At 44.8% G+C, this 72,089-nt stretch overlaps 7 protein-coding genes across 7 annotated transcripts; 1 reads left to right on the top strand and 6 right to left on the bottom strand.

Annotated features, from left to right (window-relative positions):
• Positions 1 to 16,695: 16,695 nt before the first annotated feature.
• On the bottom strand, positions 16,696 to 17,622 carry LOC306928869 (polyubiquitin-B-like; the record flags this gene model as incomplete). Its single annotated transcript, XM_079509143.1, has 1 exon — positions 16,696 to 17,622. The coding sequence occupies one exon, from the start codon at positions 17,620 to 17,622 to the stop codon at positions 16,696 to 16,698; it is 927 nt and encodes a 308-aa protein (XP_079365269.1).
• Positions 17,623 to 21,243: 3,621 nt separating this feature from the next.
• LOC306927778 (replication factor C subunit 3-like) lies at positions 21,244 to 22,317 on the bottom strand (the record flags this gene model as incomplete). Its single annotated transcript, XM_079507630.1, has 1 exon — positions 21,244 to 22,317. The coding sequence occupies one exon, from the start codon at positions 22,315 to 22,317 to the stop codon at positions 21,244 to 21,246; it is 1,074 nt and encodes a 357-aa protein (XP_079363756.1).
• Positions 22,318 to 27,346: 5,029 nt separating this feature from the next.
• LOC306928868 (casein kinase I-like) lies at positions 27,347 to 28,468 on the top strand (the record flags this gene model as incomplete). Its single annotated transcript, XM_079509142.1, has 1 exon — positions 27,347 to 28,468. The coding sequence occupies one exon, from the start codon at positions 27,347 to 27,349 to the stop codon at positions 28,466 to 28,468; it is 1,122 nt and encodes a 373-aa protein (XP_079365268.1).
• An 8,074-nt stretch (positions 28,469 to 36,542) lies between these two features.
• On the bottom strand, positions 36,543 to 37,667 carry LOC306928867 (casein kinase I-like; the record flags this gene model as incomplete). Its single annotated transcript, XM_079509141.1, has 1 exon — positions 36,543 to 37,667. The coding sequence occupies one exon, from the start codon at positions 37,665 to 37,667 to the stop codon at positions 36,543 to 36,545; it is 1,125 nt and encodes a 374-aa protein (XP_079365267.1).
• A 1,978-nt stretch (positions 37,668 to 39,645) lies between these two features.
• On the bottom strand, positions 39,646 to 40,836 carry LOC306928866 (casein kinase I-like; the record flags this gene model as incomplete). The annotated part of the gene is made up of 1 exon (XM_079509140.1): positions 39,646 to 40,836. One exon carries the CDS (start codon positions 40,834 to 40,836, stop codon positions 39,646 to 39,648), a length of 1,191 nt encoding a protein of 396 aa, XP_079365266.1.
• A 1,537-nt stretch (positions 40,837 to 42,373) lies between these two features.
• Positions 42,374 to 43,576, bottom strand: LOC306928421 (casein kinase I-like; the record flags this gene model as incomplete). The annotated part of the gene is made up of 1 exon (XM_079508510.1): positions 42,374 to 43,576. The coding sequence occupies one exon, from the start codon at positions 43,574 to 43,576 to the stop codon at positions 42,374 to 42,376; it is 1,203 nt and encodes a 400-aa protein (XP_079364636.1).
• A 3,666-nt stretch (positions 43,577 to 47,242) lies between these two features.
• On the bottom strand, positions 47,243 to 48,193 carry LOC306928865 (palmitoyltransferase ZDHHC20-A-like; the record flags this gene model as incomplete). The annotated part of the gene is made up of 1 exon (XM_079509139.1): positions 47,243 to 48,193. One exon carries the CDS (start codon positions 48,191 to 48,193, stop codon positions 47,243 to 47,245), a length of 951 nt encoding a protein of 316 aa, XP_079365265.1.
• Between the last annotated feature and the right edge of the window lie 23,896 nt (positions 48,194 to 72,089).

Below are 72,089 nucleotides of genomic sequence, written 5' to 3'. Positions count from 1 at the left end.
AAATCACGGAAAGCGAAAGGCTATAGTCCATGGTCTCGGAGGGCATGCTATAGTATGTCGTTTTTCACGATTTCAGAGGATTTGAAAAAATGGTGAAAATCATGGAAAGCGAAAGGCTATAGTCCATGGTCTCGGAAGGCATGCTATAGTATGTCGTTTTTCACGATTTCAGAGGATTCGAAAAAATGGTGAAAATCACGGAAAGCGAAAGGCTATAGTCCATGGTCTCGGAGGGCATGCTATAGTATGTCGTTTTTCACGATTTCAGAGGATTTGAAAAAATGGTGAAAATCACGGAAAGCGAAAGGCTATAGTCCATGGTCTCGGAGGGCATGCTATAGTATGTCGTTTTTCACGATTTCAGAGGATTTGAAAAAATTGTGAAAATCACGGAAAGCGAAAGGCTATAGTCCATGGTCTCGGAGGGCATGCTATAGTATGTCGTTTTTCACGATTTCAGAGGATTTGAAAAAATTGTGAAAATCACGGAAAGCGAAAGGCTATAGTCCATGGTCTCGGAAGGCATGCTATAGTATGTCGTTTTTCACGATTTCAGAGGATTTGAAAAAAAATGGTGAAAATCAAGGAAAGCGAAAGGCTATAGTCCATGGTCTCGGAGGGCATGCTATAGTATGTCGTTTTTCACAATTTCAGAGGATTTGAAAAAATTGTGAAAATCACGGAAAGCGAAAGGCTATAGTCCATGGTCTCGGAGGGCATGCTATAGTATGTCGTTTTTCACGATTTCAGAGGATTTGAAAAAATGGTGAAAATCACGGAAAGCGAAAGGCTATAGTCCATGGTCTCGGAGGGCATGCTATAGTATGTCGTTTTTCACGATTTCAGAGGATTTGAAAAAATGGTGAAAATCACGGAAAGCGAAAGGCTATAGTCCATGGTCTCGGAGGGCATGCTATAGTATGTCGTTTTTCACGATTTTAGAGGATTTGAAAAAATTGTGAAAATCACGGAAAGCGAAAGGCTATAGTCCATGATCTCGGAGGGCATGCTATAGTAGGTCGTTTTTCACGATTTCAGAGGATTTGAAAAAATGGTGAAAATCACGGAAAGCGAAAGGCTATAGTCCATGGTCTCGGAGGGCATGCTATAGTATGTCGTTTTTCACGATTTCAGAGGATTCGAAAAAATGGTGAAAATCACGGAAAGCGAAAGGCTATAGTCCATGGTCTCGGAGGGCATGCTATAGTATGTCGTTTTTCACGATTTCAGAGGATTTGAAAAAATGGTGAAAATCACGGAAAGCGAAAGGCTATAGTCCATGGTCTCGGAGGGCATGCTATAGTATGTCGTTTTTCACGATTTCAGAGGATTTGAAAAAATTGTGAAAATCACGGAAAGCGAAAGGCTATAGTCCATGGTCTCGGAGGGCATGCTATAGTATGTCGTTTTTCACGATTTCAGAGGATTTGAAAAAATTGTGAAAATCACGGAAAGCGAAAGGCTATAGTCCATGGTCTCGGAAGGCATGCTATAGTATGTCGTTTTTCACGATTTCAGAGGATTTGAAAAAAAATGGTGAAAATCAAGGAAAGCGAAAGGCTATAGTCCATGGTCTCGGAGGGCATGCTATAGTATGTCGTTTTTCACAATTTCAGAGGATTTGAAAAAATTGTGAAAATCACGGAAAGCGAAAGGCTATAGTCCATGGTCTCGGAGGGCATGCTATAGTATGTCGTTTTTCACGATTTCAGAGGATTTGAAAAAATGGTGAAAATCACGGAAAGCGAAAGGCTATAGTCCATGGTCTCGGAGGGCATGCTATAGTATGTCGTTTTTCACGATTTCAGAGGATTTGAAAAAATGGTGAAAATCACGGAAAGCGAAAGGCTATAGTCCATGGTCTCGGAGGGCATGCTATAGTATGTCGTTTTTCACGATTTTAGAGGATTTGAAAAAATTGTGAAAATCACGGAAAGCGAAAGGCTATAGTCCATGATCTCGGAGGGCATGCTATAGTAGGTCGTTTTTCACGATTTCAGAGGATTTGAAAAAATGGTGAAAATCACGGAAAGCGAAAGGCTATAGTCCATGGTCTCGGAGGGCATGCTATAGTATGTCGTTTTTCACGATTTCAGAGGATTTGAAAAAATTGTGAAAATCACGGAAAGCGAAAGGCTATAGTCCATGGTCTCGGAGGGCATGCTATAGTATGTCGTTTTTCACGATTTCAGAGGATTTGAAAAAATGGTGAAAATCATGGAAAGCGAAAGGCTATAGTCCATGGTCTCGGAAGGCATGCTATAGGGTGCAATTTTTCACGATTTCGGAGGTTTTGAAAAAAAGGTGGAAATATCGGAAAAGCGACAGGCTATAGTCCATCGTCTCGGAGCACATGCTATAGGGTGCCATTTTTCACGATTTCGGAGGATTTGAAAAAAAGGTGAAAATATCGGAAAAGCGACAGGCTATAGTCCATCGTCTCGGAGCGCATGCTATAGGGTGCCATTTTTCACGATTTCGGAGGATCTGAAAAAAAGGTGAAAATATCGGAAAAGCGACAGGCTATAGTCCATCGTCTCGGAGCGCATGCTATAGTGTGCCATTTTTCACGATTTTGGAGGATCTGAAAAAAAGGGGAAAATATCGGAAAAGCGACAGGCTATAGTCCATCGTCTCGGAGCACATGCTATAGGGTGCCATTTTTCACGATTTCGGAGGATTTAAAAAAAAAGGTGGAAATCACGGAAAAGCGACAGGCTATAGTCCATCGTTTTGGAGCGCATGCTATAGGGTGCAATTTTTCACGATTTCGGAGGTTTTGAAAAAAAGGTGGAAATATCAGAAAAGCGACAGGCTATAGTCCATCGTCTCGGAGCACATGCTATAGGGTGCCATTTTTCACGATTTCGGAGGATTTGAAAAAAAGGTGAAAATATCGGAAAAGCGACAGGCTATAGTCCATCATCTCGGAGCGCATGCTATAGGGTGCCATTTTTCACGATTTCGGAGGATTTGAAAAAAAGGTGAAAATTTCGGAAAAGCGACAGGCTATAGTCCATCGTCTCGGAGCGCATGTTATAGGGTGCAATTTTTCACGATTTCGGAGGTTTTGAAAAAATGGTGAAATCACGGAAAGCGAAAGGCTATAGTCCATGGTCTCGGAGGGCATGCTATAGTATGTCGTTTTTCACGATTTTAGAGGATTTGAAAAAATTGTGAAAATCACGGAAAGCGAAAGGCTATAGTCCATGATCTCGGAGGGCATGCTATAGTAGGTCGTTTTTCACGATTTCAGAGGATTTGAAAAAATGGTGAAAATCACGGAAAGCGAAAGGCTATAGTCCATGGTCTCGGAGGGCATGCTATAGTATGTCGTTTTTCACGATTTCAGAGGATTTGAAAAATGGTGAAAATCACGGAAAGCGAAAGGCTATAGTCCATGGTCTCGGAGGGCATGCTATAGTATGTCGTTTTTCACGATTTCAGAGGATTTGAAAAAATTGTGAAAATCACGGAAAGCGAAAGGCTATAGTCCATGGTCTCGGAGGGCATGCTATAGTATGTCGTTTTTCACGATTTCAGAGGATTTGAAAAAATGGTGAAAATCATGGAAAGCGAAAGGCTATACTCCATGGTCTCGGAAGGCATGCTATAGTATGTCGTTTTTCACGATTTCAGAGGATTCGAAAAAATTGTGAAAATCACGTAAAGCGAAAGGCTATAGTCCATGGTCTCGGAGGGCATGCTATAGTATGTCGTTTTTCACGATTTCAGAGGATTTGAAAAAATGGTGAAAATCACGGAAAGCGAAAGGCTATAGTCCATGATCTCGGAGGGCATGCTATAGTATGTAGTTTTTCATGATTTCAGAGGATTTGAAAAAAATTTGAAAATCACGGAAAGCGAAAGGATATAGTCCATGGTCTCGGAGGGCATGCTATAGTATGTCGTTTTTCACGATTTCAGAGGATTTGAAAAAATGGTGAAAATCACGGAAAGCGAAAGGCTATAGTCCATGGTCTCGGAGGGCATGCTATAGTATGTCGTTTTTCACGATTTCAGAGGATTTGAAAAAATGGTGAAAATCACGGAAAGCGAAAGGCTATAGTCCATGGTCTCGGAGGGCATGCTATAGTATGTCGTTTTTCACGATTTTAGAGGATTTGAAAAAATGGTGAAAATCACGGAAAGCGAAAGGCTATAGTCCATGGTCTCGGAGGGCATGCTATAGTATGTCGTTTTTCACGATTTCAGAGGATTTGAAAAAATGGTGAAAATCACGGAAAGCGAAAGGCTATAGTCCATGGTCTCGGAAGGCATGCTATAGTATGTCGTTTTTCACGATTTCAGAGGATTTGAAAAAAATGGTGAAAATCAAGGAAAGCGAAAGGCTATAGTCCATGGTCTCGGAGGGCATGCTATAGTATGTCGTTTTTCACAATTTCAGAGGATTTGAAAAAATTGTGAAAATCACGGAAAGCGAAAGGCTATAGTCCATGGTCTCGGAGGGCATGCTATAGTATGTCGTTTTTCACGATTTCAGAGGATTTGAAAAAATGGTGAAAATCACGGAAAGCGAAAGGCTATAGTCCATGGTCTCGGAGGGCATGCTATAGTATGTCGTTTTTCACGATTTCAGAGGATTTGAAAAAATGGTGAAAATCACGGAAAGCGAAAGGCTATAGTCCATGGTCTCGGAGGGCATGCTATAGTATGTTGTTTTTCACGATTTCAGAGGATTTGAAAAAATGGTGAAAATCACGGAAAGCGAAAGGCTATAGTCCATGGTCTCGGAGGGCATGCTATAGTATGTCGTTTTTCACGATTTCAGAGGATTTGAAAAAATGGTGAAAATCACGGAAAGCGAAAGGCTATAGTCCATGGTCTCGGAAGGCATGCTATAGTATGTCGTTTTTCACGATTTCAGAGGATTTGAAAAAAATGGTGAAAATCAAGGAAAGCGAAAGGCTATAGTCCATGGTCTCGTTGGGCATGCTATAGTATGTCGTTTTTCACAATTTCAGAGGATTTGAAAAAATGGTGAAAATCACGGAAAGCGAAAGGCTATAGTCCATGGTCTCGGAGGGCATGCTATAGTATGTCGTTTTTCACGATTTCAGAGGATTTGAAAAAATGGTGAAAATCACGGAAAGCGAAAGGCTATAGTCCATGGTCTCGGAGGGCATGCTATAGTATGTCGTTTTTCACGATTTCAGAGGATTTGAAAAAATGGTGAAAATCACGGAAAGCGAAAGGCTATAGTCCATGGTCTCGGAGGGCATGCTATAGTATGTCGTTTTTCACGATTTCAGAGGATTTGAAAAAATGGTGAAAATCACGGAAAGCGAAAGGCTATAGTCCATGGTCTCGGAGGGCATGCTATAGTATGTCGTTTTTCACGATTTCAGAGGATTTGAAAAAATTGTGGAAATCACAGAAAGCGAAAGGCTATAGTCCATGGTCTCGGAGGGCATGCTATAGTATGTCGTTTTTCACGATTTCAGAGGATTTGAAAAAATGGTGAAAATCACGGAAAGCGAAAGGCTATAGTCCATGGTCTCGGAGGGCATGCTATAGTATGTCGTTTTTCACGATTTCAGAGGATTTGAAAAAATGGTGAAAATCACGGAAAGCGAAAGGCTATAGTCCATGGTCTCGGAAGGCATGCTATAGTATGTCGTTTTTCACGATTTCAGAGGATTTGAAAAAAATTGTGAAAATCAAGGAAAGCGAAAGGCTATAGTCCATGGTCTCGGAGGGCATGCTATAGTATGTCGTTTTTCACAATTTCAGAGGATTTGAAAAAATTGTGAAAATCACGGAAAGCGAAAGGCTATAGTCCATGGTCTCGGAGGGCATGCTATAGTATGTCGTTTTTCACGATTTCAGAGGATTTGAAAAAATGGTGAAAATCACGGAAAGCGAAAGGCTATAGTCCATGGTCTCGGAAGGCATGCTATAGTATGTCGTTTTTCACGATTTCAGAGGATTTGAAAAAAATTGTGAAAATCAAGGAAAGCGAAAGGCTATAGTCCATGGTCTCGGAGGGCATGCTATAGTATGTCGTTTTTCACGATTTCAGAGGATTTGAAAAAATGGTGAAAATCACGGAAAGCGAAAGGCTATAGTCCATGGTCTCGGAAGGCATGCTATAGTATGTCGTTTTTCACGATTTCAGAGGATTTGAAAAAAATGGTGAAAATCAAGGAAAGCGAAAGGCTATAGTCCATGGTCTCGTTGGGCATGCTATAGTATGTCGTTTTTCACAATTTCAGAGGATTTGAAAAAATGGTGAAAATCACGGAAAGCGAAAGGCTATAGTCCATGGTCTCGGAGGGCATGCTATAGTATGTCGTTTTTCACGATTTCAGAGGATTTGAAAAAATGGTGAAAATCACGGAAAGCGAAAGGCTATAGTCCATGGTCTCGGAGGGCATGCTATAGTATGTCGTTTTTCACGATTTCAGAGGATTTGAAAAAATGGTGAAAATCACGGAAAGCGAAAGGCTATAGTCCATGGTCTCGGAGGGCATGCTATAGTATGTCGTTTTTCACGATTTCAGAGGATTTGAAAAAATGGTGAAAATCACGGAAAGCGAAAGGCTATAGTCCATGGTCTCGGAGGGCATGCTATAGTATGTCGTTTTTCACGATTTCAGAGGATTTGAAAAAATTGTGGAAATCACAGAAAGCGAAAGGCTATAGTCCATGGTCTCGGAGGGCATGCTATAGTATGTCGTTTTTCACGATTTCAGAGGATTTGAAAAAATGGTGAAAATCACGGAAAGCGAAAGGCTATAGTCCATGGTCTCGGAGGGCATGCTATAGTATGTCGTTTTTCACGATTTCAGAGGATTTGAAAAAATGGTGAAAATCACGGAAAGCGAAAGGCTATAGTCCATGGTCTCGGAAGGCATGCTATAGTATGTCGTTTTTCACGATTTCAGAGGATTTGAAAAAAATTGTGAAAATCAAGGAAAGCGAAAGGCTATAGTCCATGGTCTCGGAGGGCATGCTATAGTATGTCGTTTTTCACAATTTCAGAGGATTTGAAAAAATTGTGAAAATCACGGAAAGCGAAAGGCTATAGTCCATGGTCTCGGAGGGCATGCTATAGTATGTCGTTTTTCACGATTTCAGAGGATTTGAAAAAATGGTGAAAATCACGGAAAGCGAAAGGCTATAGTCCATGGTCTCGGAAGGCATGCTATAGTATGTCGTTTTTCACGATTTCAGAGGATTTGAAAAAAATTGTGAAAATCAAGGAAAGCGAAAGGCTATAGTCCATGGTCTCGGAGGGCATGCTATAGTATGTCGTTTTTCACAATTTCAGAGGATTTGAAAAATTTTTGAAAATCACGGAAAGCGAAAGGCTATAGTCCATGGTCTCGGAGGGCATGCTATAGTATGTCGTTTTTCACGATTTCAGAGGATTTGAAAAAATGGTGAAAATCACGGAAAGCGAAAGGCTATAGTCCATGGTCTCGGAGGGCATGCTATAGTATGTCGTTTTTCACGATTTCAGAGGATTTGAAAAAATGGTGAAAATCACGGAAAGCGAAAGGCTATAGTCCATGGTCTCGGAGGGCATGCTATAGTATGTCGTTTTTCACGATTTCAGAGGATTTGAAAAAATGGTGAAAATCACGGAAAGCGAAAGGCTATAGTCCATGGTCTCGGAGGGCATGCTATAGTATGTCGTTTTTCACGATTTCAGAGGATTTGAAAAAATGGTGAAAATCACGGAAAGCGAAAGGCTATAGTCCATGGTCTCGGAAGGCATGCTATAGTATGTCGTTTTTCACGATTTCAGAGGATTTGAAAAAAATGGTGAAAATCAAGGAAAGCGAAAGGCTATAGTCCATGGTCTCGGAGGGCATGCTATAGTATGTCGTTTTTCACAATTTCAGAGGATTTGAAAAAATGGTGAAAATCACGGAAAGCGAAAGGCTATAGTCCATGGTCTCGGAGGGCATGCTATAGTATGTCGTTTTTCACGATTTCAGAGGATTTGAAAAAATTGTGAAAATCACGGAAAGCGAAAGGCTATAGTCCATGGTCTCGGAGGGCATGCTATAGTATGTCGTTTTTCACGATTTCAGAGGATTTGAAAAAATGGTGAAAATCACGGAAAGCGAAAGGCTATAGTCCATGGTCTCGGAGGGCATGCTATAGTATGTCGTTTTTCACGATTTCAGAGGATTTGAAAAAATGGTGAAAATCACGGAAAGCGAAAGGCTATAGTCCATGGTCTCGGAGGGCATGCTATATAGTATGTCGTTTTTCACGATTTCAGAGGATTTGAAAAAATGGTGAAAATCACGGAAAGCGAAAGGCTATAGTCCATGGTCTCGGAGGGCATGCTATAGTATGTCGTTTTTCACAATTTCAGAGGATTTGAAAAAATGGTGAAAATCACGGAAAGCGAAAGGCTATAGTCCATGGTCTCGGAGGGCATGCTATAGTATGTCGTTTTTCACGATTTCAGAGGATTTGAAAAAATTGTGAAAATCACGGCAAGCGAAAGGCTATAGTCCATGGTCTCGGAGGGCATGCTATAGTATGTCATTTTTCACGATTTCAGAGGATTTGAAAAAATTGTGAAAATCACGGAAAGCGAAAGGCTATAGTCCATGATCTCGGAGGGCATGCTATAGTAGGTCGTTTTTCACGATTTCAGAGGATTTGAAAAAATGGTGAAAATCACGGAAAGCGAAAGGCTATAGTCCATGGTCTCGGAGGGCATGCTATAGTATATCGTTTTTCACGATTTCAGAGGATTTGAAAAAATGTTGAAAATCACGGAAAGCGAAAGGCTATAGTCCATGGTCTCGGAGGGCATGCTATAGTATGTCGTTTTTCACGATTTCAGAGGATTTGAAAAAATGGTGAAAATCACGGAAAGCGAAAGGCTATAGTCCATGGTCTCGGAGGGCATGCTATAGTATGTCGTTTTTCACGATTTCAGAGGATTTGAAAAAATGGTGAAAATCACGGAAAGCGAAAGGCTATAGTCCATGGTCTCGGAGGGCATGCTATAGTATGTCGTTTTTCACAATTTCAGAGGATTTGAAAAAATGGTGAAAATCACGGAAAGCGAAAGGCTATAGTCCATGGTCTCGGAGGGCATGCTATAGTATGTCGTTTTTCACGATTTCAGAGGATTTGAAAAAATTGTGAAAATCACGGCAAGCGAAAGGCTATAGTCCATGGTCTCGGAGGGCATGCTATAGTATGTCGTTTTTCACGATTTCAGAGGATTTGAAAAAATTGTGAAAATCACGGAAAGCGAAAGGCTATAGTCCATGATCTCGGAGGGCATGCTATAGTAGGTCGTTTTTCACGATTTCAGAGGATTTGAAAAAATGGTGAAAATCACGGAAAGCGAAAGGCTATAGTCCATGGTCTCGGAGGGCATGCTATAGTATGTCGTTTTTTACGATTTCAGAGGATTTGAAAAAATTGTGAAAATCACAGAAAGCGAAAGGCTATAGTCCATGGTCTCGGAGGGCATGCTATAGTATATCGTTTTTCACGATTTCAGAGGATTTGAAAAAATGTTGAAAATCACGGAAAGCGAAAGGCTATAGTCCATGGTCTCGGAGGGCATGCTATAGTATGTCGTTTTTCACGATTTCAGAGGATTTGAAAAAATGGTGAAAATCACGGAAAGCGAAAGGCTATAGTCCATGGTCTCGGAGGGCATGCTATAGTATGTCGTTTTTCACGATTTCAGAGGATCTGATTCTTTGATTCTTCTTCTTCTTCTTCTTGTTTTACGGCAGTTGGCATCCAGTTTTGATGCATTACTGCCACCTTGTGACCGAAATCTTGGATCAGCCAAAAATCTACCTTCTATGATGTCACTGAGCATCATGAAGGTACTGAAAGACCCACCCACCTCGACATCAGCATCATTATGAAAATTACTAAAATATAATATTGTCCAGGTAAAAATCAACCGTGTTTAGTGTTCTATCGCAGTGTTTCCCAACCTGTGTGCCGCGGCACTTTACTGTGCCGTTTGATGTGTCCAGGTGTGCCGCCTGATTTGACCGAAAATAACACTAACCCTCCCCCGAAAGCAATATTATAGCTACTGGGCTGCAGGGTTCCAATTGTTGCGTCGTTGTTGTTGTCACACGTCTAACCATTAGACGTGCGATACCGACGGAACAATAGACTCTAACGACCCTCGGCCATTGAAATGTTAATGCAAAAGAGATGCATCCAGAAGACGTTACATTTCGCGCATATGCACGTAGACAGCAGACACATACAGTCCTACATGTCCCGACCCAAACACTGAGGAGGTAAAGTAAACGTGACGTTGTTGTGATTAAACATAATGTGCCACGAAAAATAGCTGTCCAAGTGTCCATACATGATCGCCTCGTTCGGCCAACACAATATATCTCTCTCCCTCCACAGAAGCGCAGTGATGCCTGATATATTCTTCGTCGTACACGTGTTCCATGCTGAAAATGGCTGATTTACAAGCTCACAACGCGTTGCGGACGTTTTTTTATTCAATAAAGTCTGAGGTTCTATATGGCTATGGGCTGTGGTACTGTGGTAATAATAATAATAATAATAATAATTCAAGAAAGAACGAAAAAGAACTAAAATAGTTTGGAACCATGCACTTTAGTTCAAAATATTGAATGATGAATATATATATATATATATACTGTATATATTATATACACATACATACACATATGTATGTATATGTATATAGATAGGCCTATACACCGTATATCTAGGTGTGCCCTGAGATTTTTAGGCTATGAAAAGTGTGCCCTGGGACAAAAAAGTTTGGGAAACACTGTTCTATCGGGTTAACAAAACTCACTTTTTATTGAAGGATTGGGAGTTAATAAAGGAATTCTTACATTGGGCCCCTTATGCAAAGAATACTCTCTTAAATCGGTTGATGATCTACCAGTAATTACAGAATTCGGTCTTCCCAGATCTACATTCTGGCAATATTTGGAATTGAGGCACTGTCAAGTAATAATAATAATAATAATAATAATAATAATAATAAGTATTATTAATTATTACAATTATTATTATTATTATTATTATTATTATTATTATTATTATTATTTGCAGATATCTCATTTGGCAGACCAGTTAAAACACTTTTAAACCCATTATCAGTCAAATTAGTTACAACACATTTTGTCTTTACTTTTAACTTTGTCAGAGATTTGGTTCTGAGAGGCTAAATATCATCAAATGGTGGTCCGTGGCTCAAACACCAAATAAATAATGGACCTTGATTGATGTTGTTGATGGGATGACGGAAACCACTGGGCTAGAGGACTGCCTTAATTCAGTTCTGGGTGGATTGCAATGCAAATTGTTGCTGTCGGGTGAATACCTTGTCCAAAACATTCCTTTTTTTAAACGATTTTAAATAATTTGAAAACGAGTAAAAGCAGCTTTTTCTCCCCAATGTATAGTCTTTATTCAATGACACACACATTGTGTGTTGTCACTGTTGTTACCATGTTGGCAGTTAGGCAGACGTCTGAACTGTCCTCTGAGACAGTGATGTCAGGTCAACACCAACTCGGGACTCCTGGATTGCTGCCCGCCACACTTTCGTATACATCAGGTTCTTGAGCTGTGTTGTTAGCTAAGCTGTCGCACCGCAATGCGTCTACATATAGGTGGTGTGCTTCCTTCCCCTCCAGGCGTTGCCCTGAGTTGGCTCCCATAGAGTCCATTTATTTGCCTCAAGTTCTGGGGGCCTGCATGACGCAGTGCCCGGGTCACTTTGGCTGTGACCCGTGGTAGCTCTAACCTGACTCAGCCAGATTGCGGCAGTATTGAGTTCACAAGTTCCCTCCTCCTGCCTGACCCGTGGTAGCTCTAACCTGACTCAGCCAGATTGCGGCAGTATTGAGTTCACAAGTTCCCTCCTCCTGCCTGACCCGTGGTAGCTCTAACCTGACTCAGCCAGATTGCGGCAGTATTGAGTTCACAAGTTCCCTCCTCCTGCCTGGAACTGGTCTCTCTCAAGCAGAAACGATGAACCGGAAGCACCGGGACAACAATCTGATATCTCCATAATGATTTCCAGTTGTAGTCTTGTTAGGTTGTGTTTACATTTGCACTGTGGCAGTGCTTCAATATGTCATCAGTCTCACGTTGATCGCGCCTCTAGCGGCCGCATGGGGGCTGCCTCCTGTTCGACCGGATTAAGGTTGGTGAGGGATGCGTTAAAACGACCAGATTATGGTTGGTGAGGGATGCGTTAAAACGACCAGATTATGGTTGGTGAGGGATGCGTTAAAACGACCAGATTATGGTTGGTGAGGGATGCGTTAAAACGACCAGATTAAGGTTGGTGAGGGATGCGTTAAAACGACCAGATTATGGTTGGTGAGGGATGCGTTAAAACGACCAGATTATGGTTGGTGAGGGATGCGTTAAAACGACCAGATTAAGGTTGGTGAGGGATGCGTTGCTCCCGTGTTTGCGGGTATGTTTAGGTTAGAGTTAGAGATAGGGTTAGTAAAATCAGATTTTGTTCGGAGTGCATCGTCTTTGCCCGAGAGGGACCATATGGGAGGAGGAGGAGGAACTCACTGCTGCCACCAGCTGGTGGAGTCAGGTTATGGTAGCTCCCCATAGAGGTCCACATTTCTGATGTGATCACTGATGTCTGAGACAGCGTTTCCGAGACACAGAGGGAGTAGACAGCAATGGTGAGCATTAGTGAGGACCAGTTATAAAAAGACAGGTTTAAAATGTCTGAAGTGTTCATTAAAAAAATATATATATATTGGATTAATAATTTCACAAGATGACACAATCCTAGCCTCTCTCTCCTCGCCTCCTAGCTTCTCTCTCTCTCTCTCTCTCTCTCTGTGACAGGTCTTTTCCCTGAGGACCATTTCACCACTGTTGGCTGACATTAATCCTATTCTCTGCTGGGACATGAAAGAAAGAAAGAGACAGTTGCTATGGAAACCATTGGGGGGTACTATGTGAGGAAGAAAAGAAAAATAGGCCATAATGTTACGGTCACATCCCAATGTACCAGAAAAAGAAATAAGGAAGAAGAAAAAAATCTATTTTCATAATCACATTATATACTGTAAAAGGTATGCTCAATCACTTCATCCCCTATACTTCATTGGTTGGGGTTCCTCGGGGCTTGATTTCGTGGTCCCCTCCTATTTTCTCTGTACACCAAATGCCACCAAATGCCTTCGCTGCAAATCGTCAAAGGCATTTTTGTTTTTCTGTGCATTAGATTAGACCACATGCAGTCCTCATTTTGATAGCTTTTCTAGGTTATAAGGTTGAAAAATGGATGGTCCTTTAAGTACGCGAAGTAAGCAAAACTTTGTTTCGCCTTTCTTCCTCAAGCTCATGACTTTCACTCCACTTCATTTCTAGAAAGAGACTCTCCAAACGTACACAAATGATCTAATATAATTTCTCTGTAAACTGCCTACGATCCCCACCCCTCATTTTGAATGGGCACCAGCAGGGAAACATTGACAGCTCTTCAGAGGCAGCATGATGTAGATTCAGAACTTCAGATCTTGTAGTCAGAGAGGGTACAGCCCTCTTCAAATAGTGGTCTACTACCACAGATCAGCAGCCACTCCAATTTAGGCAGAAAGCCTTCCCTTTCCTGGATCCTGGCCATGCCATTCTTAACAGTGTCAATTGGTTCAACCTGCAGACATGCGGTCCTGGCATTGAGTTTCTTAACATTATTTATTTTTCAAGATATATATTTTTTCTTGGCTTTCGCCTTCATTTTATTTTATAGAGGGATAGGTATACAGTAGGCTGACAGGAAAGGCCGTCAGGATCGGGAGTCGAACCCGAGGCACACTGCTAGACTGGATTATCAGCCAATGTGCGGGGGGGGGGGGGGGGGGGGGGGGGGGGGGGGGGGGGGGCTTGCGGTATAGGCCCACAGGCCAAGCCTGGTGATCCCGAGCAGAATTAATGATAATGTGACTGTGCTTGCCCTTTTTGAGTGGTGCAAACCAAGCCAACAACTGGCTTTGTACCTGTGTACCCGTGTTTGTTCGTACCAAAAAAACGAGCATGGTTGCTATGGTTAGCAACCAAAAAAACAAGCATGGTTGCTATGGTTAGTATGTGACGTCACTGACATCACAGATGTAATGTACAGTAACTATAACAATAAATGTGTAGTTACACCACTCAGTTTACACGGGTGTGATTTTTATACTGTGTCTAGCAGCCTACCTATGTCACTATAGAGTTCCCACTGCAGCTATGCCCAAATATGGAATGCGTCGTCTAACCTGTGTAGGCATGACATCAGACTCAATGAATGACTCAGTTCCATATATGGAGCTCTTAGCTCTTAGCTCTACCTCCATAAGTTTTCTAATGACTATGTTCTGTGGTTGGCTAGGAGGCATGTCAATATCTCTGATATAGGAATATATATAAACCATGAAGAACGTACTGTAGGTTTTTTATCGTCAAAATCGACATACGTGTGTATGTGGTCGAAAACCATGACAAATGTGTTGTTATTCATGATTTTCTTTTATTGTTCAAAACAATGAAAAATGACATCTTATAGTTTGTCGTTTTTCATGGTTTTTGACGACACTATAGAAATGACATGCTATACTAACTAACTAATGTGGTTTTTTCATGATTTTCAAATCGTCGAAAACCATGAAAAACGACAGGGCTTTGCACTTGACTTGATTTCCTTAGTAATCAAAGTCATAAACACTTTATTTATTTAGTCGCTAATAAAGTCTTCTTTCAATTACCACAATGTGCGTTTTTGAAAATGATGGTCCCATTGATTTTAAAATGGATGATTAAGTAGGTTTCTACTGCAGGATCGGAAGTTCCAAGATGGTGGATTTGAATTACAGTCTAAGGCAGGGGTGGGCAACTTTGACAATGGAGACTTTGGAGAGGGCCACTATATTTCCACACTCACTCCAGAGGGCCACTATATTGCCACACTCGCTCCAGAGGGCCACTATACTTCCACACTCACTCCAGAGGGCCACTATATTTCCACACTCACTCCAGAGGGCCACTATATTTCCACACTCACTCCAGAGGGCCACTATATTTCCACACTCACTCCAGAGGGCCACTATACTTCCACACTCATTCCAGAGGGCCACTATATTTCCACACTCACTCCAGAGGGCCACTATATTTCCACACTCACTCCAGAGGGCCACTATATTTCCACACTCACTCCAGAGGGCCACTATATTTCCACACTCACTCCAGAGGGCCACTATATTTCCACACTCACTCCAGAGGGCCACATTGCATATTACTGTCGTGGCAAAAATAGCCGATCTACAAGCTCAAACGTGTCGCCCTGCGACACGTTTTGAGCTTGTAGATCAGCTAATTTAGCTATATTTGAATTTAAATCCTGAATAAATTTAGCTTTTTTTGAATTGGAATCCTGAAAAGTAACCTTTTTTATTGAAATTCAAATGCATTTAGTTATCGTTATGTTTAACTTTATGAACTAAATACAAATACATTGGACATAAAAAAAGTCATTAAGCTACATATATAGACTGAAGTAATTAAAGCGGGCCATGTTAGCATGTTTGGAATTGTAACAGCTGAAATCAATAATATATCAGTATTGTGATATGAACCTGCGAGCCATAGGTGATGTGGCCCCCTTGCCAGTTGCCCATGTATGGTGTAAGGGCCCTATTTTCACCAGTGCTTTAGTGCTTATCTCCAAACCTTTATTTTTTTGAGTGCCCAGCTTTGTGTGTGTGTGTACCCCATAGCGATGATTTGATTGGCTGAGCACGGAATGTGGGGATAAGAAGTGAGTACAGAAAAGTGAGGACTCCAAAAGCGATTGGCTGGAATGTGATGTATGATGATAGGAGTGCCCCTCCGCCCCCCAGTGATTGTTTATTTTTTTACTATTTTTTTTATTTTTGAGGCTGCGCTAGTCCCTCCTATATATACAGCTTTTGTCCCCACACGTCTCAAGATTTTCCATTGACAATGAAAGGACCAATTAGGTCAAATGTCCGCTAAATCTTATTTAACCAACCACTCACTTAAATTCAGTTGTTCATGAGATGATGTAAGCTGATATAATGATAAGAGCGCCCCTCACTTCACACGGGTGTGATTTTTGTAATAGTTCAAATGGCCGATCTACATGCTCACAAGGTGCCAATGTAGTGTTTTAAAATGTTTTTCAAAAGTTAAAAAAGGCAAATAAGTTTAGGGATATAAGGGGTAAGGCACATTCAAAAATAGGGCCCCAGAAGCCCACACAATAATGTTGAGTTCTCAGGGTTGCTTTGTGACAATTGACATGCACACCATTTTTGACAACGCATTACGTAGTATGACTTTTTAATTTTACGACATTGTACATCATTTGTTTTCATAACAGAATACTGTTATGAGGCGTCCATATACATCTAATGAAGTCTGTGTACTTGAACTTGAATTTTAATCAATCAATCAATGTATTCATTTATTTGTTTAATTAATTATTGAAAGGGATCCCTTGCAAGGGTTAAGGGCCTCAGACGCAGCGCAAGTTGGAGGGTGGCTTCTTTCGGGATGTTTTGGTCAGAAAGGGTGCGGCCATCTTCCAGTTGTTAATTACCAGCATGAATGAGCCTCTGCTGGTCGGGGGGAATGCCTTGCTTGTCCTGGACCTTGGCCTTAACCTTCTCAGTGGTGTCCCTCTGCTCAACCTCCAGATGCATGGTCTTCCCGTTCGAGGTCTTGACGAAGATCCACACGGATGCCCGGCCTGAGCCGTTTTGTGCCAGGGCAAGACTGGCAGCTCTTCAGCCGCAGCACGAGATGGAGGGTGGCCTCTTTCTGGATGTTTTGCTCATAGAGGGTGCGACCGTCCATCAACTGTTTACCGCCATATATCAACCTCTGTCTGTCGGGGGGAATGCCTTGCCTGTCCTGGATCTTGGCCTTGACCTTCTCAGTGGTGTCCCTCGGCTCGACCGTGAGACATATGGTCTTACCATCGAGGGTCTTGACAAAGATGCACATGCTTGTGCAATTTGAGCCGTTACTGTGGAGGGAGACGCCAGGCCTGAACGGCGTTGTGCCAGGGCAAGACTGACAGCTCCGCAGACGCAGCATAAGCTCAAGGGTGGATTCCTTCTGGATGTTGTAGTCAGAGAGGGTGCAGCCATCTTGCAATTGTTTCCCAGCATAAATCAGCCTCTGCTTGCCAGGGGGAATACCTTGCTTGTCCTTGATCTTGGCCTTGACATTCTCAGTGGTGTCACTCGGTTCAACCTCCAGAAGTATGGTCTTGCCTTCGAGATCTCTGACGAAGATCTGCATTTTGGTGCAATTTTGCACAGTTCTGCAACTGTGTATAGGGATCCCAGATCTGAACTGTGCCGTGTCAGGGCAGGATTGGCAGCTCAACAGACGCAGCAAAAGGAGGAGGGTGGATTCTTTCTGGATGTTGTAGTCAGAGAGGTTGCGACCGTCTTGCAATTGTCTTCCAGCATAGACCAGCCTCTGCTGGTCAGGTGGAATGCCTTGCATGTCATGGACCTTGGCCTTGACATGCTCAGTGGTGTCACTTGGCTCAACTCTCAGGGTGATTGTCTTGCCGCTGGGGGTCTTGACGAAGATCTCCATGTTTTCGAGGAGCTACCGTAGATGCTACAGGTACAATTCTATCTAAATCGTCTTCCCGAGAGATGATCTCTATTTGGATATTTCTTAGAAGTCTTTGACGGAAGTCTAAACAGGAATAGTTCACACTGCAATGCATGAAGACTCTCCCTCTCTCGCTCTTTTATGTTGTGCTGTGACGTCACCGTTAGTCTTTTCGGATCCTGCAATATTTACCATACCTGTATCGTAGCGATGAGCCCCGTCAAATCGTGTCTTTCACAGAAAGAGCAAGCTCAAATCCATCACAAGATCAAAGTCTCAAAAGACCGGTGACACGGATTACATTCTATTCTGTCTTTCAACGGGGCCAATGTATCATGTATACACTTGACCAGCAGTGACTTTGAACGTGGCATGGTTGGTGATGCCAAATGGGCTGGTCTGAGCATTTCAGAAACTGCTGGTCTGGAATTTTCAAGCATCTCTAGAGTTTAAAGAGACTAGTCAGAAAGAGAGAACATATATTGATGCCAGTGGTCATAGGATGATGGCCAGGTAGCATGAAGGGAATAGTAACCAAATGTATAAACAAAATCACCCTTGTGTGAAGTGAGGGGCACTAAATGTATTTATATCGGCCACATGACGTTTACGATGTCATTTAGTGCAGTGGTTCCCAAAGTGGGGTCCAGGGACCCCCAGGGGTCCTTGAGGGAGATCCAGGGGGCCCCCAGCTAAAAGATAGTTTGGAACCAAATGGACCCTTATGGGTCTGTAACTCTGAGAGCGTACAAATTACAAATGGAACCAAATGGACCCGTTAGGGTCCAGACCATTTGGTTCCATTTGTACACTCTCAGATCTCTCTCTCTCACTCTCAATGAGTGTGCGTGCGTGCGAGATGGACCTGCCAACCTGCACGTATTTTGCATAGAAACCACGCAATTCCAGGCCTCAGTTCGCACGTACAAAATGCACAACGAAAACTACGCAATTGACGCAGTTCTAGAGTGACTGCCGCGGTATTTATCCCACCGCAGTTCCAGGAATGCACCGGTTATTTTGGATCCCACCAATCAGCATTGATGTTGTTCGGCACCCCACTTGTGCTGAAACATATAACAACCAGACAACAATCCTCATCTGGAATACTCCTCCAGGTCTGTGGTGCATAGTAGTGAAATGCCGCTTCATGTTCACTATAGTAGGCCAGCCCCAGATGACCTAATGGCCCCTACACACTGTAGGAGTATTAAAGTTGTGGGCGAGTCATCAGATCGTTATGTATTTCACACTGCAGGAGTCTTTTTTTTAAATCTGTCCGTCTGTCATTATATCGTTGTGACAGACTGACAGACAGATAGTGGCTGTGAGCACATGCAGCTGTCTTGTGAAGTTGTGCTCTCATTGGCTGTAATACAGGACTTCTCTGGACGCGATCGCAACCCTTTTCACAGTCGGGAAGGCGTCAGCGAGCACTTTTATCGGTGCTATATCTTCTCGCAGAGCCTTTCACACACAGCGAGCAAAACCTTGGTGATCAAAGCCCGATCTTGTGTCAGATCGGGAGTTTTGTCGGCGAGCGACCAGAAATGGTCCCCGACAGCATAATCGGAGCAAATATCGTGCAGTGTGTACGAGCCATAAGAGAGTTTTTACTCCACTACAATAATTATTAATTACAGTTACTTTGTTATTGATGATTGTATTAGATTATTAGAAAACACCATTTTGAAATGAAATTGAAATAACACACACACACACACACACACACACACACACACATACACACACACACACACACACACACACACACACACACACACACACACACACACACACACACACACACACACACACACACACACACACACACACTTGTAACTTCATGTCATTGGTTTGACCTCCCGTTAGATCGACCATTACTAACCATTCTAACCTAAACATAACCGCAAGCACGGGAACGTTTTAACGCATCCCTCACCAATCTTACTCCGGTCGTTTGAACGCATCCCTCACCAACCTTAATCCGGTCGTTTTAACGCATCCCTCACCAACCTTAATCCGGTCGTTTTAACGCATCCCTCACCAACCTTAATCCGGTGTTTTATCGCATCCCTCACCAACCTTAATCCTGTGTTTTATCGCATCCCTCACCAACCTTAATCCGGTCATTTTAACGCATCCCTCACCAACCTTAATCCGGTCGTTTTAACGCATCCCTCACCAACCTTAATCCTGTGTTTTATCGCATCCCTCACCAACCTTAATCCGGTCATTTTATCGCATCCCTCACCAACCTTAATCCGGTCATTTTATCGCATCCCTCACCAACCTTAATCCGGTCATTTTATCGCATCCCTCACCAACCTTAATCCGGTCGTTTTAACGCATCCCTCACCAACCTTAATCCTGTGTTTTATCGCATCCCTCACCAACCTTAATCCGGTCATTTTATCGCATCCCTCACCAACCTTAATCCGGTCATTTTAACGCATCCCTCACCAACCTTAATCCGGTCATTTTATCGCATCCCTCACCAACCTTAATCCGGTCGTTTTAACGCATCCCTCACCAACCTTAATCCGGTCGTTTTATCGCATCCCTCACCAACCTTAATCCGGTCATTTTAACGCATCCCTCACCAACCTTAATCCGGTCATTTTATCGCATCCCTCACCAACCTTAATCCGGTCGTTTTAACGCATCCCTCACCAACCTTAATCCTGTGTTTTATCGCATCCCTCACCAACCTTAATCCTGTGTTTTATCGCATCCCTCACCAACCTTAATCCTGTCGTTTTAACGCATCCCTCACCAACCTTAATCCTGTGTTTTATCGCATCCCTCACCAACCTTAATCCGGTCGTTTTAACGCATCCCTCACCAACCTTAATCCTGTGTTTTATCGCATCCCTCACCAACCTTAATCCTGTCGTTTTAACGCATCCCTCACCAACCTTAATCCTGTGTTTTATCGCATCCCTCACCAACCTTAATCCGGTCGTTTTAACGCATCCCTCACCAACATTAATCCGGTGTTTTATCGCATCCCTCACCAACCTTAATCCGGTGTTTTATCGCATCCCTCACCAACCTTAATCCGGTGTTTTATCGCATCCCTCACCAACCTTAATCCGGTCGTTTTAACGCATCCCTCACCAACCTTAATCCGGTGTTTTATCGCATCCCTCACCAACCTTAATCCGGTCGTTTTAACGCATCCCTCACCAACCTTAATCCGGTCGTTTTAACGCATCCCTCACCAACCGCAGCTCCAGTTATGGCGGGCAACATCACGGTCGACGTCATGCAAAACACTTTTGACCCCATTGTCAAGTCCATCAAGGCCTTCCTCGACCTTGTGGACCAATCGACCGCTGTGTGCGTATGGGACAGTGAGATATTGTCTCTTGACATTATACGTGATAGGGGTTAAAGTGTCTTGCTCAGTGACACTGACACATTGCTGAGGCCTGAGGCCTGGACTCTAACCCGGGACCTTTGGCTTCCCAAGCGGGCTCTCTAACCATACAGCTATGGTCGCCCCGGCTATAGCTTTGACAATGGACAAAGTGTTATTTCCCGGCACTGCATTCAAGCAGGGAAAACGCTGCGTCTGTGCCAAAGTTCCCTGTGAGTTCAGAACATCATGGCGTCCATGCCGTCCTCGGTGAAGCCGTTGTAGGTGGCCATGAACTTGGCGACGAAGGCCTCCAGGTGGTAGATCGCTTTGCTGCCGAGTCGCAGCCTGTGTTCATAGTAGGCCGCCATGTGGGCCACCTCCATCTTCAGCCGACCGTCGCAGCTGCCCAACAACCCCGCGACCAGACCCTTCACGATGACATCTGGAGGGACGCAGTGAATCAGGAGCTCATAGAGACGCCCTCGGACCTCCAGTAACCTCTGAGGGCTCTGCTGGCCGACGATGGCGCCGGCCGTTTCCCGGAGGTACACCTCCCAGTCCGTCTCCGGGACCTCCTGGTCCGCCGAGAGCGGGCACCGCCGCAGCCTGCAGGCTGCTTCACACGCGAGCAGGGCTTTGCGGAGGTTCCGGCCGGACTTGTCACAGATCCGCTTGGCCAGTTCCGGCGGCAGGAGGAGACCCTCCTTCCCGCAGACGGTGCTCAGGACCCCGCGCACCTCCTCGGCGCTGGGCAGGGGAACCCGGACGCCCAGACAGCGGCTCCTGACGGGGCCGATGACCCTGGAGGCGGAGTCGCAGCAAAGGATGAGGCGGCAGGTGGACACGTATTTCTCCATGGTGCGACGCAGGGCGTGCTGGGCGTCGGTGGTCAGACGGTCCACCTCTGACAGCAGCACGACTTTGAACTCCCGCTGTGTGCTGGACTGGATCTGTTGGGACCGAGCCGCCGTCTTGATGAGCTCCTGAATCACCACGCGGTCCTGGTTCCCCGCGTCACTGGCGTTGACCTCTAGGTGGTAGTTGCTGGCTATGGTATTGATCGCTACTTTTTTATTCGATGGAGCCACAATGGTCTGGCGCTCGATGCGGAGCCTGTCCACCCCGGCTCCGTACAGCTCCCTCAGTAGACACATGATCCGTGTCTTCTTGCCGGCCCCGGGTGGGCCGTGGATCAGCAGGTGTGGGAAATCTCCACATTGGACCAGATTCTTGAGCTGAACCGCTTGTTCTTTGTGATAGTCTAGTTCCCCCAGAGAGCTCGGTCTGTATTTATCAACCCACAAACTCATCGCGGTGCAGGGACTTTATGCTTTATTAAAATAATTAGTTAATAATATGAGATTTAAAAAAACGTGGTAAATAACCCTGTAAAGTGTTTGACTCTTCTGCCGTGGCGTAGTGTTGCGATTTAATTATCGTGGCTATCGAGTCCCACATTCTAGCTTTTATGCGTTTATTTCATCATTTACATGTCCATTTAAGCGCTGATGTTCATGTCAGACACACTCTAGCATGTTGCATTATTGCTGTGCTATCAACTGATTTTGGACAGAGAATGATTTACGTGAAGGTATTGTAATCTCTGCCCGGTAAGGCTCCCCATCCATCAGAAATAGCCAAAAAGGATAGACGTTGCAGTCGTCAGTGTTCATTCTACATTGTGACATCATTCATAATGCAATGACATCACCCCATCTTGTTAAAATGAATTGTCAACAATCCAGAATTGTTTGAGGGCGCCCTCCTATATCCAACTTTTGGTGCGTGTGCACCAAAAATTCCTATTGAAAATGAATGGACAATTTTACTTCATGGAGTCTGAGCGAATAGACGGTGTCTATTTTACGTCATGATGAGTGCCCCTCACTTCACACGGGTGTGATTTTATTATTCCAAATACGCATCCCCCCTAAATGTCCTTACATTTGTGTTTCTCAAGGCAATTGGGGTACAGAGGGGGCCAGGTGAGATCCGTTTCCACAGCAACATTCAAGTGGGTAACCGCTGGGGAGTCTTAGCTCACGCTGGTGGCCAAGGAGAGCTCAACAGTTACAGCACTATTATACAGCCACGTTGCCTATAATGCTGTGGTGGTGTCGAGAGATAACGGTAATTTGGATCTCTGGTTCCACGTGTCCATAGATGGGCAACTGGCGGCCCCACCTTCACCTTACTATCGGAAATTTCAGCCATTACAATTCCAAACATGCAAACATGATTTAATTACTTCAGTCTAAATTAGAAGCTTGATGAGCAGTAGTATTAAAAGGTTATTGTATTTTTGATGTCCAATGCATTTGTACAGTAACTCAGTTCATAAAGTTAACATAACTATGGGAGGCATTTGAAATTAAATAAAAATTTAACCTTTCTGGATTCCAATTCAAAAATAGCAACAGAATCAATTCAAATATAGCAAAAATAGCTGATCTACAAGCTCAAAATGCGTCTGGCCAGAGGCACTGCTATATTGTACCTTATGCAAACCAGCTATTGATATTTTACTGGACTAGATTTAGATAGCATTTTATGTAGACTAGACTTATAGCATTTTTGAGTGGTGTAAACCACTCCTACAACTGGCTTTGTTAGTTTGTCTGTCTGTTCGTACCAAAAAATGAGCATGGTTGCTATGGTCACCCAGTTCACACGTGTGTGATTTCATTACGTCAGACATTACGTCAGACCACAGCTGATCAGTCTATATAAGACCTTACACCACTCAGTTCATACGGGTGTGATTTTTATTTAGACTTAGCACTATGAAGTATACATGCATAGTTCCATTATATAGATATTCCACTGTTACGTTCTTAGCTTACGTATGATCCATGTACTACTTTTATGTATGTGATGTAGGGCATTAACATAAAAATCGATTAGTCGACTAGCAAAACGGTAGTCGACACTGTAAATCAAAAATCGGGTAATCGTTAATATTATTTTTTTTTCAGCAGACATGCAGCTGTGAGCTCTGTTGCTGTGTTGGTAGTTCTCCAACTTAAGTACTAATCCATTCCTGGCTGATTGTTTTCATATCACATACGGCCTAGCCTGGTTAATAAACCAGACCGAATCAGCCGTTAAGCCTACTGTACATGGGTTTTACCGTCACTCGTGTAGGTGCGGTGGGCGGCGGTGGCACTGGCAGCATTTAAGACAGATTTTCAAAAAGCATATGCCTCATAGGCTCATACGCTCAATGGGGACAACTACAGTGTGTAAATACTTTTACTATTGGTGAGTTTATTACTGTAGTTTGTTCAACAAGTTAGATTGGAGACGTGTCGTCGTTTCGTCCGGTACAGCAGGAGTCCCTCCTCACTCTGCCCAATAATATCCAGTTTGGTGACAGTCAAACTACAGTAGTTCTTGCCGTGATTTCATGTTTATTTTTCTTATTCATCTTTCTTCATGCTTATCCAACAAAAGTGCAGGCGTGCGGCATTATTAAAAACAAACAGCTATGCCGCGCGATCATAGTTATAATAGTCGCGATGGAGTGAAGTAGTTGATCATCTGATTCATAGCCTGGCAAGCCTGCTAGCTAGCAAGCCTAGTATGTAATCATAACCTCCTCCTAGCTTGTAGCTCCTTCTAAAAACCAAAGGAACTGTGGTTGTAACTTGTTGTTGAACATTTAGGGTTGTTGTATGAAAAACATTGCATCGTTCATTCCTCCTCCTCCTCCTCCTCCTCCACTCTCCAACAGAACAAACATTTTCAACAACGTAACATGCTATGCTGCGCCGTAGAAAAGTCTCGCGCATCAAAATATACAGATCTACAAGCTCACAGCGCATCCATCCGTGAGTCATTGTGGACTTGCAACTTTGACTTGACTTTTAACAGCTGATGTGAATTTCGGCCAATCAGAGCGGCATTCAGCGTAATCTAGTAAGAGAGTGGCGACACTAGCATTGACTCCCATTGTAAGAATGGAATGCGGAAGTGCTCATTCTATCTCAATGGGATAGTTCCAATGTTTGGAACTATAGCCCACAGGCACCCGCTTTGTGGTGAGATCAAAGCGTGTCGCCACTCTCTTACTATTCCACTCGGCCTGCATTCACCGGCTGTTTTGAAGTTAATCCTTCACTCGCGCTGGCCGTTTCAGAACACGATGTTTTAATGCTTGATTGGATGGAAACAAATATCATATTTTACCGCCGACTAATCGACTACTAATCGATTTTGATGGTAGTCGTGTCGACTATCAAAAATCACGTTTGGTTAATGCCCTAATGTGATGTATTGCCATGCTTGTTGTTCTTGCTTAATGTAAATCGCTCTGGATTAAGAGCGTCTGCTAAATGCCTAAATTGTAAATTGTACTGGGATTTCATTTCAGACATGTCTGACCATGCAGCCGTCAACTAGTGCTGCTGCAGCATCTGTTGCGAGGGAATTGGGTGAGTTGTGTTTCTCTGCACATGCATGTGTTTTTAATAATGTGATCCTAGTTTACTGAGCCACTACATTCAATTATAATGTAAATGTACTATGACGGTAAGCATATACAGTAAATGACAGTATGACAGTAAATGCAGTATGCATTTACTATGAAAGTAAATGCAGGCTAAAACTATTATGTGCTTGGATCTCAATGCCTAAATTGATGTAGGCCTACATCTCAGACATGCTGATGCTGAATGCTGGCCCACAACCAGTGATTCTGCAGAATCTGTTGCCAGTGAAACAGGTGCGATTTGTTTTCTGCACATAACACTTCATTTTTGTGCATGGGAACTACGCAAAAAAAACTATTTCACCCACTGTTTTACTTGTAAAACTGTGATGTGACAATAAAGACGATTCTGATTCTGAGAATCAGATTTATTGTCACGTCACAGGTTTACAGAGTAAAACAGTGTGAGTATAGCAGCAGATGTATACAGCACCACACAAATAAAAACAATGTATTTTGTATGTATTATATATATCTATGTATCTATAATGTTGTCCAGAGTGCCAGCTCTCTGGACAGCTGGTCCAGAATGGTCTGACATGGGCTGGAAGCCGCCGCACATTTCCCTTTACTGGCCAACCGGGTCCTCACATGGGTGTTCTGGATGCTGACAGTGATCCAGTGCAGTTCTTCCAACTCTTCCTGACGGATGAGCTGGCCACACACAAAAGAAAGGCAGCAAAGTCAGCCTAACTATAACAAGTATACATGAATGGGGTAGAAAGATTTGATCATATTATTTCTTACTGCCCCTTCTTACTGCCAGGAAGTCCCCAAAGTGGACAACAAAGTTTGTTTTTTATTTGTCTAGTATTGACATGTTCAATTATTTTGTGCATTACAAAGCAGCTGAAAAAGGTAAAAAAAAGGGAATAAGAACAATCTAATAGCTTACATCCTAAGCGTAGTGACGGCGTGGACCAACACGAGGGAGGTGGGAATGGAGCAGGTAGGAAGGGAGGATGAGGTGGCAGGAGCAGTGTGTGTGTGTGTGTGTGTGTGTGTGTGTGTGTGTGTGTGTGTGTGTGTGGGGGGGGGGGAGGGGGGGTTGAGTAGGTGGTGACCATGAGCCACCTGCACCCGCACCCGCACCTAGGGCACCGAGGTCACCGTACCATGACCCTGAGAGCAGACTGCACGTCAGGCTTGAAGGCCACGAGCTGATTCCCCCCCCCCCCCCCCCCCGTGTGTACACATGCATATGTACAAGGTTAGTATACCATCCCCACAATGACATGACAGTTGGTCAACTATGCGCTCATCGTGCAGGTGTAACACCCAGGATTCGAACTCGGGTCTCCCAGGTAAAAGTCCAACATCTTAATCACTAGACCAAAGGGATATCCCTATGGACCGGGGGAGATATTAGACTTTTGAGGCCATCATACTGAGGCTCTGAGCCACTCTGCTACACTCACCTCCTCACACGGGGAAACCCGATCCGGGTCACGGCACCAATGTAACGCCCGGGATTCGAACTCGGGTCTCCCACCCCTTTGGGCTAGTGGTTAAGATGTTGGACTTTCACGCGGTAGACCTGAGTTAGAATCCCAGGCGTTACCTATGCTTCAATCACAATCGACCATCGGCTTAACAGATTAGCCAAGGTTTGCGTGACATTCGTGCCGCTGAACCAGTATAAGTATTTGTACACACAACAGAACCGCAATCTCGTAATCTGTAGGACGCCGTGTTGAAGAGGTGACCACCATACCTGCTTGTAATAACAGAACAGGATTATCTCATACTCGAGCATATTCCACTGATTAACAGAACTCCATTCTTTTGTGGTCAGAGAGTACAGACATATCCAATTCCATCCAAGGTGGTGCATGCGTGTGAGATGATTCATGTCTAATGCAGCAGGAAACAGTACTGGACTTGTGGCGGGCCAGAGTTCAGGGACCAGCGACGGGGTCCTTATGGTTGGCCCGAACTTCCGCGTTTTGAAAAAGATCGGCAGTGGCAATTTTGGAGAGCTGCGGCTGGGTAAGAACCTCAGGAACAATGAATATGTGGCGGTCAAATTGGAACCCATAAAGTCCCGAGCGCCACAGCTCTCGCTGGAGCATAGATACTACAAAAAGTTGGGGAAATCGAAGGGAATCCCTCAGATGTACTACTTTGGCACCTGTGGAAAATACAACGCATTGGTGCTGGAGCTTCTCGGACCCAGTCTAGAGGACCTGTTTGACCTCTGCAATGGCACCTTCTCCCTCAAGACCATCCTCATGATAGCCATACAGCTGATAACACGGATGGAATATGTCCACACCAAGAACCTGACATTCAGAGACGTTAAGCCAGAGAACTTCTTGGTCGGACGACCGGGAAGCAAGCATCAGCACACCGTTCACATCATTGACTTTGGCCTGTCCAAGGAGTACGTCGACCCCGAGACCAAAAAGCACATCCCCTACCGCGAGCGCAAGAGCTTCACCGGCACGGCGCGCTACGCGAGCATCAACACACACCTGGGCAAAGAGCAAAGCAGAAGGGATGACATGGAAGCACTGGGTCACATGTTCATGTACTTCCTGCGCGGGAGACTCCCCTGGCAGGGCCTGAAGGCAGACACCACGAAGGAGAGGTATCAGAAGATCGGGGACACCAAACGAAACACACCGATTGAAGTGCTTTGCGAAAGCTTCCCTGAAGAGATGGCCACCTACCTGCGTTACGTCCGGAGGCTGGACTTCTTCGAGAAGCCCAATTACAACTACCTGAGGAAGCTCTTCACCGATCTGTTTCACCGGAAGGGCTATGTCTTTGACTATGAATACGACTGGGTCAGCAAGCCAATCCCCACACCAGTAGGTCCTGTACCCGGCACCACATGCCTGCAAGCCAGCAGAGATAAAGCACAACAGCGGACCAAGAAACAGTTGCCTGAGGTCAAAGGCAACAAGTCTCGGCCCAAAATATTAAAAACTGTTGACCCCACCGTTGGACGAGTTATCACCGCTTTTTAAGTTTTCTTCATGTATTTATCATTAATTCCCCCTAAAGGTCCCTACAAACTAGTTTTTTCTTTGTTTTGTTTTGTTTCCATATGATTTATTACTCTGAAAATCTATTTTCCTCATTGTTTGTCATGAGCATATGGGATAAAACTATGTTTTTGTTGTTGTTTCTCGTAACGGCTTCTATCTTTCTCTAGAAACAAAGGTATCAACCTGTATGATGATGTATTCAATTAACACTGGGGATTGTACAGTGTAGATTGGGGTCCCACAGATAATAAGTGGACTAATACAGTACATATCAAACTGGGTTCCTTGAAAGGAAAATGTTCATAATCCCAGACTTATTCGCCTCCCCTCACTGTGTGTGAAGAAAGACATGAAGGGTCCAATGAAGGACTGTGGGCGGCACCAGAGGGCGCCAGAGGGTCCAACTGGAAAGGAGAGGAACATTAAATTAATTTAAAAAATAATAATAATGTTGGCAATAAAAATGTTTAGAAATATATATAAATACAGTACTGGTGCAAACCAAGTTATCCAATAAATAAATTAGATAAAAATAATAAAGCCAAATATAATCTTAAATAAATTAACGTTTCGATTGCACAGTCCTCTCCATTTGTTTTTGAGGGGCGCCAGCCCCTCCTATGCCCAGCTTTGTCTCTCTCCCATAGTGATGATTTGATTGGCTGAGGGCTTAAAAAGTGAAGATAATAAGTGAGGACTCCAAAAGTGATTGGTCGGAATGTGATGTGTGATGATAAGAGCACCCCTCACTTCACATGAGTGTGGTTTTTGAGGGACCTCAAAAGTCTAGCTTTTGGTGATTTGATTCGCTGAGCACGGAATGTGGTGTATGATCATAAGAGAGCCCCTCACTTCACACAAGTGTGTGTGTTCTTTTTTTAAATTACCACTCCAACCACAGCAAATTAATTGACAGTTCCCTATGTCAACTATAATAACTTAGATAAAAACTAAATCACACAGCTCAGATTCTACATCTTACATTCAACTTGATAGATGAGGTATTGCCAATGCCATCCTACTGCAGCCGACAGGAACATCGGTCTCATTCACCACCACGGCAATAGGTGGCACTGTAAGGAGTCACGTACATACATGTAGATAAAAATCACACCCGTGTGAAGTGAAGGGTGCTGTTATAGTTATACATCATCCATACATCATCTCATGATCAACTGAATTCATGTGATTGATAGCAGATTTGCTCGTCTACGTTAATGTTTGTGTTGCCACAAATGTGCGTCATATTTGAGGCACATACTGTATGACCTAATTTCTCCTTTCATTGGCAATGGCAAATATGAGACGTGTGCATGGGGACAAAAGCTGCATATCGCACTGTAAGGCGGAAATCAAGCGGAAGGGCCGCTCAAGTGACTAATGGCCAATCACAGCGTGTCTTTTCCGGGACTTATCTTTTCAATCCAAAGGAGCTTTAATATTGGCACGAGAAAAGAAACGTTTCCATTGCCTCCGATTGGCCTACTAAACGTCCCCTTCTGTGAGCACGCGCGTCACAGAGCCTGCCTTAGCTCGAGATAAAGATACCCCAGAGCCGAAGGAGGCGTCTGGCAGACTCTGCCGTCTACCTTTCTATGTCGATGCAGACACACACACACACACACGCACACACACACACACACACACACACACACACACACACACACACACACACACACACACACACACACACACACACACACACACACACACACACACACACACACACACACACACACACAGCATTTCATGAGCCTAGCATCTATTGATGCTTAGCTGCAAAGAATAGCCTTAAACTGAAATGACAATATAAATGCCAAATGGTAAACGGTGCATTTATAAATTTCTCTCTCATGTAGTGAAGACTCAAAGTCACGTGGTGCACGATCAGGTCAGACACAGTCAGGCGGATCAAACGTGACAGCGACAAGCAGCGGTCCTCTCCAAAAGTGAAGAAGGGCCGGCTGGCCACCGACTAAAGCAGGGTGACTTTGAAGATGGAGAGGGCCACCCTATTTCAACACTCACTCCAGAGGGCCACATTGCATATTACTGTCGTAGCAAAAAAATAGCCCATCTACAAGCTCAAAACGCGTCACAGTGCGACGCGTTTTCAGCTTGTAGATCAGCTATTTTTGCTATATTATTTGAATTGAAATCCTGAATTTTTTTTTTTTTTTTTTTTTTATTGGAATCCTGAAAAGTAACTTTTTTTTCCAAATGCATTTAGTTATAGTTATGTTAACTTTATGAACTAAATACAAATACATTGGACATAAAAAAGACAATAATCATTTAATACTAGTAATTAGCTGACATCAATAATACATCAGTAACCTGAGGCCCACATTAAGTGAAGGTGGGGCTGCATGCGGCCCCCGGGCCGCCAGCTGCCCATGTATGGACAAAAGCATATAGGCAGCGCAAATAGCAGCGCATCCATAGCCCATTACGACCTGACGCCTATTCTAGAAATGCCCTCAAAATCTGTAGCTTTTAAGCTTTTTCGAGCCAATCCAGGACCCCCAACATGATATGTTTCGGACCCCCACATCTCAAAATGTGAACTGAGCGGTGCAACTATAGTTACTGTACTGTACTGTGCTCTGTACTGTATTGTAGTGTAATGTGCTCTGTACTGTACTTTGATTATTTTTGGAAAAGATCTTCAAGAAATTACAGAGTTACCGCATGTGGGGTCCCCGGGGGGGTCCCCGGAACATCCAGACCCCCAGGGAACGCACCCAGGGGGCCGGGCCGGAACATCCAGACCCCCCGGGAACGCACCCAGGGGGCCGGGCCGGAACATGGGGGGGGGGCAGTTCCGGCGAGCCTTCCCGCGTCCGAAACGGTCGAGGAATTACAGAGTTACAGTGTTGCAGCTTTCCATGCTCGGACACATAGACAGACACACATACACGTACTGGACGTACAGGGACACACATAGCTGCGTAATGGAGCGGAGGCACCGCTCCAAAAGGAGATAGCAGATGTACAAGCTCGCTGCGTGGCGCGAAGTGGCGCACCACAAGCTTGCCATACTACAGTGTCATACAAAGGTACTTTTGAATTTGAAACAGCATAGCCGTTTCCACCCGATGCTATGAATGAACGTAAGGATAGCCCACCTTTTGAAGAATACCTTGACGAATACGAAATTACAAATAAGAAAAGCAGTGAACAACTTTAAATTAGACCATCCTGAGCACCTTTAACTTTAAACCGGCCAGGTTTTTTTTCTCCACCTTTCTCTCATGTACCCCTAGGGGTACACGTACTCCCATTTGATTAAAAAAAATCACACCTGTGTGAACTGAGTGGTGTAAGGTCTTATATAGACTGATCAGCTGTGGTCTGACGTAATGTCTGACGTAATGAAATCACACCCGTGTGAACTGGGTGACCATAGCAACCATGATAATTTTTGAGTGGTGTAAACCACTCCTACAACTGGCTTTGTTAGTGCAGAAAAAATGAGCATGGTTGCTACGGTCACCCAGTTCACCCGGGTGTGATTTAATTACGTACAACTGGCTTTGTTAGTCTGTGCAGAAAAAATGAGCATGGTTGCTACGGTCACCCAGTTCACCCGGGTGTGATTTCATTACGTCAGAGCTGATCAGGCTATATAATACCTTACACCACTCAGTTCACACGGGTGTGATTTTTTTTGGTACGGACAGACACGTAAACTAACAAAGCCAGTTGTAGGAGTGGTTTACACCACTCAAAAAAAGGCAAATGTCATCCAATCAGGAGTGAGAATCCATTCAATCCACCATTCAATAGTATTTCTTTCTGTCTTTATGTTTTGGTATAATCTCTTTCACATCTATTTCACTTGATTATATCCCGTATGAGTTCTCTCTCCTGATTGGATGAAATTGGTATCCCACCTGAACATGTATTTTCTGTCTCCTGTATAGAGCTATGTAACACATTAACACGCCATAACAATGCAATCCCCTCCCAGAGCCTTTATCATGTGTGAGAGAGAGAGAGAGAGAGAGAGAGTAGAAACGCTCAAAATAATTTCAAGATTGTCTTCTTCGTTGTGAGGAGCTCTAGCCCCTCCAATGCCTGGCTGTGACGACATGTGGCATCATGACACAGAAATGCATTGAGACTATAAATATTAAGTCTTACATTAAGGTTTCCTGGTGAGTGGACAGTGGGTGTCCATATTATATAGGAGACCACTCTAAACTACATTTGAAGGCTGTATGCTGAATACTTTTTTTCACTTGAACATTTGTGACCAAATTTGACTGAGAGCCTGCCATCGCGCTAATTCCAGCTTTTCACCAGAGGAGAAAAACCTTTTTTTGTTTTAATCCAAAATGTGTTAATAGCACAGGCAGACTCTTCACATACTAGAGCATGTCTGAAATAAGTGTCAGAGCTGAAATCGACACAAATATGAAATAAATGCTTAAACATGTAGCTAGGTGTAATGTTATAGACCACAGAAGTGAACCTTTCAAGCCTGTTTTCTCAACTCGCTGTTTCTCTGCAAGACATTACTCTATATCTAAGCCATATCTCCAAAACTGGTGGGTCAAACTGAACAACCAACATGTCAATTTGATGATTCCCTGCTTTCATATGACATGAAAAAAACGAAAATTCAAAAAAATCCAATGGCAGTCCCTCAGTCAAATTTGGTCACATTTTGTCCACATGCACCCAGACCCCACCTAGTGTATGGGCGTTGATGACGTGGAGCTCTGCGAGAATCGAACCCAGGACCTTTTCTAGCTGTGAGGTAGAAGTGTCTAGTTTGTTTGGTTATATAAATCCTATAAAACCTTAGTATCACGCTAACATAGATGCTGGCGTCCCACTTGACCTTTGGCACAATGGCCAAAAGGTTAGGGTAGACTGTATTCTCATGTCCAGCTTTGAGGGTTTGTGTAATCACAAACATTGGTCAATTTTGAGTGTTTGAGGACGAAAGTGAGGACGCAAATTGTGATTGGCCAGAATGAGATGATGTGTGATGACAAGAGCACCCCTCACTTCACACAGTTGTGATTATTTTTAACAGTGAAATCAGTGAAATAAACTCATTTGAAGATATGCAGTCATGGAGGGTTTATGAATTCAGAATCTCAACAAAAGACACTGATGTCTAAAGACATTGACAGGAAAGAGGCAGAGCAGAACACGGGACTATACCTTTTCCCCCAAATCTAACCCTATATAATGCTAACCTCACGGAATAATAATCTCAATAAACTCATTTCGACCACTTGTATTCGCGACCTTATTCTTTCGGTCATGACCCACACTTCATCTCACCAATCACCATAGGTGAGAGTAGGAATGAAGATTGCTCGGTAGACATGGTTTCCTGTGTATTTCAAATGAAAAATGTAACATATTTTTCCTCCAAACGTGCATAATAACAACAACTAGAAAGATGCAATCATGGAGAATATTGAGTGTGTTTGCCAAGAGCCAAATTCCAATACCCCAAATCTCCCTCACTCATTTCTCTGCCTACCTGCTCATTCCTGGCTTCTCTCCTGCTGTGTGGACGCGCGTCTCCCTGCCTCGCTTGGTGCTAACCTGCTGCTCATGAAGGTTTTGCAAATCCCACCGCCTCCCCAGCATCCACATGTAGGCTCCGTTTCTAGATCCCCCTGTATGGGGGTCTTATTCATTCCCTGTAATTCTATTTGGCTTATAACTTAACTAAAAGGTTTATGTTACAGGGAGTGACTGAGCCCTGACGCCAATCTATGCTTCATATATCTATGCTCAATATATTCTAAATTCATTCTAAAGAGTCGTCTGACTGAAATGACCTAAATACTGCTAGGTTAAACTCTGCTAATAAACAAACTGCAATGACTTACATGCGGACACTGACGTTATGTGATTGTCTCATAGAGTATATAAAAGGATAGAGACTGAACTGGCGCGAAGCTCCGCCCCCCCAGCTATTCATGTCAGTGGAAGTTGCTCAGTGGCGTTTTGAAGCACCCGGAAGACTGCCGGAAGTACCGTCTCAGAACGTCTACTTCCGCATTTGACCACCACATTTTGGTGGTCAAATGCGGAAGTGCAACCGAGCGCTCAATGTTAAAGCCCAGCTGCACGGGGTTTCCCGGTCATGAATCCACGGGTCCGCCTGTAGTCCCTCCTCCTACCACTAGGGCACAGAGCTTCAACGTTGAATAGCCTCACTGGCCCCTTGGATTGTCTGTGTGAGCGAGTGGCCGAGATTTGGGGTAGTGGAATTTGGCTTATGTCTATGCCTAGGCATATTGTCCAATGAGAAGAGGGCAGGACATAATTCACATATTGTGATATCACCATAATTATATTGTCCATCATCATCATTAACCTGACTTCGCCAGATGGTGGCAGCATTGAGTCACAGGTTCCACAACACTATCTCCATCTGGTCTCTCTCGGGCAGAGATGATGTCCCCGAACAAGCGGATTTTGGACCGATCAGCGGCAGCTAGAGGCGGGATCAAGGCGAGACTGACGACGCATTGAAGCTGTACCATAGCACACATGTAAACACAACCTAACAGGACTACAACTCAAAATTATTATGGAGGTAGCAGATGATTTTAACCACTGGTTCGGGTTCATCATCTCTGCCCGAGAGAGACCACACTGAGTCATTATACTATGAGCCACAAAGTCCCTGTCCGCAAGAAAAGTGTCTGTCTGCGAAAAAGGTGTCAAACGGCTAAAAAAAAGGCATCCATTCTACAGGCTTTTCTGGTAGGTCTGTCAGACTCATTGAGTGTTGAGCAGGGCTTCGTGAGGCGTTCATGCCGGGCTAGGCGTGTTGAATGCAGGGTTTATTGTTGGCTAAGCTTGTCGTTACGTATCGACAGTTGCCTATCAGTAACGCTCTTTTGTAGAACTACATAATACGCTTGTTCGTGACATGACATTCAAAACGAGGTTTGTACAACATAGTCAGTGACAGAAAAAAACTGACGGAACGCTATCCTGATGACACAGTGTTGCTGTGGGCCTGGGCTCATGCGATGCAGAGAAGGCGTACCTGGAGGTGATGGCAGATCAGTGACAGATCTGCCGCTGTGGTGCCAGGACAACAGGCTCTGAACATCCGAGAAACCAAGGAGAATGGACTTACCAGGGGGGGCAAGGACTTTTCTGTCCACCACGGGATACTAGTGCCAGGGATTGTATAGCCTACCTATACAATTAAAGTACAATATTTCAGAAATGTTGAAATGAATATGTTGGCCTACTGGCAGCGTGCACGGGAAATCTGATTCTGATCACTTTGACTGACACACACACACACGCGTGCACGCCTCCTACGAAGAATATAATACAAATTCAGCTTGTATAGATTATGCTTCATGTGTCTCGCAGTGACGGCACATATAATATAGTTCAACGATGCCTCTTTGCCTGGATCGCATAAATAAAGAATGATTCTCTAATTTAAAAAAAGAGCAGATTGCTTTCTCTCAGACCAATGGCAGAACAAAACATGTTCTGTATGGATTATAGAAATGCAATAATTTCAAACATTATGGTTATTTGTTTTCTTGTATATTCAAGAGTGTGTTGCAAAGTACTTAATAGAATATAACGTACCTTTGATTGTCAGCAGGGAAGCAGACTGTACTCAATATGGCCTCTGGCTTTGTAACAATCAAATTGTATTTGAATCAGGAAATGAAATGGACATAAATGCCCCCAGAGTAGATGCCCAAGGTTTCCTTCAGATGGACATCAATAGGAAGTTAGATCGAGCCAAGATCCCATGGCAAAGAATGGTAGAGGCTGTGCTGGTGGAGATGGCCTCTAATGTGGTAATGTGGTTCTGGCTGCTAAATATCGTGATAGGTGGAGAAACTGTGAATGTGAGAGGGATACGCCGTCGCCGATACATGGAATTGGGGAGGAAATGGCATTTGGAGAGCTAGAGATTGGTGACCTTGTGTAGTTGCTTCCATTTAATCACATAAACCCTAAATACCTTACCCCCCACACCAAATAGCTTAGTCAAAACAACTTCATTGTCATCATGTTTTGGCTATTTACAACCTCAGGATGACTTCCACTTCTTCTTTGTCCTCTTGAAGAGACCACAGCAGTATGTGGCATCTTCGACCTCAATGGGTGTGTTGATAACTCCTCCAGCAGTGAGATAAACAGTATTTGATGTTTGGGCCTGAGACAAACTTATTTTGGGCTTAGCAGGCAACTGTTTTCTGGTCGACTGGTGTGCTTTAACTCTGCTGTTGGGTTGCAGGCGCGTGTAACTCGGGTTAGGACCTATTGCTGTTGAGACTAACTTGTCGTCCCAGTCATATTTATAGTCAAAGACATAGCCCTTCCTGTGAAACAGATCGGTGAAGAGTTTCCTCAAGTAGTCGTAATCAGGCTTTTCAAAGAAGTCCAGCTTCCTGACGTAACGCATGTAGGTGGCCATCTCTTCGGGATAGGTGTCACAAAGCACTTCAATTGGTGTGTTTCGTTTGGCCTCCCCAATCTTCCTATACCTCTCCTTCGAAGTGTCAGCCTTCAGGCCCTGCCAGGGGAGTCTCCCTCGCAGGAAGTACACCAACATGTGACCCAGTGATTCCATGTCATCCCTTCTGCTTTGCTCTCTACCCAAGTGTGTGTTGATGCTCACGTAGCGTGCTGTGCCAGTGAAGCTCTTTTTCTCACTGTAGGGGATGTGTTTTTTGGTCTCTGGGTTGAAGTACTCTTTGGACAGACCAAAGTCGGTGATGTGAATGGCGTGCGGGTGCCTGCTTCCCAATCGTCCCACCAAAAAGTTCTCTGGCTTAATGTCTCTGTGTGTCAAGTTCTTGCTGTGAACATATTCCATCCGTGTTATCAGCTGTATGGTTATCATGAGGAAGGTCTTGAGGGAGAAGGTGCCTTTGCAGAGGTTAAACAGCTCATCTAGACTGGGCCCAAGCAGCTCCAGCACCAATGCATTGTGTTTCCTACAGGGGCCTAAGTGGTAGACCTGAGCAATTCCCTCTGAATTTCCTAATTTCTTGTAGTATTTATACTCCAACGGGAGCTGTGGCAATTTGGTCTCCATGGCTTCCATTTTGACCGCCACATAGTCATTGGTCTTGATGTTCTTTCCCAGCCACACCTCTCCAAAATTACCAACACCAATCTTTCTCATAACAGAGAAGTTATAGCCAACCATAACAGCCCCATTGTTGGTCACTGAACTGCGGCCCACACGTCCAGTAACCTTACCTGCTGCATTAGACATTAAACATGTCACATACCCAAAACACCCTTGATGAAATTGGAGTTGTATGGACTTGCTCCACACTGTTGGGTGTGCTACCACTATATTGGTAGAGCGGCACACACGTCACACCAAGCTTAGCCAACCTGCAAAGCGGATGTGTTGGGTTTCCCATTAATCAGTCAACGTGTTGATCTCTCTGATGAGGCAAATTGATTGACATACTAAGCCCAGTCCAGGCAGGCTTTAAAAATATAATTGTCCGAGCGCTGCATGACCAGCAACGTATCCTAATAGTATTCTATTGTGCTCTGACGGGATCGAGAGGGACTTAGGAAAATTGGTAATTTGTGTTGTACCTTTTCAAAAATCTTTTGAAATTTTTAAGTGCAACATGCATTAGGAAATATTTCCATAGAAATATATTATACAATTTTATTTTTATAAATGGTAAATGGTGCATTTATATAGCGCCTTTATCCAAGGCACTTTACATAGATTGTGCATTACATTCACCCATTCACACACACATTCATACACCGATTGCGGCGGAAGCCATGCAAGGTACCAACCAGCACATCAGGAGCAATTTGGGGTTCAGTGTCTTGCCCAAGGACACTTCGACATGTAGACAGGAGGAGCCGGGATTCGAACCGCCGACCCATGGATCATTGGACGACCTGCTCTACCTCTTGAGCCACAGTGAAGCACACAGTGAAGCAGAGGCCATATTGTTGGTTTTCGTTTGAGTCCTAGTCTGAAGATATTATGCTTAGGTAACATTGTTCCGACATCCCGTTAGTCCGACCGATTAACACTATCCCAAACACTAACCCTTAACCGGCCACACCTCAGTCTTAACCGGCCATGTAGACCGCTAACCCTAACCAGTCTTAACCGGCCATATAGATCGCTAACCCTAACCAGTCTTAACCGGCCATATAGATCGCTAACCCTAACCAGTCTTAACCGGCCACGTAGATTGCTAACCCTAACCACAGTCTTAACCGGCCACGTAGATCGCTAACCCTAACCACAGTCTTAACCGGTGACACCTCAGTCTTAACCGGCCATGTAGATCACTAACCCTAACCAGTCTTAACCGGTCATGTAGATCGCTAACCCTAACCAGTCTTAACCGGCCACGTAGATCTCTAACCCTAACCACAGTCTTAACCGCCCATGTAGATCGCTAACCCTAACCTCAGTCTTAACCGGCCATGTAGATCACTAACCCTAACCAGTCTTAACCGGCCACGTAGATCTCTAACCCTAACCACAGTCTTAACCGGCCACACCTCAGTCTTAACCGGCTATGTAGATCGCTAACCCTAACCAGTCTTAACCAGCCACACCTCAGTCTTAACCGGCCATGTAGATCGCTAACCCTAACCAGTCTTAACCAGCCACACCTCAGTCTTAACCGGCCATGTAGATCGTTAACCCTAACCACAGTTTTAACCGGCCAATAGGTCGGACTTATGGGCAGACCCCATGCAAACCCACATGCAAACTTGCAGTTATTGTGACAGTCAGGACTCCCACAAGGCATCAAGTAGTAACTGGTAGCAATGACGAAATAATGAGAAAAATGTAACAGCCCACAAAAAAAAGTGGCAGACTTCCTGTTGAGATTAGGTCATGACACCAAGAGGATTGTTGTATGGGCATGACTCATGTGTGTACTCAAATTGGTACATCTAGGTGAAACCATAATGTTGATCTTCACCACAGTCAAGTTACAAAGTACAGTAGAGGCAAAACATGAATGTGTGACGCTTCCCCACCCTCATGTGGGTTTACCCCCCCAGAAAAACTAAAACTTATTCAGGGTCCCTAGGGTGCCATTGACACCATAGCGACACACACTATACTCAGTTACCATAATTGGATGAAGTCCTCCCTGTAATCTTTCACTTTATCTACAGTATTAGTGTCTCTGGTCTTTCTTTGTCCTCTTGAAGAAACCACAGCATCCTGTGGCGTCTTCGACCTCAATGGGAGCGGTGATGAATCGTCCAGTGGTGAGATCGACAGTGTTTAATGCTTTGGCCCGAGACGTACTTATTTTGGGCTTGGCAGGAAACAGTTTTTTGATCCACTGTTGCGCTTTAGATCTGCCGCCGTGTTGCAGGCGTGTGTAACTTCGGCTAGGACCTATTGTTGTGGGAACTAACTTGTCGTCCCAGTCATATTTATAGTCAAAGACATAGCCCTTCCTATAAAACAGATCGGTGAAGAGTTTCCTCAAGTAGTCGTAATCGGGCCTTTCAGAAAAGTCCAGCTTCCTGACGTAACACATATAGGTGACCATCTCTTTGGGGAAGCTGTCACATAGCACTTCAATCGGTGTGTTTCGTTTGGCGTCCCCAATCTTCTGATACCTCTCCTTCGTAGTGTCAGCCTTCAGGCCCTGCCAGGGGAGTCTCCCTCGCAGGAAGTACATGAGCATGTGACCCAGTGATTCCATGTCATCCCTTCTGCTTTGCTCTCTACCCAAGTGTGTGTTGATGCTCACGTAGCGTGCTGTGCCAGTGAAGCTCTTTTTCTCACTGTAGGGGATGTGCTCTTTGGTCTCTGGGTTGAGGTACTCTTTGGACAGACCAAAGTCAGTGATGTGAATGGCGTGCGGGTGCCTGCTTCCCAATCGTCCCACCAAAAAGTTATCTGGATTAATGTTTCTGTGTGTCAAGCTCTTGCTGTGCACATATTCCATCCGAGTTATCAGCTGTATAGCTATCATGAGGAATGTCTTGAGGGAGAAGGTGCCTTTGCAGAGGTTAAACAGCTCCTCTAGATTGGGCCCGAGCAGCTCCATCACCAATGCATTGTGTTTCCCACAGGGGCCAGAGTAGTAAACCTGAGCAATTCCCTCTGCATTTCCCAACCTTTTGTAGTATTCAAACTCCAAAGGGAGCTGTGGCACTATGGTCTTCATGTCTTCCATTTTGACAGCCACATATTTGTTGGTCTTGACGTTCTTTCCCAGCCACACCTCTCCAAAATTACCACCACCAATCTTTCTCAAAACAGAGAAGTTTGGGCCAACCATAACAGGGCCATTATTGGTCCCTGAACTGCGGCCCATGCGTCCAGTACCTTTACGCCCCGCATTAGACATTAAGCATCTCACACAACTAGAGCACGTTCAAATCTTAATATAGTTGAGTGAATTGTCTCCTCACTGTTGTGTGTACCACTTTATTGGTATAGTGGCACAAACATCAGGCCAAGCTTGGCCAACCTGCAAAGCTGATGGGTTGAGTTGAAAAATCTGTCAACTTGTTGATCTTCCTGGTAACGTATAACCACACTAAGCCCTAGTCAACAGAATCTAAGAATGACCATAGGCCTACTATTATATTACTGCTGATCATACAGCACTCAGACCATAATTGTGGTGCGTTGTTCTCTTCTCTTCTGACGGGATCGAGAGGGACTACAAATTGTTTGTACTTTTTCAGAAAGCTCTTAAAATAGGCATTTGGAGTGTATATGTGCATTAGAAAACCTTTTCATAGCTATTAAACGATTTGATTGTTACAAAGCAGATGCCATATTGTTGCATTTCCTAGAAGTCCTAGAAGATACGAAAGGCCGGACTCCTACATGGCACCAAACGCAAGAGAAAAAGGTAACAGACCACAAAAAAGGAAAATGGCCGACTTCCTGTTGGCTTTAGGTCATGACACCAAGATCTTTTTTGTAAATATGGACTGTGTATTGAAATCGGTACATCAAGGCGAAACCGCAATGTCAGCAGACAAACATGGATGTTTGACGCTTCCCCAGCCCCACATGATTTTGGGGTACATGCTTTAGCTCCGACATACCATTGGTCCGAACGACAACCTACCTCAAACCCTAACCTAACCATAACCGCAAGCACGGAGCAGCGCATCCCTCACCAACCATAACGAATCCCTCACCAACCTTAGCGCAACCCCTCATCAACCTTAATCCGGTCGTTTTAACGCATCCCTCACCAACCTTAACGCATCCCTCACCAACCTTAATCCGGTCGGACAAATGGTATGTCGAACCAAAGTCTGCCCCCGTGATTTTGTTTTGTTTTGTTTTTTTTACAAAAAAAACATACACAAGTTTACTCCCTGTGGGGCGACTCACAAATTCTCGTGCCAGTTGACGTGCGCTCCCCCGCCCACCCGCCCTCGACAGTTTGACAGCGCGAGCTGCGAGCGGAGAGAGAAGAAAATGAATCCGCAGCATGACAGGCAACGCTGAAGCGGCACAACAAGCGCCAAATAATATAGATATAGGTCCAGTGCTGGTTGATGCGTTTGTAAAGCATTATACTATTAGTATTTATTAGAGCGCTGAAGTCCTGACGTCACTCGCTCATCCCCTGGTTCACAGAAGTTTCTCTATGGAGAATAACATGGGGTCATCTTAAATCGTCTCAACTGTGGTCCAAAAATAAACAAACTGTCTCGGCGATATAGTTGGGGAGGGGTCTCTGTATCTGTATCAGTGTCAGTCATTCATATTTGATACAGTCTGTCGCGTGGTTGCGGCCAGAGGGCAACTGCACACGAGAATTTGTGAGTCAACCCTGTGGGGTCGTATTCACAAACTAAGGACGCCAAGGTGGTTAGACCAGAATTGTATCAAGTCCTTCCTATAATATTTTACTTCTTCTATTTGTGTCTCTGGACTCTCTTCTTTGTCCTCTTAAAGAAACAACAGCAACATGCGGTGTCTTCGACCTCAGTGGGATCGGTGATGACTTGTCCAGCGGTGAGATCGACAGTGTTTAGAGTTTTGGGCTGGGACTTGCTTCTTCTGGGCTCAGCAGGCACCTGTTTTCTGTTCAACTGTTGTGCTTTAACTCTGACGTTGTGTTGCAGGCTTGTGTGTGTGATTGGGACTAGGATTGGTGTGGGGATTGTCTTGCTGACCCAGTCGTATTCAAAGTCAAAGACATAGCCCTTCCTGTGAAACAGATCGATAAAGAGTTTCCTCAAGTAGTCGTAATCGGGCTTTTCAAAGAAGTCCAGCGTTCTGACGTAACGCATGTAGGTGGCCATCTCTTTGGGGAGCTTCTCACAAAGCACTTCAATTGGTGTGTTTTGTTTGGTATCCCCAATCTTCTGATACCTCTCCTTCGCAGTGTCTGCCTTCATGCCCTGCCAGGGGAGTCTTCCTCGTAGGAAGTACATGAGCATGTGACCCACCGATTCCATGTCATCCCTTCTGCTTTGCTCTCTACCCAGGTGTGTGTTGATGCTCACGTAGCGTGCTGTGCCAGTGAAGCTCTTTTTCTCGCTGTAGGGGATGTGTTTTTTGGTTTCTGAGTTAAAGTACTCTTGGGCCAGACCAAAGTCAATGATGTGAATGTACTTATGCTTGCTTCCGTTGCCATGCTTTCGTCCCACCAGAAAGTTCTCTGGCTTAATGTCTCTGTGTGTCAAGTTCTTGCTGTGAACATATTCCATCCGTGTTATCAGCTGTATGGTTATCATGAGGAAGGTCTTGAGGGAGAAGGTGCATTTGCAGAGGTTAAACAGCTCCTCTAGACTGGGCCCAAGCAGCTCCAGCACCAATGCATTGTGTTTCCCACATGGGCCAAAGTAGTACGCCTGAGGAATTCCCTCCGAATATCCCAACCTTTTGTAGTGTTTATACTCCAAAGGGAGCTGTGGCCCTTTGATCTTCATCGCTTCCAATTTGACGGCCACATGTTCGTTGGTCTTAATGTTCCTTCCCTGCCACACTTCTCCAAAATTACCAGCACCAATCTTTTTCACGAGACAGAAGTTTGGGCCAACCATAAGAGGCCCATTATTGGTCCCTGAACTGCGGCCCACGCGTCCAGTAGTTCTGCCTGCTGCATTAGACATTAAGCATTACTCAGGCCTGGACCGCACTGGTTCAAAGCGGAGTTGTGCTCCACAGGTGTGCGTGTGCAACCACTATATTGGTACGGTGGCACAAATGCCACTTCAAGCTCGGCCAATTTGCAAAGCCGATCGTTTGGGTTGGCCAATCAGTCAACTTGTCTACTATTACTGGTTATCAACATGTAGACTATTTGTACATATGATTGAGGCCCTGGAGAGTGGTCAAAACAGACACGAGCAGAAAGTGTTCCACAACAGATGCCTCAGGCGAATATGCCATCTCTTTTTTATTTTGGCTTTCGCCTTTCTTTTTATTGATAGATGAAAGTAGGCTGACAGGAAATGGGGAGAGAGAGATGGGGGGGGGGGGGTGACACGCAGTAAAGGCCGTCGGGATTGGGAGTCGAACCCGCGGCACACTGCCAGACTGGATTACCAGCTGTAATGTGTTGAGCATGGAGTACTAGACCTAGTGGACTGGATACAGCAGATGTCCAGGTATTTCACACAGACAAAGATATAAATGTCAATAAGCTGGTTTATTTAGCAGCCAACTAATGGAGCATTCAGCATTGACCATATCAAGCGGCAGACAGTACTAACATAATAAACCAAAGTGAACGGAGCCATACAGTCACTCTGCGCGCCAACACAGTACAGACATATAGTGGAAGTGACGTCAGATCATGTACACACAGCAAAAAAAGAAGGAGCAGTGCACCACCTTGTGGCACCAACCGGCATTGCATACTGCATGTTACACAGCCATGGTGCCCAGAAAAGCTACGCCAGCCACCCGGGGTGTGCCAGATCGTTTGGCCTAATAGAATCTCCAACAGTGAACTGTACAAACAAACAGGGAGCCGGAGCATCACCAAGGAGATTACACACAGATGCCTGAGATGAGATGGCTGGGAGAACATGTGCTGAGGATGGAGCAGGACCGCATCATTAAGGTGGCCTTAAGATGCGGACACCGCCAGGCAACAGAAAGCCTGGGAGGCTCAAAACCAGCTGGCGCAGAACTGTGACACAGGAGCTGGAACAGATGAACCTGTCCTGGGGACAGGTTCATCTGGGGACATGCTGCCAGGGATCGAATGTAATGGAGAGTGTGTTTCTGACAAGCAGCACAGTACTGCAGGTGTGTGTGTGTGTGTGTGTGTGTGTGTGTGTGTGTGTGTGTGTGTGTGTGTGTGCGCGCGTGCGTGTCTAGTTCCACCGCTGCTGGGTGGAACTAGACAGTGTCCGAAAAGGCCATGCCAGCCCAAAAGGTTCGGGAACCCTGGTCTATACAAGGGTCTGTGCGCGTGTGCGTGCCAATATATGAGGGTATGCACATGACATCATCATCATACCCGGATGTTATGCGGAAACGCCTACCGAGGGGCAAAAAAACTACTTTAATTGTATTGGTACATGAAGCTGCCCATCTTCTCCACTATAGTAACCCATTGGTCACGAGTGCACCACATAGGCCAATGTGTCACGATGTGAGTTTGTAGATCAGCTATGTTTACTACTTAGTTGTTTTTTCATTATTCTTTTTGAAATTGTTTTGAAATTTAAATGAGATTTTTAAATGGATAATTATGATGTATTATAATATAATAATAATATAAGAGGTGCTGCTGTTCCTCTAAGGCAGTGGCTCCCAAACTGTTTCATGTCCCAAATTGACATGTATTAGCCCGCGGACCCCCCACTTGAAAAGATATGCCAGGGACCCCCATAAGATAAGATTTTTGAGTGATTCTCAACCCGTTTAATGCATTATATGAATTTGTTTTATGGCATTTCTATCTCTGGGACCCCAATTTATATTGTAAAATAAATGTTAATTTAACTCTGAGAGTGTACAAATGAGTATTTGCTCATCTTCTCCACCAAATGGTTAGAACCGATGTTTAGAACCAAATGGACCCTGACGGGTTTGGTTCCATTTGTACACCCTCAGAGTTACAGATCCATGGGTTCATTTGGTTCCTAACTATCCATCATAGCTGGGGACCCCCTGGAACTCCCTGTAGGACCCCTGGGGGTCCCTGGACCCCACTTTGGGAACAACTGCTCTAAGGGTCATATGTATATTTGAGTCATACGCACACAGGTGGAAATGCCATGTTTATTTTATGTTTTATGTTTGAGGGGCACTACACTGGGCTGTTAACACAAACATTGAATGCCATGAATGGCCAGCTTTGAGTGTTTGTGTAACACGCACGCACGCACGCACGCACGCACGCACGCACGCACGCACGCACACACTTCGAGGCAAAAGGGCAGGTGTCCAAGCCCCAAAGCCCCCCTACTTTTCCACAAAAAGTGACCTTCGCACAGCTAGTGTGTGCACTCTTTTAAGTAATGGTTGATGCTCTAAAGGTCTATTGGTATTTGAAAGGACTTGTTTTTGTTGTAAAACAACTGCCCTTTCCAGACCACGAATGCACCATTTACTATAGTGAAAGAAATGCAAATGCTACTCCTTTCTATGCCATACCTGAAGGCAGCATTCACGTTGAACAAATTTGTTTAGAAATCCATGTCGTACACCGCATCTCCACTAGCTAAAGAGTGCTGGACTGCGCCCCATAAATAGCGGATCTACAAAATCTCACAACGTATCGCAGATCTGCTATTTTCGCTATTTTTGTCCAAAAGCGCCGTTTTAAGGGATTTCAGCCCCTGCTCCTCTAACTCTGCACGTCCCCGCTCCCGTTCACACACATATCCACACACCGATCCCGGAGGAAGGTAAGGCACCGACCAGCCAGGAGGGACGGGCAATTGAACCTAGAACCAAGAACCTGGAACAATTCCAATACGGCCTGCACGCCACCTCCTGAGCCCAACGGGCTAAACAAGGAGTGCATAAGACCAGAGGAGCATGGGTTCCAAATGTGGGCATCCATCGAGTTGAAGTAAAATATAAAAAATATATATAAACAAAGCAGCAGAGACACAAACAGACACTCTCCTAGATGGTTCTGCTTCCTATAGTAACATTGCGTAAAAAAAGTTAAAACACTAAAAAAAACACAAACACATTATCAGAAGGGTTGTCGCTTTTTTCGGAGTGCTATAATATACAGTATATCACGGCCACAGACACCTTTAATGTTGCGCGATACAGTGGCATAGTCTTTCATTTTTTCGTCTCAATCTTGGCTTCATGTCGCCGAAAGCTTTGTGCCTCTTGAACCACCTCATTGGAAAAGGAGATCCTATATACGCCCTTAGGTGTGTAATCCTCCTCGTGTAGCCTCGCATGGCCAGACAATATCACTGCGTAGATATTCGTCTGGAACTTCGGTGTTGAGGTTTCATTTCCAATGAGAGGTTACAAACCGTTTCCAATGTCACACCAAAAGTCTCACTTTGAACCGTGGCCTCCGATTCAACTCTGGGGTGAGGGAAATGATGTTCTAATTGAGGGATTCTTTTTCTTCCCTGTGGCGGATTGGGCTGGTTTCCGGGCTACTCCTCGTGAGCATGGTGAGACCTGACCTGGCCTCTTAAGTGCAACAATAACGTTGGGGTAGATTACTTTAGTGAGTATTCTAGCCATGGTAGTAGCATTCATGCTAGATGTTCCAGGTGTGTTATCTAGCTTCTCCTCAGCATCGGTGCGGACAGGTATTTTTACATACCCAAACAGTCGCACTACTACACCTCCTCTCCTCCCTCGAGCCACTGTTGTTGCCCGTTTGTGATGCCTTGCTCTGGGTCGAGGTCCACTAATCGTATACCAAAGGATTGTCCATTGCCCAGACTGGAGAACACAGGACAGGGCCAACACATCTTCCGGCCTCCAAAGACTTCGGCCACATTTTGTCGCAAGCCTAAAGAGAATCCATTTCTGTCCGGGCCATTCCTGAAGACCGGAACCCCATACAGCTCTGTCGTTGACCTGTTCTTTGCCAGGAGCCACATGTGGAAGTTGAAAAATCCCAGAAATCCAGTGAAGAATACAATCGCCACGGGACACAAAAGTATCACATGAAATTTGGCATCGTTTCCGGGCAGCTCTTCGGTCGCAAATTTGATGCAATACTTTAAGCTTGTGGCCGAAATTGCGAGGCAATAGAGTATGCCGTATCCTAAGAACAAGACAAAGTATTTGTGGTTTGAGAAGCCCACACAGTTGTTCACCCAGGGGCAGTGATGGTCCCTCTTCAGCACGCACGTCTCACATGTGAAGCAGTGATGGCAGCGGTCCGGTTTGATCACATGGCAGTAGTCACAGTATCTGACGGTGCCTCCCGGTGTTTGGGTCAACACGGGTAGTTCCCTGGCCAATCTCTTCAGAATCTCGTGTTGCTCCGGTGTTCCCGCCGCTTTCTGAAACTGCTCCGTTTCCTCTTTGGGCAGACGGAATGTTTTGGGGGGGGCGGCCGGCCCGGTGAACGTGGTCTTCCAGCAGGACCACATGAGCATGACAAAGAGGATGTGATAGACGACCAGGTAGCTGATGCTCTCGCCGCTGTTCTCCACCGTGTGGAGACAAAGCTTCACGACGTACGCATAATAACTCCAACCCGCAATCAGGTGCATGAAGAGCACGGGTAACCAGTTGATACCCCGTATAAGGCATCTCTCTCCACGGGAGGTTGGCATCTCTAAGGCCCTGTGTTATCATTCAAAATGCCACAACGCATGACAGACATGAGCAGAGAGTGAGAGTTATACTAGGCAGCGTCATTATTTTATACACTCTTGCCATGATGACATAAATGTCCATATTTGGAGGAGACCCATATTTAGGCACTGCAGTGGGGAGACAAGAAAGTGCTTTTGCTGTGGGCCGTAGTGGTTGCCTGTTCTGTTTCTTAGTTATCAAACCAAATAATGCTTGAGTAAATTCCTAATCCAGAAGTGAGTATGATTTATGAACATGGCATTGGCATAGAAGAAAAGTCACGCCCGTGTGAACTGAGTGGTGTAAGGTCTTATATAGACTGATCAACTGTGGTCTGACGTAATGTCTGACGTAATGACATCACACCCGTGTGAACTGGGTGACCATAGCAACCATGCTCATTTTTTGGTACGAACAGACACGTAAACTAAAAACCACACCCGTGTGAACTGAGTGGTGTAAGGTCTTATATAGCCTGATCAGCTGTGGTCTGACGTCATGTCTGACGTAATGAAATCACACCCGGGTGAACTGGGTGACCGTAGCAACCATGCTCATTTTTTGGTACGAACAGACAGACAGTCAAACTAACAAAGCCAGTTGTAGGAGTGGTTTACACCACTCAAAAATACAAAAGATATCTTATCATGTGGAACTTGGGATCCATATGAGAACAGTTTGGCTCCAATTTGGATCTCCGATAGTTATAATATACCTGGAAATTCCAGCCACATGCACAGTAATGTCCTTTATTTGTCTACGACGTCACAAACTACCTTTGTGCGCAAGCTCATGTCGAGCCCACTGGTCATTCATGCCTCTACAGCGGTGCCCGTTGGGAACTGGCCTACTTGGAACGATGCAAGTTGGAAATGCATGTCCCACCCAGATATTATAGTTATGTCTGTGTCCCGTTTATGCCCATATATGGAGTTCTTTGTCAGGCATGCCCAAATATGGAGACATCATAATGATGTCAGAAAAGGCCAGCTCCATATATGGACACTGGTCAGGGGCCCTGTCCAGAGCCCGGGCAGAGGCCTTTTTGGGGCGGTTCTGGACAACCGTGGGTCAGAATGACTTGACACGGGCAATTCACCCCCCGTGGTGGGGTGGAACACGTGTGTCGAATTTGAAGTCAGTGGGGCGAACGGTTCTCGAGTTAGGTGGATTACAGACGTACAGACAGAGACTTGGTGCATTTATAGCTAGATGGGCCCCAGCTGTGGTCAGGCTGCACTACCAGAGCTGGCCACCAGGGTATCTCCACTTAACTCACCTTTAACTCCTCAGCTAAACACAAAATGCATAAATAGGCTACTAGTACATTTATTGTCAAGTGAACACCAAAATAGAGCACTTATACACTTAAGTGAAAACCAACATGAGTGCTTCTGTCTGAAGTGAAATCCAAACTGTGTGATTGGTGATGGCTGACTGAACATAGTCACATCTGGACTGAGTCAAACTAAATTGGCAAAGTGTTAGGGCACAAAGCCTGCAAGCATATGTACTTGGTTGTTCTTGTGCATGCAGCGTCATGGCATCTGTTTGCATTTGTTGTGTCTGTCAGCTGCAGGGGCCAGTGGTTTCCAGGGGCAAACCTAAAGTCCGGGGTGTGACTTAATATGGACACTGCACTGTTTCACAACAAGATAGACTTGGTGAAGTGATATTGTAGAGGTATTTGAGAAGTCTCTGTGTGTGTGTGTACTGTACGTCTGTACGTCTGTAATCAACCTAACTCGAGAACCGTTCTATGGACAGGGCCCCTGCCCATGGTCCATATACAGTATATGGAGCTGGCCAGTTCTGACCTCACAACACTCCATATTTCGCATGCCTGACACAGAACTGTGTGCGTGTACTGTTGTAATACAAGTAACTCGAGAACCGTTCGCCTCACCAACTTCAAATTCGACGCACGCGTTCCACACCACCACAGGGAGTGCAGTGCCCGGTGTCGAGTCGGTCGGGCCGCAGTTGTCCAGAACCGCCACAAAAGGCCTCTGCCCGGGCCAGACTCCATTTCGCCACAAAAGGCCTCTGCCTGGGCCAGACTCCATATTTGGGCATGCCTATATAACTCCATATATGGTCATACAAGGGGACACAGCTGACATCCCAAGGCCTCTGCCCGGGCTATACTCCATATTTAGGCGGGTTCGTCCCACCCACTTCTGACATCATTCTGACATCAAATTCGACACACACGTTCCACACCACGGCAGGGGGTGCAATGGCCGGTGTCAAGTCGGTCGGACCCACGGTTGTCCAGAACCGCCCCAAAAAGGCCTCTGCCCGGGCTCTGGACAGGGCCCCTATACCCATGGTCCATATACAGTATATGGAGCTGGCCAGTTCTGACCTCACAACACTCCATATTTCGCATGCCTGACACAGAACTCCATAAGTCTCTGTGTGTGTGCGTGTACTGTTGTAATACAAGTAACTCGAGAACCGTTTGCCTCACCAACTTCAAATTCGACGCACACGTTCCACACCACCACAGGGAGTGCAGTGTCCGGTGTCGAGTCGGTCGAACCCATGGTTATCCAGAACCGCCACAAAAAGGCCTCTGCCCTGCCTCTGGATTCCTATATATGGAGTTCTGTGTGTTCTGACCTGTTCTGACATTCCATAATTATGTTGATGCTTCCCCACCCGTCCTTCCTCTTCGATGTCTCCCTTTTTGACTGATACCTGTCCATTCAAACTCTAGACGGGCCTGCCACAAAGTTATTAGTGCAGCTGCGCCCGGCAGCCGGCGAAAACTACAGTTCTCAACAGGCCCGAAACTTAAGGCTCGGCCCTACACTCAAGACACTCCATATGGAGCTGACCTGTTCTGACATTCCGTACGTTGATCTGACCTCATCAAACCCTGTACACTCAAGACACGCTCCATATATGGCCAGACCTCATCAAACTCTGTACACTCAAGACACGCTCCATATATGGCCAGTACATAATTCATTCCATATGTTGAGTTGACCGATTTGACCCCCCATGCCAAAGCGCCAGCGCTCGCCCAGCAATCTGCCGTCACCCAGGCGGATGCGTGCATGTGACCTCGCTTCTCGCCCTCAGGGCGTCTTACTGGTTTAGAAAAGGTAAATGTAAGTAGTAGACTCCGAGTTGGGCACCGAGTCCAATTAGTTTGACTCAGGCCAGGTGAGACTACTTCAATCAACCATCACCTATCACACAGTTTTTTGCTCAAGTCTGACCACTTGGGTAGCAATCAGCTGAGTCACCCATTGTCTGTGTCCCTTTCATGCACATACATATATGGAGATATCTGGTAGCTGTCAGTCCGTCCGTCCTATAGTCTCGCATAGCCAGACAGCAATTCCACAATCTTCAAAGACATTAGATTCTGGACTGGAACTATACGCCTCAATCCGAGAACGGATTTGCAAATATATATATATATTCAAAATTTCCATTTCTAATAAGCTGTACTATGCTTTCATAATTTTTGAGGGGCGCTAGCCCCTCGTATATTCAGCTATAGTGTATTCATTGACAATGAATGGAGAATTTACGTCATATGCAGATGAGCAAATCGGCTATTTTGTCCTAACACAATTCCCACTGACAATATCATTATACATCATGAAGATGTATGATGATTAGATTGCCGCTCACTTCACACAGGTTTGATTTTTAAGGGGCGCTAGCCCCTTCTAAACAGCTTTTGTCCCCAAACGAGCTGATAATCCCGCTAAATATGACGTAAATTAAACATCTGAAACTGTGCTGGGATTGAAACTGAGCTGTCGATCAATTCGCTAACAACGGCCATCGTATTCCTTGATTGGCCAATCCCGACCCATCGGATTTGGTTTGTGGTTTCGTCAAACTTTGCGAGTCATTTCTGCCACTGAACCAAAAGAAGGGCTAGAACACACATTAGGCGTCCTTGACATGAACAAAGTTTGAGAACCATTTGGTTCCATTTTGGGTGTAAAAGAGTGTTTGGTCAAAGGAACTCTTTCCGGCCCACAGTAACCCAAAATCACTACTTTAAATCATTTCATATTGAACTTGATATATCGATCAATCAATCAATCAATCAATCAATCTTCTACCACAGTGAAAACACCAAAATACTAGTGCTGCACCGAATATTCGTCCGCAGAAAATATGCGGCAGAAAATGGCTAAAAATGCATTTTCGGCCTATTCGGTTTCGGCCCGAAAAGACATGTTTCAGGGTTTAAGTGGCTAAAAGATGTTTGAAAATACACCTGAATCCAACACATGAACCCAATCTGAGCCAAAACGAGATAATCTCGTGAATAGCGTACTGTACGCTACTGTGCCAATCACTAGATACGAGATTTGATTAAATTGGATTAAAAAATTGGATTAAAAAAAAAAATCGCCCACCCAGTGCTTGGATCCAGACGGGTCTGCAGCAGTGGTGCAAAGTAACTAAGTGCATTTACTTTTGTGGCTAGTATACCGTATGTGTGAAAATGCATTTACTTTTGTGGCTAGTACCGTATGTGTGAAAATGCATTTACTCCCATGGCTTCCTGGCAGCGTGCCATGCATCAAACATTTTGTTTGTGAAGGTTAGCTGTGGACACTGTGTGTGTGTGTGTGTGTGTGTGTGTGTGTGTGTGTGTGTGTGTGTGTGTGTGTGTGTGTGTGTGTGTGTGTGTGTGTGTGTGTGTGTGTGTGTGTGTGTGTGTGTGTGTGTGTGTGTGTTGCCTTTAGCCTAACTATGGTGAATGCATTTGCTTTTCTGAGACCAGTTAAATCCCTAATGCTTAAGGGAGAAACGATTTCAGTTAACTTCCTCTCCTCTCTCCCTCTCCCCCTCTCTCCCTCTCTCTCTCCACATGTGTAATCTTTCTCTCACTCTTTATCTAACACAAACACATCCTCTCTGCTTTCTCACAAACGTGTTTCCTCCCTTTCTCTCTCACACGCACACGCGCACACACACACACATCAGCAGCACTCATGGGACAGCCTGTGTATAGCGGGGACGAGGAGGAGCGATTGAGGGTGTTTCACAAATTGCATGCAGACCTTTAGCATTGCGTTTGGGCCTCTCCCCCAATGCCTACCAAACTCACGGAACCACTCTGAGAAGTGGACTCACCCACACACACACACAGACAGATGCATGCACACACAAGAGAGAAACACATTTAAGACACATCACAGACACACAGAGACAGACAGACACACAGAGACAGACACACACACACACACACACACACACACACACACACACACACACACACACACACACACACACACACACACACACACACACACACACACACACACACACACACACACACACACACACACACACACACACGGCTTAAGCTGCGAGGACTTCGACCAGTGTGCCCCGAAATGTACTTCACTGGGAATCTTTCAGCCTGGATCTGGTCTGACTGACACGCGAACGAACGGGACACATGATGGACCGCTCTGTGGTGAACAACCATGACACCTCCGTGGCGGCGAACAGCTCCGTGGTGAGCTGCTCCTCTGTGGTGAATAACTCTTTGGCGAACAGCTCCGTGGTGAGCTGCTCCTCTGGGGTGAACAACTCTTTGGCGAACAGCTCCGTGGTGAGCTGCTCCTCTGGGGTGAACAACTCTTTGGCGAACAGCTCCGTGGTGAGCTGCTCCTCTGGGGTGAACAACTCTTTGGCGAACAGCTCCGTGGTGAGCTGCTCCTCTGGGGTGAACAACTCTTTGGCGAACAGCTCCGTGGTGAACTGCTCTGGGGTGAACAACTCTTTGGCGAACAGCTCCGTGGTGAGCTGCTCCTCTGGGGTGAACAACTCTTTGGCGAACAGCTCCGTGGTGAGCTGCTCCTCTGGGGTGAACAACTCTTTGGCGAACAGCTCCGTGGTGAGCTGCTCCTCTGGGGTGAACAACTCTTTGGCGAACAGCTCCGTGGTGAGCTGCTCCTCTGGGGTGAACAACTCTTTGGCGAACAGCTCCGTGGTGAGCTGCTCCTCTGGGGTGAACAACTCTTTGGCGAACAGCTCCGTGGTGAGCTGCTCCTCTGGGGTGAACAACTCTTTGGCGAACAGCTCCGTGGTGAGCTGCTCCTCTGGGGTGAACAACTCTTTGGCGAACAGCTCCGTGGTGAGCTGCTCCTCTGGGGTGACCACCACCAGTGGTGGTTCTGCAGTGAACAACAGCGGCCGCCGAAGTCTTCAGAGGTCGTTCAGCGAGCACGTGAAGGACTCCACCAACAAGGCCTGGGAGGTCATCTGGAGGAGCAACAGGGAGAACCGCCTCTGGGGTGAGTAGTACTGTGTGCGCGCGCACGCTGCGTGCATTTAAATAGAGGGCCCGGCCGGCCACGCACAGGAATCGTTTGATGAGCGACAGCGGAAGCGCTTTGGACGTCATGTCATGTCATGTCATGTGCATGGAGAGACACTCGATGCATGCATTTGCTGCTGGTGGGCGTGTCGCTCTTTCCATATATACGGGTTGTATTGAAGATTACTTTTCTAATGCGATAACCTTTTATTTGGATTCTATAAGAGAAGACGGGGTTGGTCGAGGAACAGTGACATTAATGAGTGCTGCGCTTCTCCAAAACCTCCCATGTGTACTGCTCGAGGTGCCTGTAAAATGCTGGACTCCAAGAGCCCTGAAATGCTATAGAGTAAATCCATGGCAGAAAGATGAGAAAGATGCTGCATTTAAAAGAAAAAGAAGAAAGTGGTCATCAATACCAAAATGTGTCCGTGGCAAAGACTGGGTCTTGGCTGTGGCAACATTTTTATTTTCAACTTTACACACCATTATATGGTCACAACTTGTGACCATATAATGGTGTGTAAACTCACAAGACACAATTGCTGAATGTCAAGCCTCTTTCTTCAGAATGTGTATGACACTTATTTCCTACGACACTATATGTATGGCACATTAGGAGTCCAACTAGTGCCATTGGTTCTAAAATATTTGATTTGTGCCCATACAGAGCCATCTAATAGAAGAGTTACGATATAGAGGGGGCAGAAACTGAGCGCTCGAGTGCTGTTCATGCAGCCTGAACTGAGAAAGTGCATTGGAAATGCATTGTTTTGCAAATAAGAGCTATTTTAAGCATGTGTGCAACATTGCAACTGTTTTAAAGTATTGTACAGTAACAACTAAAGTCTCTTTAATGTTTATGTTGTACTATTACTACAAAACTCTAAAATAAAGGGATTTAATATCATTAAAGCTGGGCTGTTGCCCGAGTCCAATGCATTTCTGCCTACATCCGGTCCAGGACTTGTCCCAGTTGGTTGTCCCCATTCTCAATAGAAGTCTATGTAGGAGAGCCGCCATTGGACTGAAGCCCCATGAAGTGAACGCAGTTTGCGTAACTGTCTATATCTAAGGCTCTGGGCCCACAAGGGTCCAAATGGTTGCATTTGAACACTCTCAGAGTTACAGACATGTTATGGTCATTCCGGGCTAGCTCTTTTTGTTTCTCATAATATTATTGTCCTCTCAATTTGTGAATGGCCACGGCCAAAAATGGATATTTTACAGAAATGTCCGCCACAAGCTGGTGATTACATTCACAAACTGACGGCAGTGGAAACCATGCAAGACACCAGCCTGCTCGCTCATCAGGAGGTCCTGTAGTGCAGTGGTTCTCAACCTTTTCAGGCTGGGACCACCCAAAATAATAACATTTGATTTATTTTATTTTATTATCATTATTGTCTGCCTTATCTTACCACATCAATACAGCATGGCATTGTGGACAAAATCTTATCCAACGACAATGCAATATTCTTTAGTTTGGGGTCTGTGAGGCTAAATGTCATCAAATGGTGGATCCGTGGCTCAAATGCAGAATAAATAATGGGCCTTGATACGAAATAAGAAATAGGTTGAAAACCACTGCTGTATTCTGTCTAAAGGTCCTTTCAGACGCAAGCGTAAAAAGAAAAAAGCTCAACAGAACCCATGCAGGTCTAGTAAGTCGCGGAGCGTGTGCACGAAACGAGCGCGACAATTTCACGGGACCACGCCCACGTAAATACGGTCTCATTGAAAATGAAGTACCAGGAGCGTTAATCGCTCCTCATCTGAAATGACCTTTAAGGTGTGTCTTTTGACAATGTTTCAATTGTTGTTCCCCGGATGTTATACTGTATCTAGTTGTATTGCAAGACTATAGGGTTCCATTGTCTTGCTCGAGGACACTTTGACACAAAACCAAGTGCATGGGGATCGAACCAGGAACCTCCTGGCTCCCAAATGGTTGCTGCAGTGTGCTGCTGCTGCCTAACCACACACACACACACACACACACACACACACACACACACACACCACACACACACACACACACACACACACACACACACACACACACACACACACACACACACACACACACACACACACACACACACACACACACACACACACACACACACACACACGTCAGCACATTTGGGCAATTTACAATTTACAATTTAGGCATTTAGCAGACGCTCTTAATCCAGAGCGATTTACATTAAGCAAGAACAAAAAGCATGGGAATACATCACATATGTAAAATGCATTTATCGCGAAACATGCGTAAGCTAAGAACGTGACTAGAACATATCTATATAATGGCACTATACATATAAACTATAACTAGAACATATCTATATAATGACACTATACATATAAACTATACATATATGCTATACTATGCTGTACATATATACTATGAAGTTCTATGACTACATACAATGCACTTATTGTGCTGTCTACATGACATGCTATAAGTCTATTTCAAATGCTATATAAGTCTAAGAAGTGCTGTCTAAGGGGGGTAGGGTAAGTGCTATGGGCCATGATGGAGTCTGAAAAGGTGGGTTTTCAGACTACGGCGGAAGATCGGGAGTGATGCTGCAGTTCTGATTGCAACGGGAAGTGCATTCCACAGTTTTGGGGCCAGAAGGGAGAAGAGTTTGGGACGTGTGGAGCGTTGTCCCGGCGTTTTTAGTGAGGGTACTTCCAGCTTCCCTGCGTTGGCTGATCTGAGTGCGCGGGAGGGTTTGTAGGGTTCAATCATGCTGGCAAGATATGGGGGAGCCATACCTTTGGTTACTTTAAATGCCAACATCAGAGTTTTGTATTCTGTGCGGGCAGCGACCGGGAGCCAGTGCAGGGAGCGGAGCAGGGGGGAGACATGTGAGAATTTTGGCTGGTTGAAGACCAAGCGAGCTGCGGCATTTTGGATCAGTTGGAGAGGCTTCAGTGCACATGCCGGTAGGCCAGTAAGGAGAGAGTTACAGTAGTCAAGTTTTGACAGGACTGTTGTCTGGATTAGGAGCTGGGATGATTCCTGGGTGAGGAACGGTCTAATTCGTCGTATGTTATAGAGTGTGAACCTACAGGATCGAGTGACAGCTGTGATGTGAGTTTTGAACGAGAGCTGACTGTCCAGGACAACACCAAGGTTCCTGGCTGTTGGGACAGACGTTACCAGGGCGTTGTCTACGGAAATAGTTAGCTCCCGCATCGGGCAGGACTTAGCTGGGAAGAAGAGAAGCTCAGTCTTGTCTGGGTTCAGCTTGAGGTGGTTGGAGGACATCCACTGTGAGATGTCAGCCAGGCAAGCAGTGATGCGCTCTTCCACCTGGGTGGCAGAGGGGGGGAAGGATAGAAACAGTTGTGTGTCATCGGCATAACAGTGATAGGATATATTGTGAGCAGAGATGATAGTGCCAAGGGATTTAGTGTACAGTGAGAAAAGGAGGGGACCAAGTACAGATCCCTGTGGGACCCCAGTTTGGAGGGTTCGGGGGGATGATAACAGACCTTTCCAGGAGACCTGGTAGGTCCGGTCGGTGAGGTAAGAGGAGAACCACTTTAGTGCCGTCCCGCCGATGCCTAGATCCGCTAGGGTGTCTAGGAGCAGCTGGTGGTTCACTGTGTCAAATGCTGCTGATAGGTCTAGGAGAATCAGGACTGCAGAGTGGGAAGCAGCCTGGGCAGCATGTAGTGCTTCTGTGACTGCCAGCAGGGCAGTTTCTGTGGAGTGGGCCTTTTTGAATCCGGACTGGTTGGGATCCAGCAGGTTGTTATGTGAGAGATGGAGAGAGAGCTCCAAGTTGCTTATGGCCAAATTTAGCCTAATGAGTGTTTTTATGCAAAACTAATGCTTGGAATGGATTCAGCATCATGAAAACCCCCTAGTTTGATATGTCACATGCTACTTAAAGCATAAGGAAATTTAGAAAATATTGCCTTATAATAGGATGTCAATGGTGGCATTTTGAAAAATGGCTGCCATGGGTGCCATGTTGAAAATGCAGGATGCCTCCACATCCAATTATGTTTGGGATGCCTTTGGCTATATGTGTACCAAATGTCATGCTTTTATCACAAACTGAACGATTGTTATGGTTATATGCTGCACTATTGGTCACTTCAGTCTGTCATATTAAAAGCACCTTCTCCTCCAAATAGACCGACTGCCTATAATGGAGGAGATTGAACAGTATGTTGCAAGCTGCACTTGGACAACCCCATAATCCTCAAGCCTCTGACCACTAGCCTGTGGACGTGGCCCAGGCTGCCAAATATAAAAACAATGAGCTGACACGTATAGCCCAGTTGGCCCACGCAGGCACACAATCTCTCACATTAAGACTCACATTAAGATGTATCTTTCTATACATACCGGTAATCGGCCATCATTTTCTCTCGCTTTCTTTCCATCTCTCTCTCATTCTCTCTCTCCGCCTCTCTCTCCCTCTCTCAGGACATGTTCTGTCCATCTTACGCGTGTCCTAATATTTACTCTATGGCTTAAAATATTGTCATAACTCACGGCCCAAATATGGTGGTGCATGCCCTCCTCCAGCCACGGCCTCATGGGTCCTCATCATGTAAACCCTGGCGCCATGTTTCCACTCCATCGTCTCCCTGAAGCCCGACCACGATGACACAATGATCAGATCACACCACGGAACGATCAGAACCACAATGATGCAGGGAATCATAGCTTCAAATTGACATATGGGTTGTTCAGTTTGACCCACCAGTTTTGGAGATATGGCTTACAGAAAACAGCGAGTTGAGAAAACAGGCTTGAAAGGTTCACTTCTGTGGACTCTTAACATTACACATATAGCTACATATACTATCAGACATGCTCTAGTTGGTATGTGAAGAGTCTGCCTGTGCTATTCATTTTGGATAAAACATTTATTGTCATGCCGCCATGACTGTCTCTGTATCAAAAGGAGTCACAAATGGTAATATATACGACGATCCTTATACAACACATGTAGCAGGCAACCTGTGAGATAAATTACTCTGGATGCATTGTGCGTGCGTGCGTGCGTGTGTGCGTGCGTGCGTGCGTGCGTGCGTGCGTGCGTGCGTGCGTGCGTGCGTGCGTGCGTGCGTGCGTGCGTGCGTCAGGCACGTGCAGAGGGGGGGGGGGGGTTGGGGGGCTAGGGGGGCTTGAGCACCTGCCCTTTAGCAGAAAGTGCCCTTTCCCTAAAAATAAAATAAAAAAAGTGTGGGGGGCCAATAAGGGCTTGTGTGGGGGGGCAAATAAGGGCTTGTGTGGGGGGCAAAGGGCTTATGTGGGGGGGAGGCTTATGTGGGGGGTCAATAAGGGCTTGTGTGGGGGGCCAATTAGGGCTTGTGTGGGGGGCAAATAAGGGCTTATGTGTGGGGGGGCAATAAGGGCTTGTGTGGGGGGCAAACAAGGGTTTATTTGGGGGGCAAATAAGGGCTTATATGGGGGGCCAATAAGGGCTTGTGTGGGGGGCCAAAAAGTTGAAAAGGTGTATCAACCAAGACAGCCCCTCAACACCCAGGGCCTTCAGCATTTCTGGACGAATCTCATCAACCTCCGGAGCTTTGTCACTGTGGAGCTGCTTAACTACCTAAAATGTGAACCTAAAATGTGAACCTAAAATGTGAACCTAAACACAGCTTGTGTGGGGGGCAAATAAGGGCGTATGTGTGGGGGGCCAATAAGGGCTTGTGTGGGGGCCAATAAGTGCCATTGGCCCTTCAAGACAAACATTTGACAAGTAATGATAATTCCACTATCATAATGAATTATCTTTTAATCTGCCATCAGTCAGTTTTAGTTTCAGACTAATGAGAACATATTGCTTATTTTACTGTCCAATGACATGAAATGGCACAAGGGACGGACTCCACAAAAAGACCACCCCAAGAATCGGCGCGCGCTATGCGCACGCACACATGTGCCCTTTTCTGGAGTTTGAGCCCCTGCCCCCTCAGTGCTCTCTGCACGGCCCTGGCGTGCGTGCGTGCGTACCCGTCCGTTGGCCCGCGTCCGTGCACGTTCCTGACGTATAGCAGTCCTCTGAGGTCGAGTTACAGTGTGAAAACCTTACCAGATGTTGCAATCCTGGAGAGAGAGAGAGAGACAGAGAGAGACAGAGAGAGAGACAGAGACAGAGAGATATGGAATAAAGAGGAAAACAATAACAGAATCAGATTACCAGTCTGGCAGTCGAGAGAATATTTGAAAGATCTCTGACCTATTTAATAGATAACCTCTCCTATCTCTCTCTCTATTTAATAGATAACCTCTCCTATCTCTCTCTCTATTTAATAGATAACCTCTCCTATCTCTCTCTCTATTTAATAGATAACCTTTCCTATCTCTCTCTCCTGGAGATATTACTGTATGAAGTAGCCACAGAGGACCTCGAATCATCTTCAACAACTACTGTTTGATTTCAGAGAAAGAGAGGAGAGGAGAGGAGAGGAGAGGAGAGGAGAGGGGGGAGGAGAGGAGAGGAGAGGAGAGGAGAGGAGATATTTGTCAGGTATTTATTAGGTTGGTTTAATGGTTCTGGAGGAGGAGAGATGGGTGCTGTGAAACACATTATACCTGAGAAAGAAAGAAAGAAAGAAAGAAAGAAAGAAAGAAAAACATTGCAAAGGCACTAATTTCACCACACTTTGTCATAGTTGTGGTTTGAAATCTGCCATCTTTATAGAGTCATATCGTGATAGTGCTTCATATGGCGAGAACGGTTCTGAAGGAAATTAAGGCACTGTGTGTTAATGAGTCTCATTAGTGTGTGTTGTGTGAACACACATGCAGCGGCGTGCATTAGTGCACGTGTTGTCATTAGTGTGTGTTGTTCAGTGTGGCAGCCCCCACCCTGTGGAACTCTGAGATTCGCCATGCTCCAACACTGGACTCTACACAATCAGTGCCGGAAGTCCTTCAAAATAGGAGCTCTGGGGTGCCTGAAAGACATGGCCGCTTTTACTCGGAAACCCACGACCTGGAAACAATCCACTAAAAAATGTTGACTTTACATAGCTAGCTTACATTGCAATCGTTTTCATTTATACGATATATGATCCAAAAAGCGTTCATATTTTGCGGGAGAGACGGATGAGGAGCAGAAATGAAGCGCCAGTATATCGATCCGTTCAACACCACGGAGAGCGCCCTGGATTAGGAGAGACGAGTCATTCTTTCCGCCGCGCTAACAGCTAAGTCAATGGTAAGCTAACAATTGCCTAGAGTGTAGCATACGGTAGCCGAAAGGCGAACTGACAAATAAAAAAAAAGGACAAAATTCAGAATATTCTTATCTCGCCCCGTATCATTGAGGATGCGCTAAGACGTGTGAGGACGTCGGATGTACGCGTCGATTGGGACCCCTAGGACGTGTGGCGACGTCCTATGGACGGAAACGGTTAAGGCTGCCTTGAAAAGACACTTATTCTCTCAGGCTTATGGCATATCGTTTTTGATTGTTGTTGGTACATTTTGTAAAGCGTCCTTGGGTTCATGAAAGGCGCTATATAAATACAAGATATTATTATTATTGTTGTGTGAAGTACAGTGAACACACATGCAGCGGTGTGTATTAGTGCATGTGTTGTCACTAGTGTGTGTTGTTGTGTGAACACACATGCAAGCGGTGTGTATTAGTGCATGTGTTGTTGTGTGAACACAGAGGTGAGTTATGAACCCGTTCAACTTGGTGAGTCACACTGACACGGAATCTAAAATGGCTGCTTTTCTCATTAGTGCGCATCACCCCTGAGCCAGCCAGGTACAACGCAAAGCACGCACACAATACGTGGAGAGACAGACACACACACACACACACACACACACACACACACACACACACACACACACACACACACACACACACACACACACACACACACACACACACACACACACACACACACACACACACACACACACACACACACACACACACAGAGAGATGTCATTATTTGAAGACCGCTAAGCTCTCACTCTCTTCCTCCGCATCTCATTCACCCCATCTTTCTCGCTATCTATCTCTCTCTCTCCCTCCCTCCCTCCCTGCATGTCCTTCTAAACCAGCTGGGTCGGTGGTACCCTATAGGGTGCCGTGAGTCGTGACGCAACTCTCCAGGGGTGCCGCACAACACCACCATACACCCACACAACACTATCAGGTTGTGTGATTGAGGGAATAAAAATAAATACAAAAATGAAACTAAATGTCATGAAACCTTAGGCAAAGCCTATTGAAAGAATATATATATATTCAAAGATTTGTGCCGCATTTTCACGATTTAAAAAAAATAGCAGACCTACAAGCTCGTAGCGCGCCACTCGGTGGCGCGCTATGAGCTTGTAGATCTGCTATTTTTAAATAGCTAAAGTATAACATAATGCTTAGTTAAAACAACTAAGTATACCAAACTACAGTTTATATACTTAGTTGTTTTAACTCTCTTAGTAAAAGAGAGTTTTAACCCTCTTACTAAGAGAGTTTTAACCCTCTTACTAAGAGAGTTTTAACCCTCTTAGTAAAACGGTAGTAAAACCCGTACAACGGTACCAGTGGTACTGTACTTCATGCATTCTTTTTTTCAATCTAAATCAAATCTCTTCACCCAAAAATAGCTGATCTACAAGCGGAATGACAAATATTATAAAAGTATGATCTACAAGCTGGTGGAGATTGACTTAATGAGGTTTCCACCCGACAGCAACAGTATACTGACATTCTTTACATTGGAAAAAAGTATCAATACTGCAATTGTAGAAATACTTAATACTTAAGTAAATGGTCCGCAATTCAACATTTACTTGAGTAAAAGTACAAAAGTATTGACATTACAATGTACTTAAAAGCACCAAATGTACTCACTCATTGTGAAGAATGTCGATCTCATTTCAAGTTTTCAAATGTGCACAAATATTCAGAAAATAGCAGATCTATAAGCTCAATGTGTGTCTTATAATACTGTAACAATCAAAGTAACTATAGTAACTAAAGTGTTCAAATAATTGTAGTGGAGTAAAATTACAATATTTGGATCCAAGATATAGTGGAGTACAAGTACAAGTATTGGAAATTGGAAATACTCAAGTAAAGTATACAAATAACTCAAAATGTTACTTAAATGCAGTACTTGGGTAAATGTAAAAGCACAAGGACACAGTCCTACTGGACAGCCACACAGACGCACGCACGCGGATACCAAACACAATATACACCTTCACGCTGACAAACACTTTCTCTCCTACACACAGACACACAAATAGAAGTATGCCTGTGCACGCACGCACACACACACACACACACACACACACACACACACACACACACACACACACACACACACACACACACACACACACACACACACACACACACACACACACACACACACACACACACACACACACACACACACACACCGTCGCTAGTATCAGTCAAAGCGTCTGTCTGACTGTCACTGCATGTCATATCTGTGGAAAAACAACCATTGTCATTATTTCGAATGCATCTTAATCTGAAAAATATATATAGTGCATACTTTTCCATATCTCTGCTCATAAATAGAGCCGCTATTTCTGCTTCACGTGCGGTGTTCCAAATCTGGTGAGGTTGGGGGACAGTTCGGGTGGGACATTTTGAGGGACATACAAAGGGCAGGGGACACTAATAAATTGTGTCAGACAGACAAACATGGGAAGAGTTTGACCCAGACGGAGACCTCGTCTCCCCCCGCTGGGCTGGGCTAGATGAGAGTACAACACGCACGCACGCACGCACGCACGCACGCACCCTATTCACCTGTTAGAGAAACTCCATTTCAGTTCAATCATAGACTCATTCACTCTCTCTGAGTCACTCTCTCACTCATTGTCTCCACCAGGCCGAAGGCATGGGGAGAGAGTATGTTTTGCACTCCGTCCGTCCGTCCGTGTGTCCGTGTGTGTGTAACCCGGTCGATGCCAAATTTTGCACACACACTCCCTGGATGCCAACGATGAACCTCTGCCCCAAAATGTCCAGAACGGCCTGTTATAGCGCCACCAGGAGGCCACTTTGTGCAAAACAAGTTTTTGGACAGTACACCTACAGATTTTGTCCAAACATCACGCAAATTGGTACACAGTCTCTCTAGAGCCATTCAACGAAACGGGTCTTCCAGATTTCTCAGACTCCATCCTGATTGGCTAAGATTGGCTTCCAAAGTTCGCAGGAGTGCTCAGTTTCAAACAAAATGCTGCAAATCATGAACACATCGTGTGATTTCCATGAAATTGTGCACGCACATTCCCACTAGGCCGGGGAAGAAATGCCACATGAACATTTTCAACTCAGCCTCATGGTGGCGCTATAACTGGCCGAAAAGTGTTTTTACCTCTAACTGCACGGATCTGTGGATAACGTTGTATGCCAACTCTCTAGAGGCCAAGGAAAAACCTCTGCCTGGAATTTTTCACATCTGCTCTTTATAGCGCCACCAGGAGGCCGACTAGTGTAAAACACATTTTCTAATATTACTCCTTCAGATTTTATCCAAATTTCACGCAAATCGCTCCTAAACATTTTGCCAAACATCACACACACACACTCCTATCCTCCTGGTGGAGACCTGTGCCCAGAAGGGCACTTTTTCTAGTTCACTCTCTTATTCACTATTTACAACGCTCACAACGTGTCGCAGTGTGACGTGTGGTGAGCTTGTAGATCTGCTATTTTCAGCATGCAACCAAGTGTAAAATGGACTCGCTGTAGTCCATTTTTTGACAGCTCCCGTTGCTATAGGCAACGTGTTGCATGCGCGCAGCCGTTCACTTCCTTGTTAACGGTGCCGACAAATCTTGCTATTATCTCTGAATCCACGGCGCTTTTGATGGTTTTGATCAGAGCGGCGATGTTCTGCCCTGCAATTTCTGACTTAACCAAGCATCTCATTTGGAATATTAACGCTTCTAGAGAGAGATCAGACTTATTAGCACGAGGTAGTAATGTACATTATACCTCCCATTTTTTGGAGGGGAAATGGAAGGCGGGGCTTTTCAGAGTAAAATCTGCGCACCTGCTTGGCACTCTGGCAGTACCATAAGTGTTACATTTGTTGTGATTGTGAGCTTGTAGAGCGAAAATCTAAAAAAGGTTTATTCTTTTATTTCTTTTTTTGCTACTTTTGTACGACGAAGTAGGCTACAGTAGGCAATTTATTATAATAAAAAGAAGGGGAAAAAAACACCAATTGTTGAAAACAGAGGTTTCTGCCCGACAGCAAGGATACTGTATGTTTTTGTGGCTTTAATTTCAACATTGATGTTGCAATATCCAACTTTCCCCAAACGTTTTGTCAGGAGAAAAACATCACTTCAGAAACTACACAGATGCAAGTTATTTGCCAATTATTATCCATAGCAGTTACTGATAATATCATACCAGATAATCTTCCCACCTGCCTGAGAAAGTACTGGGCTGTATCTGACATACAAAAGCCCTTCTGTTTGCAATAAATGTTTTCAGGGATTTATGCAAAAAATGTTTTGTATTTTTGTGGTTTAGTTTTATGAACATCAGGTGTGGAAAAGTATTATTTTTAAGTAAAAGTGAGGGAAAGCGATTTTTTTTAATACATTTTGCAAAACTTGTGAAATGGAGCATCCATTTCACAAGTTTTGCAAAATGTATATTGTATTTTATCTCTTTTATTACAGCAGCACCAGTATTTATTTTAGTAGCTTAAGTCATTGTATCAGTAAGTCTGTGGAATAGATTAGTAAAGATATTGTACTGAGATATACAGAAGGGGGCAGTAATGCAATTAAGGATGCAAACTGCCATAATACCCCACGAAGAAGAAGGATCAGTAAATCTGTGCTCCACCGAATGGGTCTAGTGAGATAAAGCCATGCTTTACATTCAGCCAGGCTTTATGATCCTGGCTCGCCAAATCCGCCCATTCTAATCATCGCTTGGCTTTAGTGGAACGGAATAAACCAGGCTGTACCGACCAGGATTTAACAAGCCTGGTTTTGGCTTAAATCCTGGATTAGTTAATCCAAGTTTTGTGAAATAGGCCCCCAGGTTAAAGGTGGCGGAGATTAGCTGTCCACAGACGGACGGGCGGACACACGGACGGACGCAAAACATACTCTCCCCATGCCTATGGCTGGTGGAGACAATAAAGTTATGTAATTCTCAAAGCCAAGAGTTACAACAGTGTTTCAGTTTAAGAAAGTGTTTAAAAAGGGAAAACCACAAACATGCATGCCAGCTGCACTTTGTGGACACAATTTAATTTAACTCTAAATGTAAGTAAATTTGTTGAGATGTATTGGAAATGATCATTAATTGTCCGTGTATATAAATATATCATTGTCACTGTATGTATATTTATATATGCTTTTATACTGAAGCCGGAACCGGATGTGTCAATTGGGTTGACGTGTATATAATGAGTAAAAATAAACACTCGCTTCTCTCAGCCATGGTCTAAGGAAGCAAACCCACATCTGCTCTCTGAGTCACCTTTATTATCCTCCGTCAGTTCCGGCTAGCTCTGGGTTTGTTGTTGTCTTACGCTATGCGTTAGCTTCGCTCAACAGGTCATGGAGCCCAGTAGAAGAGACAGCAACGACCGGTGGAACCGTGTTCGCTTTGACGGAGATGAAAGGAACTTTGAATTATGGTTGGTAAAATTTCTCGGCTACCTCCGGCTGAAAGGGCTGAAAGACACCATACTATACGAGCCTGATATCGACGACAAGGAAATACTCGATGCGGAGGAAGCCGCAGCAAGAGACGCTGCAAACGCAGCAATAGAAGCTGAGGACGACGAGAAAAATGAAAATGCTTACGCTGAATTGGTTCAAGGGCTCGATGATACGAGTTTGTCGTTAGTTATGCGTGAGGCAGCGGATGACGGAAGAAAGGCATTACAGATTCTGAAAGATCACTATGCGGGCAAGGGGAAACCGAGGGTGATCAGTTTGTACACAGAGCTGACGTCGCTCCGGAAAACTGCAGATGAAACAATGACAGCTATCTCCTCATGTCGCGCCGCACGGCCACAATCGACACCAGCCGCGTAAAAATTGTCATCGCACTGCCACTAAAGCCGGCTCCCGTCCACACTCGCAAACAATATCAATATCAATAATAAACACAAACACGCCACAAGCACCGACACCCCCGCCTAATTTGTTGCCACGTCTATGAAAACAAGCACAGAAAAAATGCCATTCAACACGCTACTTACACACACTACCACTCGCTTACAATACGCGGACCTGGCAACACTACATTCTCTCTCCCATTTGCTCAGAGCCCACCACGTGACCCACACAGGGAGGGAGACGATTGCGTGATGCTTCTATGTACAGGATTCTATAGGTCACCACTTTTGGTGTGACACACATACGGCTTCTGTTTACTAATATGCGTTGTCAACACGTGCTGAGTTGACAAACATTGACCGACTTCGGAGAAGACTGATAGTTTCTCCTTTACTACTTAGGCTGTGGAAGTATTCACACTAGGCAACTTTTGCATTTATTGGCATTGCCAATTTGGGGAGAACAGGAGGACGAGGAGGTGATCAAGCTCCACAACACCACATTGGTAGGTAGCCTCAAGGCTGCATTTATTTGCCTTCTTTTTCCTCTCGAGGCTGCATGGGATGATGTGAACCCCTCCAGCAGGCTAGGGAGCACCGCTCCGGTTAGCGGAAAATGACCGCGGGGTGCGGGTTGCCAGGTTTTTTTATAAGTAAAGTATTTACATTCAATTAAAAACACATATATATATAATACATTTTAATTTACGTCATATTTAGCGGCATTTCGACCTAATTTCTCTGTTCTTTGTCAATGGCAAATATTGAGACGTGTGGGGACTAAAGCTGTATATAGGAGGGCCCTCAAACACATTAGTTCATAACTTTTCATCGTGCTCCTAAAAAAAAAAGTGGCATTGACAATTTGGGGAGAAAAGGAGGACGAGGAGGTGATCAAGCTCCACAACACCACATTGGGAGGTAGCCTCAAGGCTGCATTTATTTGCCTTCTTTTTCCTCTCGAGGCTGCATGGGATGATGTGAACCCCTCCAGCAGGCTAGGGAGCACCGCTCCGGTTAGCGGAAAATGACCGCGGGGTGCGGGTTGCCAGGTTTTTTTATAAGTAAAGTATTTACATTCAATTAAAAAAACATATATATATAATACATTTTAATTTACGTCATATTTAGCGGCATTTCGACCTAATTTCTCTGTTCTTTGTCAATGGCAAAGATTGAGACGTGTGGGGACTAAAGCTGTATATAGGAGGGCCCTCAAACACATTATTTCATAACTTTTCATCGTGCTCCTAAAAAAAAATGTGTGCTACTAGCCGCAATTACATACACAGTTAAAATAATAAGAAATTTGCGCCAACGACTGCGTCGACACCTGGCGTGGAACAAACGGGACGAACCGAGGCGCATATATGGATAACAACACTACACGCGCGCTGCAACACAAAACAGCTGCATACAACGCGTGTCACTGTGCACTTCTGTATCTGTGGACTTCTGTATCGCAACGCGGGCCAACGCAACTCTGGGATGAGCGGGCCGAAGGCCCGCGAAATTCTAGTATTATACGAGCAGAAACAGCTATCACGGAACTGAGAAATGCGGAAGAGACTTTGAGTGATGGCTTGCTAACAGCAATGGTTCTGAAGGGGCTGCCAGAATCTTATAAGCCATTTTCCATCCACATCGCACAAAGTGATGACAGGATCACCTTCGCCGACTTTAAGTCCAAACTGAGGAGTTACGAGATCACTGAAAGGTTCAGTAGCAGTTCCGGGGATGACAGTGTGATGAGACTAAGAAGCAAGGACAACGACATGAGACTGTCCTGTTATAACTGCGGCCAGAGAGGGCACAAATCGTTTGAGTGCGGAGGTGCTGCTGGTCAGAAAGAACAGAGACAGTGGTGCAGTCTTTGCAGAAGTCCAACACATAATGATACCAACTGCAGACGAAGAAGACGGAAAGACAACGTCAATGTGACGCAGGATGAAGAGGAGCACGCGTTCGCCTTCAAGGTGGGCCAGGTGAACCGCGACTCGGACGGCGCCGGGAGACCGAAGCAGAGACTTTGTCGGAGTAATACTCTGAGCAGAGGGCTGATGGTCGACACCGGGGCTACGTCACATATTGTGACCGACGTGAAGAATTTCCGAAACTTCGATGAGAATTTCGAGCCACGGAGGAATGTTCTGGAGATGGCTGATGGAGTGAGGGCCTCTGGCGTAGCGTAGCGCAGTGTTTTACCTGAGAGATACCAAGGGTCGAGAGGTGGAAACGATGCTGAAGGGGGTGCTGTATGTTCCATCCTTTCCCCAAGACATTTCTCAGTCAACGCAGCAACATCAAATGGAGCCACATTCATATTCAAAGAGGGACAGAACAAGTTCATCCAGAGAGACGGCACGACATTCGACATTAAGGTACATGACAGGTTGTTTTATGTAAACACCGTTGATGAGAGTATTGATGTTGATGAATGTAATGGATGCTATGACATCAAGACGTGGCATGAGATTCTGGGACATTGCAACTATGAAGATGTGTTAAAACTGCAGAATGTAACTGATGGTATGGAAATGAAAGGCAAGGTTGATATTTCCAAGTTGTCATGTGAGGTGTGTATAGAAGGTAAATTTGCTCAGAGCCGAAATAGAGAACCAGACCAAAGAGCTAAAGCAGCATTAGAACTTGTACACACTGATTTATCTGGACCAATTGATCCAACGGCTAAAGACGGATTCAAATATGCTTTAGCATTTACTGACGACTATTCAGGAGCTACTTTTGTTTATTTCTTGAAATCTAAGAGTGACACAGTCCAAGCTACAGAGAAGTACATTGCCGATGTTTCACCTTATGGGAAAATGAAGTGTATTCGTTCGGATAATGGTACTGAGTATACTTCTGGTCACTTTCAGGCATTGTTAAGCGGAAAGTCCATTAGACATGAGACCTCAGCTCCATACTCACCCCATCAGAATGGGACAGCTGAAAGAAATTGGCGAACGCTGTTTGAGATGGCCAGATGTATGCTGATTGAGTGCAAATTACCAAGGGAATTGTGGACATATGCGGTAATGACGGCTGCTGTTATTCGAAATAGATGTTTCAATAAGCGTGTAGGACAGACCCCATATTACATGCTGACAGGAAAGAGGCCAAACCTTTCAAGAATGAGAACTTTTGGGTCCCCATGCTATGCATATAAACAAAATAAGAAAAAGTTGGATTCACGATGTGAAAAAGGGATATTTGTGGGATATGATAAGAATAGCCCAGCCTATTTAGTGTTTTGTCCCGACACTGGGAAGGTAAATAAGCACAGATTGGTAAAGTTCATTCAAAGGAATGTCATTGAGATTCAGACCCAAACAGAGTGGGATGATGATTGCAGTGGGGGAAGGACTGTAAACCACCTCCCTGAAGATAGGGAAACTAACGAGACACAAGAACACCTCCACCTCCCTGAAGATAGGGAAACTAACGAGACACAAGAGGTGGTTGTTGAAATGAGTGATTTGGCAAATGTTCAGGCAGGTGAAGATGGCCAAACCAGTGAGATACAGGAACAAGAAGCAGGGGAGATGAATGATTTGGTCAGTGCTCAGGCAGGTGACAGTGGCCAGAGTGCAACATATCCCAGAAGAAAAGTGAAACCACCTCAGTATTTGGAGGATTATGAGTGTCAAGTAAAATCTGATGACCTAGATGACATAACCTTTGATTATTGTTATAGAGTCATTTGTGATGTGCCACACACAGTAAAGCAGGCAATGGCATCACCTGACTCTAAGTTATGGGCAAGAGCTATGGATGAGGAAATTTAATCACTAAAGGAAAATGACACGTTTACCCTGACTAAACTGCCAGAAGGCAAAGAAATAGTGGGGGGTAGATGGGTGTATGCTTTAAAAACAAATGCAGATGAATCTAAACAATTCAAGGCACGTTATGTAGCCAAAGGTTTCAATCAAAAACCAGGTGTGGATTATGAAGAGACTTTTTCACCAACGGCAAACCAGACTAGTGTGAGGGTATTGATGCAAAAGGCAGCACAAGAGAATATGATCTTACACCAAATGGACGTCAAAACGGCCTATTTGCATGCACCAATAGATTTTGAGATTTACATGAGACAACCAGAGGGATATGAAGTTACATCTGAGAATGGGGACATGCTGGTGTGTAAACTAAATAAATCTTTGTATGGTTTAAAACAATCAGGGAGAAATTGGAACAAGATGTTGCATGATTTTTTAACTAAAAATCAATTTATTCAGAACCCAGTTGATTATTGTGTTTACACAAGGGAAATGAAGGATCAAAAGGTATTCATTTTATTTTGGGTCGATGATATAATAATTGCAGCAAGTGATGCCAATGTGATGATTGATGTCAAAGAAATGCTTACAGCAAAATTCAGAATGAAAGACTTAGGCAAATTGAAACATTTCATTGCTATTGATTTTGAACAAGGTGAACATTATGTGACTATGTCACAAAGGAAATAT

The sequence above is a fragment of the Electrona antarctica genome (assembly GCF_951216825.1).
Source record: "Electrona antarctica genome assembly, chromosome: 8".
NCBI classification, from domain to species: Eukaryota; Metazoa; Chordata; class Actinopteri; order Myctophiformes; family Myctophidae; genus Electrona; species Electrona antarctica.
This window is presented reverse-complemented; position numbering and strand designations above follow the sequence as displayed.